This window comes from Pan paniscus, chromosome 16, assembly GCF_029289425.2.
Source record: "Pan paniscus chromosome 16, NHGRI_mPanPan1-v2.0_pri, whole genome shotgun sequence".
NCBI classification, from domain to species: Eukaryota; Metazoa; Chordata; class Mammalia; order Primates; family Hominidae; genus Pan; species Pan paniscus.
The window spans coordinates 63,123,219-63,193,967 of NC_073265.2; the positions used below are offsets into that span (position 1 = coordinate 63,123,219).

The 70,749-nt window shown below is 51.0% G+C and overlaps 1 protein-coding gene across 1 annotated transcript; it reads left to right on the forward strand.

Annotated features, from left to right (window-relative positions):
• Positions 1–25,584: 25,584 nt before the first annotated feature.
• On the forward strand, positions 25,585–51,700 carry LOXL1 (lysyl oxidase like 1). The gene is made up of 7 exons (XM_008971917.4): positions 25,585–27,481; positions 42,405–42,513; positions 45,965–46,102; positions 46,615–46,771; positions 47,357–47,452; positions 49,001–49,116; positions 51,395–51,700. Exons 1-7 carry the CDS (start codon positions 26,374–26,376, stop codon positions 51,399–51,401), a joined length of 1,731 nt encoding a protein of 576 aa, XP_008970165.2. The 5' UTR covers positions 25,585–26,373; the 3' UTR covers positions 51,402–51,700.
• The last annotated feature ends 19,049 nt before the right edge of the window (positions 51,701–70,749 follow it).

A 70,749-nucleotide genomic window follows, 5' to 3' on the forward strand; every position in this document is an offset into this window, starting at 1 on the left:
CCTGCAAAGCCAACATATAATTCCGGGCCACTGAGAACCCAGGCAAGACTTTTGTGAGAATGAAACAAGACAGGCCCCTCTGCGCAGACACAGCCTCTTGGCAGATGGTGCCTTCGTGCTAAGCAAAAGTGCCCGGCGCGGGCTGGGTTTCAATCCCCACCACACCCTTGGCTGAGGCCTGGCACATGAACCATGTAACCATGCACGGCAGTCCTGCATAATTCCCAGTGCTGGGGGAAATGGTATGAAAGGGGTGAGTCATACTTGAAAACCACAAGGCACCAGAGAAGAGACCTTCATGTGAGACCCCCTACCTGTCCTGCTTTCTCCTTCTCCCCTGGACCAGGGGCCCAGAGCTACTGGGGGACTGGGCAAAGGGAGGTACAGCAAGAGCAAACTCGCTGGATCCAGGGAGTCATAGCAGCAGAGTCTCAGGCCCAGGCACAAAGCCTGCATACATCTCTCTCCTGGAGCCAAGTGAGAACAGTCCTAGGAGAGAGGCAGGACAGAGACTAGAGTCTTGTTTTTAAAAAAACTGAGGCCAAAAGAAGTTCAGTGGTCTATTCAAGATGATGCAGCTAATAAGTAAGGGTGGACAATGAGAGGCAAAGTCACAGGGTCGCGAAGAGGCATCAGGCAGACCTAGAAAGAGTCCCAGCTCTGACTCTGAGCATTCATTGAAGTTCTTCAAGTATCAGTCTGCTCATCTGTAAAATGCGGCTAATAGCTACGGTTATTCCTAGGATTAAAGGCAGCAGTGTATGTAAAACACTTAATGACAATTATAGAAACTGGGACTCAAAGCCCAATTTCTTGCCCAGGGAGGGGAAGCCTCATCCAATGATTGTGTAAGTCCCTGGGCCAGGCTCTCTTGCCTCAATCTGGGGTAACTCCGCAGGCCACCACAGCCCTGGAGCTTCCCAGGGAATCACCTGCGACTGCCCACCTCTGCTCTTCTCTCCCCACAGGTGAGGGGCATGCCCCCAAGAGCACTCCTCATGCAAATGCCCATGTGCACATCTTCATCAGAGTCTGCTTCCCGGGTGTATTGTTTCCATGGCTGCTGTAACGAATTACCACAAACTTGGTGGCTTAACGTAATGCACATTCATTCTCTTACAGTTCTGGAGGCCAGGAGTCTGGAATCAGTTTCACTGGGTTTGAGTCATGGTGTCATCAGGGCTGGTTCCTTCTGGAGACTCTAGGGGAGGATCTGTTTCCTCACCTTTTCTAGCCTCTGGGTGCTGCCTGAATTCCTGGGCTAGTGGCTGCTTTCTCATGTTACTCCAACCTTGCTTCCATTGTCACATCTCCTACTTCCTCCTCTGACCTTCACCCAAATAATCCAGGATAATCTTCCCATCTCAAGATCCCTTTTTGTTTGTTTGTTTTTTTGAGGGGGGTCCCACTCTGTCACCCAGTCTGGAGTATAGAGGCACCACCATGGCTCACTGCAGCCTTGACCTCCCAAGCTCAAGCAATTCTCCCACCTCAGCCTCCTGAGTAGCTGAGACCACAGGCATACACCACCTCACCCAGCTAATTGTTTTTATTTTTTTTGTAGAGATGGGGCCTCACTTTGTTGCCCAGGCTGGTCTCGAACTCCTGGCTTCATGCAATCCTCCTGCCTTGGCCTCCCAAAGTTCTGGAAATTACAGACATGAGCCACCGTGCCTGGCCAAGATCCCTAACTTAATTACATCTGCAAAGTCCCTTTTGCCATTCACAGGTTCTGGAAATTAGGATGGGGATATTTTGGGGGACTATTATTTAGCCCACCACACCGAAGAATCTAACCAAAGAAAGCAGCTGCCTGCCTGCCGTGGCCCTCCTCATTGCCTACCAAGCATCCTCTTGTTGACACCTCCCCAGCAAGGGCAGTCTGACTCCATCACAGGATGGTAGGAGGGGTCTGGCTATGGAAGGCCTGTCTCTGGAGTCAGTGAGCCCCATCGGCCTGAGGGTGTGTGATACCCAGCTATCAGGAAGGCTTAAGCAAGCTGGAAGCCTTTGAAATCCAGAAATACCTGTCCCCTCTTTTCTCTGCCTCTCAGCCTATGTCACATTTCAAGACTTGGCTGCTGCAAGAAGCCTTCCCCAGAGCAGACAGAACAGCTCCCTCTTCTCCAGCCTCCACCATGCTCGATGGTAGCGCCACTGGTGCCCACCCCACAGCCCACTGCATGCATCTGTCATTGCATGCCTGCCTCTCCCCTCGACTGTGCAGTAGGTCTTTCTCATTTTCCCACCCGCTCGATGCTTAGCATGGAGTCTGCTCCCCTGGAGAGCAGAGACCTTCTCTGCTTCCAATCAATCAAATAAATGCTTGCAGAACTGGGTCATGCCGAGCCAATCCACGATTCCCAAGGAGGAAGACAGAAGTGTGAGGTGTCAGCTGAGTGCCCTGGCGGCTCAGTCTGAATCAGTGCAGGCTGGGATGCCCTGGGGAGGCCCCCCTCTACATTTCCATCAATCCGGGTCTGGCAGCTGGTGGGGTGACATGCTGCTGCTCCCGCAGGTCTGCCTGCTTGTCTCCCTGGCTCAGAGCAACTCCATAACCAGACCCAAGCTCGCCTGTTCACCAGTCCCAGCGACCGTGCAACAGTTTTCCCATTGTCCATACTTTTCAGAGTAGTCCATAGTCTCTGTGTGTCCTTCTCTCTTATTCTCCCTGTAACTCGCTCCCCTTTATCCCACCGAAACTGCCCTCCCGAAAATCACAACCACCTCTGTGCTGCCCAGTCCACAGGACACCACTCAGTCCTTACCATAACAGGCTGCTGCCGCCTCCTGTCCTGGCACCCATGCCTCCGGCTTCTGCATCTCTTCATGAGAGAACTATCTGGCCTTGGACCAAACCTGGCCCACATGGAATACCAGGGGGATTCACACCACAGGAGCAGCCCTTGAAGGAAGGGCGGGGAGCTGGTGGATACACACCCCAGATTCCCCACCCCTCAATGGGACAAGTCTGAGACCTGTTCTGTACACTCAGAGGGTCCACAGGGGGCTGAACCTCAGTGTTCCACAGCAGTAGCTGCTGGGTAACTCTTATCTACCTTTTTCTCTTCCCTGTCTCACTTCCCTACTCCCTCACATGCTGCCTGGGATCATCTTCCAAACAAACAACTACACCCAAATCCTTGTCAGAAGGCCTGTTTAGTGGGGGCGGGGAACGAACCTAAGGCAACATATTCAATCATGGTACTCTCCTCAATGCCAATAAGAAAAGACCAGGCCCCTTCACTCAGTATTCAAGACCTCAGTGATCCTGCCCTCGGTCTGCCTCTTTGACACCAACTCTTACCTTTTCCAGCCTCAAATGTATACTCTGGGCTGGGCACGGTGGCTCTCGCCTGTAATCCCAGCACTTTGGGAGGCCGAGGGGCTTGAGGTGAGGAGTTCGAGACTGGCCTGGCCAACATGGTGAAACCCCTTCTCTACTAAAAATAAAAAAAGTTAGCTGGGTGTGGTGGTGTATGCCTGTAGTCCTAGCTACACAGGAGGCTGAAGCAGGAGAATCACTTGAACCTGGGAGGCGGAGGTTGCAGTGAGCTGAGATCACACCACTGCACTCCAGCCTGGGCAACAGAGCGAGACTCCATCTCAAAAAAAAATATATATATATAGACTCTGGCAACACAAAATTTCTCATCTGCTTTGTGACTTAGCCCAGGCATTTCATCTAGGAAGTCTTCCTTCTAAGTCCAGAGGTCAGTGAGTCCTTGGGCTTCCTGCCGCATCCTAAGGTGAGCACTTCTACGAGTCAGCCACAAGGAAGAACTAACCAGGTTGGAGTGGGCTGTTGGCCCAAAGTCGAGCTCTATAAGGCTACAGTGGGCTGCTCTGTAGCCAGCCATGTGTGCACTCTCCCCAGTCCCTGCAGGCATGCAGGAAGCCCCTTCTTGCCTAGTGGTGTGCTGAAGTCAGCTTGCACTGGCTCAAAAGAATGAAACTTGTGCACCTCTTCCAATTCTGCATTCAGTGGCATTATGCGGGTTGTCTGAAATCGGCCATGGCAAGAGTATTTACACCACAGAAATTGGCAATTGCTACAAATCAGGGGTTTCATTTTCTTCAAAGAGTGACCATGGCCTCCCCTCCCGCCATGTGCCATAATCCTGAGTATGTCTATGGGTTCATAGTACAGGTCCCAGGTCTGAGGTAGGGCAGAATCAGCTTGGGGGAAGGGGTGTTGACTGGCAGCATGGTGCCAAGATAGATGTGGAGCCAGGGGTCAGAGTGCAGCTGGGTGAAGTGGAAACCAAAGGAGGGATGAGAGGAGCTCATGGGACTGGGGGACAAAGGCCAGGGATGTGTGTGTGTAGAAAAGAGAGACTCCAAAAAAGAAATGGAGAGAGACCGCAAGGAAGAGACACGGAGAGAAGAGAAAGAGAGACATGGAGACACAGACAAAACAAAACACACAGATGGAGGGAGGAAGACAGAGTGAGACAGCAAATAGAGACAGAGGCAGAAACAGAGAGCGAGAGACAGCTTGAGACTGGGAAGAAATGACAGAGTGGAGGAAGCCAAGGGCAGAAATAGAAGAATTTAGCGACAAAAACACAAACTGGAGAGTGACAAACAAAGACCGTAGCAGCAGAGGGGGCCCAGGAGGGTGCAGCCCAGGCCTAGCTGGGGCCCACGGTGCATGAGGCAGCTTGCAAGAGAGGCTCAGGGCCCACTTAGGACAAGGCCTCCCATGCCCTCTAGCCCCAGCCATCATGTGAATACCTCCTTAGGTGTCCATCAACTACTTGAAGATGTGAATGTTTGATTGCTTCTCCAATTTAGGCATTAAATCCCTCAGTAATTCAATAATGCATTGTCCAATTACTCACATGACACACAACTTTAAATTAGGAAAAAATATTTAGACAATTCAATTGCTAAGTGATCTGATTGTTTCTGAAATTCCCTCATAATGCTCCCTTGAGTTATTCTCCCTTCTTAAATCAACCTGAGAAAGGGATGTGCCGACTCAGCAGTCTGTTTCATGGCTCTACCTGGCTGAATTCAGTACAACCTTTAGATTAGAATCCCCGGATTCAGGCACTTTACCTTGTCCAGTGGTGTGCTGAAGTCAGCTTGCTGGAAAAAAAAGAAATTTTCACACCTTTTCTTAATTCTGTATTCAGTGACATCATGTTGATAGCTTGAAATTGGCTGTGGTGGGAGTATTTACACCATGGAAATTGGCAACTGCTACAAACCAGGGCATTTTTTTTCTTTAAAGAGCCACTACTGCCTTTATTCACCTCCCATTCTCCCACCAATCTGTGGCTCCCAGGTGGGATAAAACCCTGAGCAGATTTGTGGGTTTACAGCATTTGCTCCAGGGCCCAGCTGGGAGCCTCCCTAAAGGGGCAGAGCAGAATCAGTTGGCTTGGAGGTTTGGGAGAGTCAACTGAGCAGCATAGGACCAAGCTGGGAATTCCAGGGCCCTTCCCTGGCCTCTGTCCCAGGGATCATTGTGCCTCCCCATCAAGACAGCACAGTCTGGAACAAAGAGCTCCTGCCTGAACATTGGGAGAACTCAGGTATCACTCGGTGTCGGTCAAGGAAACCCAGGCTCTCAGCAAGGGACTGGCTCCTGGTCACCAGCAGGGTGGATGGGATGGGCATGTCTGCTGGGCTTCAGTTTCATGTCCCGTTTTTCTAAGCTGCTCACACTCAAGAGTCCCAGAAAGTTTGTTGTGCTACTTCTAAATAGAGAAAAGTTTTGTCTCCATAAATTTATACTCTCCACTGCCTTCTCAGGAAGCTGAGTTCCGGTCACAGGTGACCCTTTGTGCTGCCATCTTGAAGGAGCTGGGTAGGCAAATTAGGGACAGGAGGGGCTAGGGAAGTGGGAGACCTATGTGGGAGGAGGTCGGGGAGAGGCTGGAGATAACTATGGAAGAAGGATTTCATGCGTCTCCGTGGGGTATGAGACCATCTTCTGAATCTTCCCACCCAAATTGTCAGTATACTCAACCTTGCTCCCTGATGTCTTTGAGTGAGTGGAATCTGGAGGGGAGAGGGTGGTGGCAGGTTGGAAAGAAGGATGAGGGACCAGCCCCACTGGTTACATGTGGAGAGGACAAGGTACACGGAGGAGGAAGGCAGGCCTGGCAGAGCTCGGATATCTGTGGGAGGAGGAGGCAGGTTCTTGCCTCTCTCTTCCTCTGGGAAGCAGCTTGTTTGGGAAATCCAAGCCCAAGTCCATCCAGGGCAAGTGCCTTGATTTTCCCTTGTGAGGAAGAAAGGGCTTTCTTGACCCAGGAGGAGGAGAAGACTGAGGTAAGGTCAATCAAAGGGACAAAGCTAACCCCTATGCCATCAAGAATGTATGTGCAGTGCTGAGTACTATTCTTTGGATCTGAGTTGTGCTGAATGTTGGTTTACAGAGCTCCAGAACCCCCAAGTGTAGAATGACTCATTCACCGATGTCATGTGTGTAGAGAAGAGATCTGCAAGCCTGGAAGATTCACCTCTTCAGGCTCTTGTTCTCTGTCCCACCAGCCTAGTAATATGGGCAGGTCTTAACTTTATAAAGAGGCCCCACCAACCACAATTCCATGCAAAGCTTGCTGCAGAGACCCAACTCTGAGGGCAAGGACCCCAGGCCAGACAGCAGACATCTGGGCATCTCTCTTTCTCTCTTTCTGTCTCTTTTCCTCCTCCTCCTGCTCCTCCTCTTCCTCTTCTTCCTCTTCCTCCTCCTGCTCCTCCTCCTCTTTTTTTCCCCCAGTCTGAGCCCTCACTCCCCACCAGCTAACTAGCCCAGAGCAAGCAGCTAAATATAGTTCCTTATTCTTTGACTCGTAGAATTCAGCCACAAACTGTCTGTCAACATGAATTTCTCAGCTCAGTTGTTCTAGCCATGAGCAGCTGCTGCTCCTGATACCTCACCGGGCTGCTTTCAAGTTCATCTTTGGTGGGGTCTGCATGGAAGGAAAACACAAATTTGAGAGGGCAGCTTTAGAAAGTGTGAAGCAGGCATAGACTTTGAAATTGGAGAGACAGGAACCAAATCTTAGCTTGACCACTTCCTAGCTGTGTGATCCTCTGCTGGCTCAATTATTGAGCTCTTACTTAGATTCTGGGAGATGCTCTAAGATCTTTCCAATAAATTCTCATTTTTGCTCAGGCTAATGTGAGTTGGGCTTCTGTCACTTGCAAGCTGAAGAACAAGAACTTGCTTCTCAACCCCTTGGGTCCTCTGCTGATGGCCTCTTCCATCCATCCTCACTCACATGTTCCATTCCCACATTTTGTAATCTCTTACCCCTAAAAAGTTCCAAAGCTGTTTTCTTTCTCTTTTACTTTTAAGAAAGATTTTTTTCAAGTGTAACACACTTACTGTATAGTCTCAATTTGTTGGGGTATAGACGTGAAATTGTTTTCTAACTTCCCTGAGCCTCACTGTCTTCATCTGTACAATGGGACTACTATTGCCTGGCTCACAGGACTGCTAGTACGGTCAACCAGGAGCCTAGATGGAAAGCTTCTAGCCCAGGCCTGGCACAGTGGGAGGGCTGGGTAGCTGTCCATTCCTCTCCCTGTGTGGAAAGTTATTCTTTACCTATCATACAGTAGAACAGAGACTAGAATTATAATGCCTGCCCCCAGAAAGTGGCTTTATTGAGATGTACAAAATATTCTACATTAATTTTTATTTCATTCTCACATTTATTGAGATGAACAAAATCAGTGTTATGTATTGTTATAGACACAGTATCTGTCCCTGTGCCCTGACCCTGACTGTGGGGCTGTCAAATGTGCTTCCTGGGGAACCAGATACACCAGACACACCACACATACACATAAACACACACAGGAACACATGAAGCCAAGCAAATTCAGAGACAATTTGATGAGTGTAACACACACACAGGAGGGTATATGCACATTTGTGAGTGCACTGCAGGCCCATGGCTGGATGAAGCATGGGAAATGGGGGAATCCACAGGGCGCACGTAGCCCGCCAGTCCTGGCTCTCAGCGCTCTCCTTCTGGGCCAGGCCTGGGCCATGAGTGTGTTGAGAGGCTTTGGCGCCCTCTGCTGACTGCGGTCCTCCCTGCAGCCCTCTCCAACCTAGCCAGAGCAGGTGCAGCAGGCCCAGGGAAGCCAGGAGTCTAGGAAGGGGGAAAACCAGAAGGGAAGAGACTGAAAGGAGGTAAAGAATGGAGGGAGAAGAGAACCAGAGCCTATACTGTCCCCAAAGCCACCAGGATGGAGGACCCAGCTATGCAGCTACTCACTGACCACAGCAGCTGCTTACAGACAGGAGCATCACCTCCCAGGTGCTCATGATGACCCTCTAGAGACCCTGTGGTGGCACAGCTGGTGGTGTGAAGGGCACAGGCCCCAGAAAGTTCCTCAGGCTCTGGCTGTGATGCCTTGTAAGTCCATGTGGCAGAACCATCAACCAGACCAGTGAACTTTTCCACCTCCTCTGGGAATGCCCAGGGCCAGACCTTCAATCCTGCAGGCTAGGGAGCTTGATGATGGAAAACATGGACTTGGGAACCAGACTGACCTAGGCAGAGTGCCTGCACTGCCTCTCACTAGCTGTGTGACCTTGGGCTCCTAATCTCTCCCTGTCTCTGCATCCTCATCTGCAAAGTGAGGGGAGTAAGACAGCTGCAGTCTGGATGAAATAAAAATCCATGTAGAGGCCAGGCACAGTGGCTCACACCTGTAATCCCAGCACTTTGGGAAGCCAAGGCAGGCAGATCACTTGAGGTCAGCAGTTCAAGACCAGCGTGGACAACATGGTGAAACCCCGTCTCTACTAAAAATACAAAACTTAGCTGGATGTGGTGGCACGTGCCTGTAGTCCCAGCTACTCCAGAGGCTGAGGCAGGAGAATTGCTTGAACCTGGGAGGTGAGGTTGCAGTGAGCCAAGATCATACCACTGCACTCCAGCCTGGGTGACACAGCGAGACTCCATCTCAAAAAAAAATCCACGTAGAGTGCAGCCCAGGGCCTGACGCAAAGTGCATAATAAATGCTAGCTACTAGCATTACTGTTGTGGTTGTTGTTGCCCTTGCCACGGGCTTCATGAGAGATGAAGGACATAGTTTCATCAGGGCCTCTGCAGCTGACATGACTCCTGGGAAGTGGAGGGAAGGTGGGATCATCAGAATCTTATGTTTGCATAAGGCCATGATGTCAGGCTGTTAGATTCCTGTTAGGAACACCTGTCCCAATTGTCTGACCTTCTTTCTTCTAGGGTGGCATAGCCCTGTTCCTCTGCAGGACTCATCACAGCCAGGGAGGCCCCTCTTCTGGTGTTTTCAGACTCAGGGACACCGAGACTCACTTCTTTCTCATGACATAACCTCTAAGTTACAACACTCAGAAGCTGTCAGTGGTCATATTTTCTGTCTTAGACAAAACCAGTCTTCTGGGAAAAGAACAAATGAGGCTGAGCTGCAGCAAGAAGCAAAAACAAGAACCTGGTGGGGCTGCTGTGGCTTGCAAATCCCTGGTTCCAGATGTCTCTAAGGCCCACCCACATCTCCGCCCCTCTGCTGGCTCAATTACTGGGCTGTTTCTTAGATTCTGTGAGATGCTCCAAGATCCTCCAATAAATCCTCATTTTTCTCAGGCTAGTGTGAATTGGGCTTCTGTCACTTGCAAGCCAGAGAACAAGGACTAGCTTCTCGACCCCCTGGGTCCTCTACTGAAAGTCTCTTCCATCTATCCTCACTACCCACATGTTCCCATCCCACATTTTTGCAATCCTCTACCCCTAAAAAGTTCCAAAGCTGTTTTCTTTCTCATTTATTTTTAAGAAGGACTTTTTTTCAAGTGTAGCACATTTTTTGTAGGGCCTCAATTTGTTGGGATGTAGACGTGAAATTGTTAATAATCTCCCCCCCAACACACACACACAGTCAACTGTGCTCTATTGAAATCCCTTTCCTACTGGGTGGTAGGGATCTTAATGACATCGTGGCTGCATCCCACAACTCCGCCGTCACTTTCATCTACTAGAACTGTCTCATTTCGTTAATCAAGACTTCCTGTTTGTCTCTCCTGCCATTCCCACTTCTGCCCAGATGAGAGCGGTGACTGGCCCTCCCACCCCAACAAGGCCACAATGGAGGGGAGCATCCAGCTCCAGATCCGCGTCCCTATCACTTTTCTAGTCTCTCAGTGACTGCGGGGCCAGGAGAGGGACTTGGAAGCAACTCTCACATGTCCTCTCCTAGGTGGATTGTCACTGCTTCTCTGGCTACTCCACTCCCTCCTCTCTGCCCTGGTGACTGTCTCGTGGACAGCCTGTGCATTCTCTCAAGCCCTAGAGAGACGCCCTCATGGGTGGGACACCAGCTTGTCCACTTGAGCCCAGCCACCTCACACAGCTCTCTCTCTCCACTCCACCATCTGTCTTGTATTGCCCTCTTCCCCAACTCAGGCAGCTCAGAGGTATACAAGGGGGTTCACAGACTGAGCAGATGCCCCCCTGGGGGATGGTATGCTTGTCTCCCCTTACAAGAAATTATCTTATGTTATCAGGGAGGAAAGGCACCCACCCCACCCATCATCTCCCGTGAAGAGAGGAGCAAGCAGCCTCTACCACAAACACTGCCCTCCCCACATGGCAACCGACCATTCCATCCCCTGCTCCTCTTCCAGTCACTGTGGGAGGTGGTGGTGGTTGATGAGAGAAGAGCCATCAGCCCTGCTGGAGGGAGATGGTACTAGCTGCTGACCACCCACTGACAACTCTCTGAATGCAGAAGGCAGGGTCCCCAGTGCCTTTTGTACTCAGCTTTGGGTGTTAGCTGCAGTTCCAGAACAGGAGGAAGAGTCCCACACAATATCCTGTTATGCTGGTGCAGAACTCTCCTCCCTCCCAGATCCCAGCTGAATTGATCAAAAGACTAGGAAAGAAGAGAACGCCTGTTGGCCTGGACTGAAAGCCAGAGAAGGTACATTCTCGTGCCAGGAAAGCTGGGGATTGCTGTAAAGTGTGCAAGATACAGATTAAAGGAAGACCTCAAGGGCTGATTCACAACTCCAGTTCTTGAGAAAGCAAAACTATACTATGAGAAGTAGATGAGGTCCTGGCAGAATGTACTGACCCTAAATTAGGGCAGATGGTGGGACACGGGGCTTGCAGGGCATCTTTGGAAAGCCCTTTCCATACTATCAACTGCCTTGGGAAGGAGCTGACTGGGAGGTGGGCTGGGGTGGGGGTATGTGGTTGCCATGTCAAGTAGGTAACTGAGCTGGGTGGGGTGGGAGGAGTTCCTCCCTCAATCAGGTTCTCTCTAATACCGTGTTCCTCCTTTCCTGTTAGTGGGGGCAGAAGTCTTATCATAGCTATGTTGAATACCTACAGGAACAGCCAGGAAACCCTGGACGCTGGGCAAATAGACCTGGCCCTTGGTGCAGAGGAGGCAAGGTTACCTGCTGGACCTGGCCCCAGCCAACTCCCACACAGTTGTCCCAGCTAGATCCCTGAGCTGGTAATGGCCCTTGGACGCTCTACCTGGAGTGGGGAAAGAACGGGACACTTGCACACAAACACACACACAAACCTGCAGCCAGCTCGACTACTGGCTGGTGCCTCTGGTGACAAGTGGGGAGACATGTCACAGACAGTTTGTGTTCATAGCCAACTGGTGATGTGAAATTGCATTAACCAGTCCTAAAATATGACAGGACAATTGGAGCAACATCCAGGCGAAGGGTGACCTAAAGAGAATCCGTTTCCTTCTCCTTGTTTGGGGGAAAATAATAAGATTTTATAAAACACTCACTTTTAGCTCGGTGCGGTGGTGCCTGCCTGTAAGTCCAGCTGCTTGGGAGGCTGAGGCCAGAGGATCACTTGGGGTCAAGAGTCCGAGGCCAGCCCAGGCAATATGGTGGGACCCAGTCTCTAAATAAATAAATTAAAAAAAAATAAAATTTAAAAAAGTTTAAAACACTCATCTTTAAAGTAGGAGTACAGAGAAAAGCAAACACACACCCCCACACACAAACCCACATGCACACACATATACTTGGAAATACACAGAGCCTTTGAAAAGACTCTGCATGAGGCAAGGAAGAGAATGTGGCCCTAAAAGGGCAGAGAAAAGTAATTCCTTTGAAAAGATTTATCACATAAACATAAATAACTTGCAGACCACATCTGTTCTGTACTCAATTCATTTAATTAAAGTGCGCACTCTAAGAAATGAGAGTTGAAAAATAAGATGGAAAGAATGAAATGAGAAGGCTGCTGGCTGAGAGGCAGGTGGAAATCAAAAACAAACCAGAGGAGAGAAGGAAAGACTGCAAAGAAACTAAAAATGCAGTAGAATTTTAATTTCCATCAAGATGGTAAAGAACAGAATTGGAACTACAGAAAATGGAATCTGTAAATGTGAAGGACAGATAGGAGAAGTTCTCTGAGACTGCAGAGGAAAAGCACAACAGGATAAAAAAACAAAGAGAGAACATGATAGGTATCCGGGCTTACAGAAGACACTAAACAAATGAAATAAAAGCAAGAATCACAGGAGAAAGATGTTCCTGAGCTGATGAGAAGCCTGGGCTTATGCATTTAAAAGATTCCTCCTTAAGTCAAATTAATAAAAATAAATGAACACTTAGAAATGCCATGTAGAATTTTCAAATTGCAAGGGTAAAGAAAGAATTCTATCAGCACCCATGCAGAGAGAAATATGGAGAAATATCTGCAAGATTTATTTTTGTTGTTGTTGTTGCTGAGACAGGGTCTCACTCTATGGCCCAGGCTGGAGTGCAGTGGTGCGATCACAGCTCACTGCAGCCTCAACCTCCTGGGCTCAAGTGATCCTCCCGCCTCAGCCTCCCAAGTAGCTTGGGACTACAGCCATGTATCACTATGCCCAGGTAATTTTTTTGATTTTTGTAGATATGGGGGTCTCACCATGTTGCCTATGCTGGTCTTGAAATCCTGGGCTCAGGTGATCCTCACACCTTGGTCTCCCAAAGTACTGGGGTTACAGGTGTGAGCCACGACACCCAGCCCAACATTTCTTAAAATGTATAATTGGAAGAGAGAGTCCATGGAATTTTGTAAACTATTTGTACTGAGGAAAAAAGTTTCTGTCATAAAATAAGCTTGGGAAATGCTGAATTAAACAAAACAAGATAAAACCCTATGCTGAGGCTTTCTCAGGGCTTTTAACGTATTCATGCATGTTATTAAACTGGCAATATTAGCAAGCCCAGTTTTCCAAACTTATTTGACTATGAAATCCTTTGCCATAGACTATGTGGTAAGACTGGTGTTCAATAGAACACACTTTGGGAACCACTCTTTTACAGAATTTTGAGAGATCAGTTGTGACCTTACATTTTAACAATTTGCCTGGTGCATTCATGCATAAAGACAACAGAAAAAGACTTTCCCACATGCCAGAACTTAGGACACATGCCATGTATGGCTCTACTTTTCACGGGGAAAAAGGTACTCAGAGATGCACTCTTTCCAAGCCAGCAAGAGTCAAAATAAGTAAAATAATAGTAAGTGAAAAAGCAAGTCCTGGGCTGCAATTCTCAACTTTGGCCCATATAAAGTCTCTAAATTAAAAAAAAAAAAATCCAGGCTGGGCAACATGGCAAAATCCCATCTCTACAAAAAATAAAAAATAAAACATTAGCCAGGCATGGTGGCATAAGCCTGTAGTCCCAGCTACTCAGGAGGTGGGCAGATTGATTGAGCCAGGGAGGTCAAGGCTGCAGTGACCTTGACCTGCACTCCAGCCTGGGCAACAGAGTAAGACCCTGCCTCAAAAAAAAAAAAAAATCAACACAGAGAAATTGTATAAAAGCTCTGGAAGTGAATATTAAAAACATGTTAAACACATGGTTATGCACGTATCAGTCAGGAAGCAGAAATCACACCAGAGCCACTTCCTTCCCTGCCCAGCCCTGAGCCCCACAAACTGCATTCATCACCCAGGCTCCCTTGTTCTCCAGCTCCTTGCTGAGTCTGACAATGGAGGGTATGGGCAGGAGTGTGGAAGGCAGGAGGTGAGAAGAGCTGGTGTATCTCATCTGTGCCCTGCCTCTTTTCATGCCCTCTCTCTGGGGGGGACTTTGTTCCTCCACAAGCTCAGCTCTTGCCTGCACCTCTTCTCCAAGGTTCCAGCTCTCCCTGGGCTCCGGTCACACTGGTTCCTCCCATTGTCCCTGAAGCCCTAAGGACAGTAACACTCACCATAATGTCTAGTCTCTGGGTACCTCAACATCCTTACCATGCCTTTTTTGTTCACTTAAGCTTATCCACATTTCCTTTTTTTTGAGACAGAGTCTCACTCTGTCACCCAGGCTGGAGTGCAGCGGCACAATCTTGACTCACTGCAACCTCTGCCTCTTGGGTTCAAGTGATTTTCCTGCCTCAGCCTCCCGAGTAGCTGGGACTACAGGCATGTGCCACCAAACCTGGCTAATTTTTGTATTTTTAGTAGAGACAGGGTTTCTCCATGTTGGCCAGGATGGTCTCGAACTCCTGACCTCAAGTTTTCCACCCACCTCGGCCTCCCAAAGTGCTGGAATTACAGGCGTGAGCCACCGCACCCAGTCCCCTTATCCACATTTCTATAAGAAGTCCCTTCATTAAAGTCTCTTTAGTTAAACCATCTTGGGTGAGTGTTTTTTGCCAGGACCTTAACTCAAACGCTTCTCAATTCTTTTTGTAAAGCCAGAATAACCCTGATACTAAAACCTGACAAGTGGCACAAAGAAAGACAGAATGAATGAGTCATACACCTGCCTCATTTATACAAATGTAGAGTCCTAATGAAAATTTAATCAGATAAGTCCAATGTATGTCAACAATGTATTAAAAGAATACACCATGAGCAAACATTCCTGGAATGCATGGATAATTCTATATTAGAATGGCAGTGAACTGATTTACCACAGCAATAGGTCAAAGGAGAAAAAGATCATTTTACATACTGAATAGATGTTTGGTAAATTGCGACATCCATTCCTGATTTTCTTTTTAAAAGCTCAAGTAAACGGGAAATCAAAGTATACTTATCTCACATGATAAAAAATAATAAATCTCAAACCAACAGCCAAAACCAAAAGCGTAAAATACAAGTAGCATTCCACCAAATCTGAGAACAAGACAAAGAGTTCTAATATCTTGTTATTTAACATTATTCTAAAGATCCTAGCTAATGAAATTAGACAGAAAAAATAAAAAAGAGGGAAACAAATTATAATTATTTGCAAATATGATTGTCTTCCCATAAAAAACTGAGAAAATACAAAATTATCAAAATAGAAGAATTTAGTAAAGTGGCTAGTTATAAAATAACTTTTTCTTTTCTTTTCTTTGAGACAAGGTCTTGCTCTGTCACCCAGGCTGGAGTGCAATGGGGGTGATCTTGGCTCACTACAATCTCTGCCTCCTGGGCTCAAGCGATCCTTCCACCTCAGCCTCCCAAGTAGCTAGGACTACTGGTGCTCACGCCATCATGCCCAGCTAATTTTTGTATTTTTAGTAGAGACAGGGTTTTGCCACGTTGCCCAGGCTGTTCTTGAACTCCTGAGCTCAGGCAATCCACCCACCTCGGCCTTCCAAAGTGCTGGGATTACAGGTGTGAGCCACTGCACCCAGCCTAAAATAAATTTTCATTTCCTAATAAACTGTTAGAAAACATGATGCAAAAAAGTGGGGCTATATTAGTTATCTCTGCTATGTAACAAATTACCCCAAAACCGAGTGACTTAAAACAACACATTTATTATTTCAAGTTTCTGTGGGTCAGGAATCCAGGTGTGGTTTGGCCAAGTCTTCTGGCTCAAAGTCTCTTACAAGGGCAAAAGTAAGGGGTCAGCCAAGGCTCTGGTGTCATCTGAAGGCTCAACTGGGGAAGGATTTGCTTCTAAGTTCCCTCACATGGCTACTGGCAGCATGTGGTTCCTCATCAGTTGTTGGACTGTGGGCCTCAGCTCCTGGCTTGCTGTTGGCCAGCCACCACCCTCGGTTCTCTGCCACATGGGTTTTCCATAAGGTGGCTCACAACACAGCAGCTGGTTTCATGAGCACAGGAAAGCAAGAGGGTTAGAGAGACAAAATTACAGCAAAACAGAAATTCGCCTCTTATAACCTAATCTCAGAAGTAACAACCCATCATTTTTTGCCATATTCTATATATGAGAAGCAAGTCACTAGATCCAGCCCACACACAAAGGAAAGGGATTCTCCAAGGGGGTGACTATCAGAAGGTAAGGATCATTGGGAGCCATTTCAGAAGCTGCTTGCCACAGATGTCATTGCTTTATTTTATGAAAATAAGCACCAAACACACTACATTCATCTATAAAATAAAGCTTCCCTAAAGACCTATAATAAAAAAGACCTTAATAATAGAAAGACATGCCACGTTCCCGGACAGAAGCACTCAATGGTGCAAAGAAGTTGATTATCACTAAATTAATCTACAAAACTAATCCAATTGCAATGTCCAGTGGGATTTGTCTGCTGGTTTATCTTGGCAGAAAAAAAAAGTTTAGAATTTATCTTAAAGAATATATGAATGGCCACAAAGAACACCTCAAAAGAAAAAAATGGGCCGGGCGTGGTGAGTCACGCCTGTAATCCCAGCACTTTGGGAGGCCGAGGCAGGTGAATCACTTGAAGCCAGGAGTTCAAGACCAGCCTGGCCAACATGGTGAAACCCTGTCTCTACTAAAAATACAAGAATTAGCTGGGTGTGGTGGCATGCATCTGTAGTCCCAGCTACTCGGGAGGTTGAGGTGGGGGAATCACTTGAACCAGGGAGGCGGAGGTTGCAGTGAGCCGAGATAGTGCTACTATACTCCAGCCTGGGTGACAGAGTGAGACCCTGTCTCAAAAAAATAATAAAAATAATAAAACAAAACAATGGGACTTGTATCCTCAGTCATTAACCCTTATTAAAAAGTTACAATCATTAAAATAGGGCAACAAATACCAATGTAAGAACGATGTGATAGGCCAACGGAACAGAACGGTAAACCCAGTCAAACACACAAAAATATTTAGTGTATGATAAAATGGCCTTTCAGATCATTGGAAAATGATTAATTTATTTATAATTCATTTGGGGATAGTTGGTTAATTTGCTTTAAAGTTATGTTCTTACCTCTCACCACACATGAAGATAAAATAAAGAGTTTAATATAAAAAGTGAAATCATAAAATCTCAGAAGAACATTTAATTGAAAATTTATATGTTCCTGGTGAAGGCAGCGGTTATGCAACAATAAAGTCCAAGACCATAAAGAAAAGATTAATAATCTGACAGCTTAAAAATGAAGCATCAAGAAAGTATTTTAAAAATTGATGGAAATGACAAAGTAGTTGCATAATATGTGACAAACAGTGATATATGAAAAGGTGCTAAATATACATCTTATAAACCAATACTAAAAAGATGAACATTACAATAGAAAATAGTCAAAGAATATGAACAGAAAATTTACCATTCATTCACTCAACAAATATTTATCGAGCACCTCTTCTGTGCCAGACAAGTTTACACATGGGACACAGCAGTGAACAAGACAAAGGACAAAGGTCCCTGCCCCAAGGAGCTTACATTCTATTGGAGAGAGGCAAACAATAAACAAGTAAATTATGAAGTATTTTAGACGGTGATAAGTACTATTGGCAAAAAAGAAAAAGAAGAGTTAAGTAAGGCGATCAGGAGTGAGGCATGGGGAGCTCAGGGGCTGGGGAGGTCTCATCAGGAAGGAGACATTTGAGCAAAGCTTTGAACAGATTCAGGTAGTTGACCACACAGAGCAGGGGAAATTGCCATGGTGCGGCGGAGGGGCAGGAGAAGGCCAAGTTGGCTAGAACAGAAAGAGCAAGGGACCAAGTGGTGAGGACCCTGGAGGCCTTGAACAGGACTTTGGCTTTTAACCTGAGAACCATTGCAGAGCTTTAAGCAGAAGAGTGAAATTTTGACTTATGTCTCAAAAAGGATCGTTCTGGCTACCATCTTGAGAGCAGACTTTTGGGGTACAAAGGTAGGAGCAAATAGACCATTTAGGAGGTCAGCAAACACAAGGCAACATGTTCACTCTCACAGGTAACCAAAAAAATGCAACTAAAAAAATGTATTCACCTGTTTTTAACCTATCCAATTTTTAATGTTCTTCTAGAAAACAGTACTCAGTATCAGTAAGGGTGAATTACCTTCGGGCAGGTAAATGGGAACCACCTTTCTGGGACCAGCTGGGTATTCTGTGCCAAAGCCTCAAAAGCACTCAAACCCTTTCACCAGAAATCCAACTTCTAATAAATTAATCTAAAGGTCTAATAATCGCCAGTATTTATTGAGTGCTTGTACGCACCAGACTCTGAACTAAACGCGCTCCATATTACCCCCATTTAAATTCTTACCATTATTCCTGTCTTACAGAAAGAAAAAAGGCATGGTGAGTCACACAGTTCACAAATGAGGGCTAGAACCAAACCCAGGCACTGTGACCTGCTACACAGGAGACGCAGATATGAAGATTTCTTCAAGGGTGCTTATTACAGCATCATTTATAATAGCAAATAAAGTACCCCAAAAAATCAACAAAAGAGGTGATTCATTCAGTTATGATTTGTCCACATAAGTCAGTCATTAAAAATCTGGTTAAAGAAAACTCGTTTCCGATCCAGTCAGGTGCTGAGACAGGCAGAACTTTCCAGAGCTTCTCCTTGGAAGCTGCCAGCTGCTGTGATGTCCTATTTCTTGATCCAGGTGGTAATCCAGAGGTGTGCTCACGTTGGGATCATTCATCAAGTGGTACACTTAGGATTTGTGGACTTTTGTGTGTGTGTATGCTATACTCATGTTTTTAAAAGTTATTTTTGGCCGGGCACAGTGGCTCACGCCTGTAAGCCCAGCACTTTGGGAGGCCGAGGTGGGCAGATCATGAGGTCAGGAGATCAAGACCATCCTGGCTAACATGGTGAAATCCCGTCTCACCTAAAAAAATACAAAAAAATTAGCCGTGCGTGATGGCAGGTGCCTGTAGTCCCAGCTACTTGGGAGGCTGAGGCAGGAGAATGGCATGAACCTGGGAGGCGGGGCTTGCAGTGAGCCGAGATCGCACCACTGCACTCCAGCCTGGGAGACAGAGCGAGACTCCGCCTCAAAAAAAAAAAAAAAAGTTATTTTAAAAAATTTAAGTTGCCAGGTGTTTCTCCTCCTACAGGGACACAAGAAGGCTGTGGAACAGGATTCTTGGGCCAGGGATGAGGCCCTAGTTATGTAGACCCAAGGCTGGTAGCCACCACTTGCTCCACGTGGAAATGGCTCTCAAGATTCTGTGGTCTGAGAAAGCCTGGTCCTTCCCATACTGCAGGAAGGAAATGCTATGCAGGAAGCGGCTGGCCTCCTGGGCAGATAGAAATGAAGGTACTCCCCAACCCCACACCCTACCTTCCCATTCCAACCAGTGGGTTGACATTTCCACCTCTAAGTGAAACTGGCAATCTGACTGCAGGCCCAGGATCCAGGTCCAGTCCTGAGGGAGACAAGGTCCTAACAGGGGAGGGACCCACCGCTCCGGAACAGAGAGGGTATCTTGGGGAGTGGGGGACAAAGTCTTGACCTCCTCTTCATCCAGGCAGGCAGGAGCTCCTGTGATCAATATGAATATTGAAACGGCAGTTACCTTGAGACAACGAAATGTTCATCAACTGTTATTACACAAACAAAGCAGCTTGTAAAATGACATAGGCACTATGATCCTAATTGTTTTTTTAAATGAGTGGGGGGGTGGAGCCTAAAACAATGGTTTTTCTCTAGGTTACAGAATGAATTACTTTTTCTTTTTTACTCTGTATTCTAAATTTCCTATAATTGACCTATTTCTTTTGTAATCTGAGATTAAAAATTGTATTACAAAAAAACTTAAGGGAGAGATTGCTGATATCTCATCTTTCATCACCCTGTGGCCCTTTCCTTTCCAGACCCCAGCTGGGCAAAACTAGTCTCCACTGGCCCCAAGGGCCTGCTCCTTCTGTTACAGGAAAGGGTTCCCGATCCAGGCCCCAAGAGAGGCTTCTTAGATCTCACACAAGAAAGAATATGGGGCAAGTCCACAGAGTAAAGTGAAAGCAAGTTTATTAAGAAAGTGAAGGAATAAATGAATGGCGACTCCATAAGCAGAACAGCCCCAATGGCTGGCTGGTTAGCTGTCATCTATGATTATCTTTTGATTGTATATTAAAGAAGGGGTGGATTATTCATGAGTTTTCTGGGCAAGAGGTAGGGAGTTCCCAGAACTGAGAGTTCCCCTTCCTTTTAGCTCACATAGGGTAACTTCCGGATGTTGCCACGGCATTTGTAAACTGTCATGCACTGGTGGGAGTGTCTTTTAGCATGCTAATGTGATATGATAGTATACAATGGGGAGTGAGGACAACCAGAGGTCATGATCATCACCATCTTGGTTTGGGCTGGCTTTTTTTTTTTTTTTTTTTTTGAGACAAGAGTTTCGCTCTTGTTGCCCAGGCTGGAGTGCAATGACGTGATCTCGGCTCACTGCAACCTCTGCCTCCTGGGTTCAAGTGATTCTCCTGCCTCAGCCTCCCGAGTAGCTGGGATTACAGGTGCACACCACCACGCCTGGCTAATTTTTTGTATTTCTAGTAGAGACAGGGTTTTACCATGGCCAGGCTGGTCTTGAACTCCTGACCTCTGGTGATCTGCCCGTCTCGGCCTCCCACAGTGCTGGGATTATAGGTATGAGCCACCATGCCCAGCCAGCTGGCTTTTTTTTTTTTTAATTGCATTGTTTTATCAGTGGAGTGCTTGTGACCTGTATCTTGGGCCTCCTGTCTCATCCTGTGACTACCAAGGCCTAGCCTCCTGGGAATGCAGCCCAGTAAGTCTCAGGCTCATTTTACCCAGTCCCCATTCAAGATGGAGCCCCTCTGGTTGGAATACCTCTGTCACTTCCATCACCACATCCAGTCTCACCCCACACCACCTCCCCTTCTCCAGCTCCACTACCAACCCCCACCAGGGGGAAATGAGTAAACTGCATGAGCTCTGAGAAAGCAGAAAAAAAGCCACCTCATGAAGGTGAACCAAGGACTGAGTCGCTGACAGACAGAGATGGATGGGTAAATGGGCGGACAGACAGACAGACATGGAGACTGAAATAGAAATGCCTCCCAAAGGTCACAGAGAGTCAGTGCCACGTCTTCACCTCCACCCAGGACTATCACTTATACACCCCCACCAGCCTGGGCACCCACTGGAAACTTGGCAGGTCTGGCTGCTCTCTGTGATGACTGCAGTCAGCACAGGGCCTGGTATTCCACAGATACCCAGGGAACATGCTGAGTGAGTGAGTGAGTGGATGAATGAAGGAATCGTTCATTGGGAGAAGCATCAGCAGATAGAGATGACAGGAGGGAGTGTGAAAGAGAGTTGAGGAAGAACAGAAACAGATGGAGACAGATGGAGGCTGCAAGTCACAGACTTGGCCACAGATAGAAAATGAACGAATAAGGTGGAGGGAGGTTACTGCAGAAAATTTAAAAGCTATAGAAAGCCGGTCGTGGTCATGTGCACCTGTAGTCCCAGAGGCTGAGGCAGGAGGATGGCTTGAGCCCAGGAGTTCAAGGCTGCTGTGAATCCACTGCACTCCAGCCTGGGGAACATAGCAAGACTATGCTTTTTTAAAAAAACAAAAACAAACAAAGAAAAAGCTAGAGAAACCCAGAGAGATCCCAGTGAAAGTTAAATTTACAGACAAAAAGAAAAGGAGAGAGAGAGCACAAGCCCTCCCTTAACTTGTCAGGATGTTAGTAGAGAGAACCAGGGGTTCCTGCCTTAGTTTCCCTCCCAGATTTGCAGGTCTCTGCTGGACTGTGTCCCAAGGGCCTGGCGCCCTGCTTGGTTTTGTCAGTTCTCTCCCTCGGGCAGGGGACAGTTTCCTCTTACCCCCACGGCATGCCAGCTCAGGGCCCTCCCACCCAGAAGGCCTCAGACAACTATGCAGAATCCCCCCGCCAAGGCAGGTCCCTGGGAGAAGATCTCTCTCCCCAGCTGGTCCTCATTCCTGCAATGACAATCGGCTCCTGTCTCCACTGGCTCTGGGCTCAGGGCCCCCGGGTTGGATAGGGGTTGGGGCTGGAGGTGGAGGTAGAGACAGGAGCCTGCTTGCCCCAGACTCTGGGGAGGGGTGAAAGTCAGAGAGGGGAGAAGCTCTAAGGGGCCGAGGGGGCTTCCCGCCTCCACAGAGCCCAACCTGAATGCCCAGAGTACTGTATCAGCTTGGTTATTTCCAAATCCCCTGGGAGCCGTGGGGGAGGGGACCCAGAGAGCCGGGAGGAAAACCGACTGGGAAGTAGCCAGAGCCACAGAATTCCCCTGGGTCCTAGAGAAGGGTGGGTTCCTTCCACCCCCAACCCCATTAGTCCCTCGAAAAGGCTCTGACCTCACCTCCCCCACTTCCGGAGTGGAGTTCCAGCCCTGAAGAAACACTTCCAAACCCATGGCTCTGGCCCCCTCCTCAGGCCCCCTCCTCGGCTACCTCGGCCCTGGGGACTGGGTCCCCCGCCCCACCGTTGCGCCAGATGTGGCTGCAGGGGAGGGGTAGGCACGGGGCCCAGCTGGCAGTGGTCACTCGGTGGTCCTCTCCCTGCAGAGTCAGCACTTTCTGTGCCAGCTCGCCCAGCCTCCTCACTCAGCACTTCCTCCAGCCCGCTTTCCAGAGGCAGCAGCTGCCTGGGTTGGGTCTTGGATTCCCAGTGCTGCCCCAAACCCATCTACAGCGCAGCCTGGAAGATGGAGGGTTTGGGTGCTCTGGGGCCTTCCCTCATGGCATCCCCACTATCACAGAAAATTCCGACCCACCATGGGCCTCCTAGTACTTCCCTCTGCAAAGCAAGCGAGGAATCCCACAGCTCCTGACCCCTCTCTGCTCCCCAGACCCGCTGCTGGTCAGGCCTGCTGCTTCCTGGTTCCCCCATGGACTTTCCAGAACTCAGCCTTCCATGACAGGGTCACAGGACCCTGGCTGCTCCGTGGGAGCCCCGGCAACGCAGAGCTGAGCACGTGGCAGGGGCTTAATAAAGTCATGCGCAATCAACAGGCTCTTTCATCCTTCTATCACCACCCCTCCGAGGGTCCCTTGACACCGGTTCCTAGTGCCAGGAACTGGCAACAAGCCTCAAGCACATGCCTGGGTCTTAAAAATGTGGGTGTGAATCCCAGTCTGCAGGGACAGGCGGAGAGAGAAGCTGCCCTTCCCCCCAGACAGCTCTGGCTCAGCTCAGCCTTCGAGTCCAAGCCCTCATTTGACCCCAGCTCTGCACCCTCCATAACCTGCCCAGGTCTCTTTTAGGACCCCACCCTGCAGGTTTCAACCTAAGGATGCCAGGACACCTCCAGCCACCAAGGCAAGGCCTTGCCCAGCATGAGGAGAGGTGATGGAAGGCAGGCTCCCCTGGGCTCACAGAGCTGCTGGGCCTGTCAGCCACTGCAGGAGACCTAAATCCAAGCAGAATGAGGTCAGAGGGAGGGAGTAGAGAGGAAGGGAGAGGACAGCTCTGGTGGAGGGGCCACCTCTGGCCCCCCTGCACAAGGTTCACCCTGAGCAAGGAAAGATGCTGAAGACAGATAAAAACAGGAAAGACAGAGGAAGTGGGAGTGGGGGTCAACCCCAAGAGATAAACCCCTCCCTTCTCTCACAAGTCAAGAGGAAAGAAGGAAAATAGTGGCCACATGTCTGGCTCTGTGCTGGGGACTTTTCATAATCCTCTCATTCCATCCTCTCAAATATGCCACAAGAAAGGTATGATTACCCCCAGGTCACAGACGGGACTCTGAAGCTCTGAGAGCTTAAAAAGCTTCCCTGGGGAGTGGCTGGGCCAGGCCAGGTCCCTAGCTCAAGTCATGGTGTGGACCCCCAGGTCTCCATCTCAGCAGGGATGGCTGGCAGGAGCGCAGTCCTGGCCAGGGGAGTCTGTGCAGAGGCCCAAGCTATGTTCAGAGCAGAGTTTATTCAAATAGAGCCTAACAGGAAACTTGGCTCCTCTGACTCACTCTGATTCGACCTTATTAAGAAAAAAAGAGAGAGGAGCAGGAGCCAGCATCGGGTAAGGTTTCACGCCAAGAGCTGGCTCTGAGGCCCGCTGAGTGGAATGGCCTGTGCCCTGATCCCCCCACACCCAAAGCCTTGAGGCAGCCCCTGCCCTGCTGTCCAAGTCAAGGCGAGGGGTCCTGCCTTCACGTTAGGGCAACTGAGTTCCCTTCCTCACAGCCATCCTCTGTCCTCCCTCCACTCCTCTTCCCTTTCCTCCCTGCCTAGGGGTACCCTGAGGCCTGTTTCCACTTCTCCCCCTCCTCTGCTGCCGCAGCTGCCCATCTGGCTGGCGGGAGGGCCCTACAGGACCCCAGGGATTCCAAGCAGCTGAGGCCAACACTGCAGGGGGCAAGCAGGAGGGAGGGAAGGCTTAACCCTCCAGGTCCCGGCCCTCAGTAAGCCCTGCCTCAGCATCTTGCTTGGTGTCAGTCACACCAGTGGCTCTTTGGAGGAATCTTGTCTGGAGTCTGAGATGGAAACCCCATGCTGGGGAGCTGAGGTGTCAGCGTTGACAAGTTGCTGGCCAGGAGGTATTGGAAGCCCCCTACCTCTGGGCTGGATTCCGGGCATTTAAAGGTTAGAGACATGCTGGAGTCCAAGCCTCAGTCCTGAAGAACAATGCAATGGGCGAACAAATGCTGCCTGGCAAGGATGGGGTTGGGAGGTCTACAGTTCCCAAAGAATGTCCACTCTAGTTGCCTCCTCTCTAGGTGGGCTCCAAGCATTTCCAAAATAAGAAAGAATATGCAGGAGCCAAATTAAGGACAGGTCCTTCATACCTTGTTTATAAGCCCAAGAGGGCAATGTCTGCCCTTCGGTTCCAGGAACATGGTTGGAGAAGGCAGCCCAGGGGAGGCCAGAAGAGCAGTATTTGGAGTGTGATTTCTTGGATGCCAAAGTGTTCAAACTTCTGGGACCCCCTCCTATCCCTGCCATTCCCAGAAGGAACAGAGAATCTCCCAAAGCACTCTCAGGAGCCATCTGGCCTAATCTTCCATTGGTAAGCTGTGGCAGCTGGATCAGATAGAGTAAGGAACTAAGCCACACAGCAACAGGACCAGGCCAGTTCTCCGGAACCCCCTTCTGTTGTTCAATGCTTACAGGCTTCTCTGCCTCACAGTGACCCCTGTCCCATATCAAAGACAGCCCCCAGTTTCATTTTATCCATGTGTACACTCAAGTTATTCCCAGGCTATGCAGAGCCAAGAGATGTAGGACAGAAACCATACGTGATGTCTGGGAAGTTGATCTCTCCCAGGATCTCACAAGTGCTTTTCAGCTCAGGGATACACCCCACTCTTCAGACTGGGAAAGTAAGCCCCTGAGGTGTGCCACGAGGGAAAAGCTGCAGCTCCAGTGCCTCTCTTCGCAGGCCCAAGAGCTGCGGTGCACCTGGGACCTGGAATTAGAGAGTGGTCCCTGTTCAGCATCTCCCCGAGGAGGCCCACCAACAAAGAGGGTGTGTCTTTTTTTTTTTTCTTCCTATTGAGGGTGTGGGATAATGGTGGAAGGAACATACAAAGAGGGTGTGTCTTAATTAGCACTGGCTTTAGGGAACAAGGAAAAGGGAGAACCCGGGAGTACGGGAAGGAGGCTGGGGCAGACAGGAGTCAGAGGCCCATTCCAGCCCAAACGAGCAGCCAGTGAGCAAGGTGGAGACCAGGGATGCTGTGACCAAAGCAGAGAGGAATGGGCGGGGTGGTGCTGACACCCCAGCCCCGTTCTGCCTGCCAGAGCCCCACTTACCAGGCCCGAGTCCCCAGAGGTCCCCTCCTACTCCCTGCTCGATTCCCTTCCTCAGAGGCAGGTCTGTGGCTTGGCTGGGAACTCCAGGGACTGAGGGAGCACTGCAGCTGTGGGACCGGCGCATAGCTAAAAGCCGGCGGGCCATAGGGCCCCGCGGAGGAGGCCCCAGCAGGCGGACCAGGAGGCCGAAGCCTCCCGACGCTCCCAGCCTGTTGCTTATTCATTCAGAGTGGGAAAGCGCCAGCCGAGCGGCCAGCCAGTGCGGGGCTGGCCATGTAAGGCCCACAGGCGGTCCTGCCCGCCCGGTGCCCTGCGGAGAGCCTCGTGCAGCCCTGGGCACCGCCCCTGCCCTGCCCTGACCCCTTGGCCTCGAAATGCTGTCATCGGAGGAGCCGTCCCGCTCGGGACAAGGCCAGCATGGACAAAGCTAGAGCTGGGGCAAGCAAGGAGCCTTCCTGTCCTCGAGGCCGTGGGAAGAGAAGCACGCCCAGGGGGCCACTCCTGAGAGCCTCTCTGTCCATCAGGCCTCTGCAGAGGGGTCACCATGGCTCTGGCCCGAGGCAGCCGGCAGCTGGGGGCCCTGGTGTGGGGCGCCTGCCTGTGCGTGCTGGTGCACGGGCAGCAGGCGCAGCCCGGGCAGGGCTCGGACCCCGCCCGCTGGCGGCAGTTGATCCAGTGGGAGAACAACGGGCAGGTGTACAGCTTGCTCAACTCGGGCTCAGAGTACGTGCCGCCCGGACCTCAGCGCTCCGAGAGTAGCTCCCGGGTGCTGCTGGCCGGCGCGCCCCAGGCCCAGCAGCGGCGCAGCCACGGGAGCCCCCGGCGTCGGCAGGCGCCGTCCCTGCCCCTGCCGGGGCGCGTGGGCTCGGACACCGTGCGCGGCCAGGCGCGGCACCCATTCGGCTTTGGCCAGGTGCCCGACAACTGGCGCGAGGTGGCCGTCGGGGACAGCACGGGCATGGCCCGGGCCCGCACCTCCGTCTCCCAGCAACGGCACGGGGGCTCCGCCTCCTCGGTCTCGGCTTCGGCCTTCGCCAGCACCTACCGCCAGCAGCCCTCCTACCCGCAGCAGTTCCCCTACCCGCAGGCGCCCTTCGTCAGCCAGTACGAGAACTACGACCCCGCGTCGCGGACCTACGACCAGGGTTTCGTGTACTACCGGCCCGCGGGCGGCGGCGTGGGCGCGGGGGCGGCGGCCGTGGCCTCGGCGGGGGTCATCTACCCCTACCAGCCCCGGGCGCGCTACGAGGAGTACGGTGGCGGCGAAGAGCTGCCCGAGTACCCGCCGCAGGGCTTCTACCCGGCCCCCGAGAGGCCCTACGTGCCGCCACCGCCGCCGCCGCCGCCCCCCGACGGCCTGGACCGCCGCTACTCGCACAGCCTGTACAGCGAGGGCACCCCCGGCTTCGAGCAGGCCTACCCTGACCCCGGCCCCGAGGCGGCGCAGGCCTATGGCGGAGACCCACGCCTGGGCTGGTACCCGCCCTACGCCAACCCGCCGCCCGAGGCGTACGGGCCGCCGCGCGCGCTGGAGCCTCCCTACCTGCCGGTGCGCAGCTCCGACACGCCCCCGCCGGGTGGGGAGCGGAACGGCGCGCAGCAGGGCCGCCTCAGCGTGGGCAGCGTGTACCGGCCCAACCAGAACGGCCGCGGTGAGTACGGCCCCGGCGCCCCTCCGGCCGCGCGTACCCCTGGCCACTGGAAACTGCTCCGGGCCCCCCGGGCCCCTCCTTAGAACTTCCTGGAGGCCTCCCCGGCGCTGCTAAGCACGGAGCAGCGCCCCCTCCCGACTTCCCCCGACCCAGCCAACAGCACCCCCCTGGCATCTCACCTCCCAGCTTAACCCGCACCCAGGCATCATCAGTGCCAGGGGTTGGCCAGGCACTTGTGGGCTCTGATCCTGGCTTTGGTGGAGGGACTAGCCGAGCTTTGGGAGGAGGCGCGCCTTCTGCACTTGGCTTGGGTCATCTGAGGACAAAAGGAAGGAGCCCCTCATCCACCTTCTCCCTCATTTCAATGAGGGCATCTCCTTCCCCCCTTAGAGATGTTCTATGCCAGCTCACAGGGTGAGGCAAGGAGCATCAGAAACCTGAGTCTTCAGGGCCAGAAAGGCCTTAAGGGATGCCCCTGGAGGTGTGGCAGGTTGCCCATTACTGGGCATGTGTGAGGTTGGCCTGAGTGCGCAGGAGGTTAGAGGGGAGCGTGTGCTCCAGGCAGGAGTCCGGACTTCCTCGGGGGAGTCTGCAAGGCTGGGGCAAGAGAGACCAGTCAGGCACTGGCCTGGGCGCAGAATTTCAGGGGCTACCAAAAAACACAGTAGTTGAGATGAGTAATATTGAGATGTATTTTTTAAGTCAAAATTAATGCAAAAAAAAAAAACCCTGTGATAAAGGAAATATCCAGATTTTAAATAGAGTCAGTAATAGTGGTATGCCGAGCCATATTGGAGCCTGAGGCTAACTGAAAAATCAGCAACACGGATCCTGTCTTTATTTGATATTTGGATATTTTGTTCATTACAGATAGTTTTGCATTAATTTTTATTTTAAAAACTATTGTGTTAAATATTACTTATCTCCGTTACTGAGTTTTTTTGGCACCCCCTAAAATTTTGCACCCCGAGGGAAAAAAAAAAAACACCTCACTGGCCTCATTCCCCTCACCCTAGTCCTGGCCCTGGCGGAGAGCCCCAGCTGTGGACAGGACTCCCTCTGGCTTTTCAGGGGGTGAACATACGTCCTCCTCTTGGGAAGGCCCAAGCCCTCTGCACATGAGGACACAGTGGAAAGGCAGCTTCCACACATGCTGTTAGCAGACAGGGCTACTGTGACAAGGGCTGACTGGTGGGTCTGGCCAGTGCTGGACGGCCATCAGCCATTCTCTGCTGTCCTAGAATCCCCCTCCCTGCTACCCTCTCCATACCGGCAGCTTTTGGGCCAAGGTTTTCTACTCAGTCCCCAATACTTATGCAGTCCAACTCTGCCTTGCCTCTTTCAAGCTGTCGTCAGTTTCCTCTACCCATAATTCTCTGCTCCCCATTGAGGTTGCTGTGCCTGGCCCACCAAGTAAGGGCTGACTGAGCCCTCCAGTGCCTCAGAGTATAGGTGCTAGTGCCCCAGCCTCCTCCTCAGCCTCTGTCAGCAGAGGGATGATGCTTTGTCTCCAGCCAAGCTGACCTCAGTGAGGGGCTGCTGCTCATGGGGTGCCTGTCTCCCTGGGTACTGCTGGAGGCCAAGACTAGGGGAGAGGAGTGTCTCCACTGGGAACACTCACTCTATCACATCCAAGGTGTCGCTTTTGAGTTGTTTGCTGAATCCCACTTTAAGAACCTGCAGGAGCTCAGGAAAAATCAGATGGCAGGTCCTTCTGTGGTGTGATGAAGGATGCATCCACCTGCTCTGGTCCTTACCAGGTACTTGCAGCATCCCTGCAGAAGGGCGCATTATAGCCATGCATCAGCTGCTCTAGGGCCCCTTGGAGGATAGGATGTTTTACCTAGAGGGTGCTAAACTTTTGCAGTGGCTTTTCTTAGAATGCAAGACCTCAGCATGAGGCTCAGCCTGATGGGCCCCACCTCTGGGCAGAGAAAACTGAGCCCTCAAATGCCACAATACTGGCAGAGGCATGCCTGGGACTTGGCATCTGGGCACCAAGTCAGTGGGTTTTCTAGGGCCTGTCTTTGGGCTGTTAGTTCTTAAGGAAGCCAGTTGATTGAGAGGGGAATGGGACAGGGCAAGGCCATGTCTGAAGTGGGGGTGCTTGGTGCTTAGCAGACCTCTGGCCACTACCCTGAGCCCCACAGTTCATTTTGGGTCAAAAATATTTCTCCCCTGAAGGTAGCATCCTAGGTGCCCAGCTGAGTGTGCTCACATGCATCAAGTCCAGGCCCTTCCCTGGGGCAGTCTACCAGGAGGGGCATCTCAGTGCTGTGATTAGGCAAGCATTGGTGGGGCCAGGGGCTTTGTGAGCCCAGAGGAGGGCCCTCCCTTTCAGGGGCTAGGGCTCAGGGAGACTTCCACAGGAAGCAATGTCTAAGCATTGCTGCAAGGGATGGTCATCAGCACCATCCAGGTGCCCCTTCCCCTAATCATTGAGGGTGTGGGGTGGGAGTGTGTTTTTTGCTGGGGAGGGGATTGCAGGCTAGTTTAGGGCTCACAAAGAGGCCAGAGAGGGAGCAGTAGTCTCTCCCATCATTGGTTCCTCCCTCCCCACCCTGCTAGGCCAGACCATGGAAAATCCCAGCCCAGGGAAGGCCAAGCCTTGTGCTTGAGATCAGACCCCCAGGCCTGGTGTGGGAGCCCAAGGCGGATTCTCCGAGACTGACTTCATTCCTCCTGGCCACATACCCAGGGGTCTGAGGTTGGGCGCTGGCAGCCTGCGTGTGTGTGTGGGCGTGGATGTGTCCTAACAACACCAAGCACATGTGAGCACCACCCACCTCCCTCCATGGGTGGGTGGTTTCCAAGCGCCTGTCCTGAGCCCAGTTTCTTCCTCGGGTACCTGTGCCCTCTTCCTTCCTACCCTGGGCACTGAGACTGCCCAAGGCTTCCTGCAGTACCATTCTCTCCAACTCTGAAACATGAAACTGAAAAGAAACTAGAGGAAACAGAGGCCCGGAGAGGGTCACATACTTTGCCTGGCTCTCATAGCAAATCCTTGAAGAGAGGCCTGGAGGGTGGCCAGCCACTTCCCAGGCCCAGCTGGGTCTCCTGCACTGTGTCAGCTCCCTCGATGTGACCACTCCTGCTATTACCAACCAGGCCCTCCTCTCCTGGGATCCTTGCCTCAGCTCCTGCCTCCCTGGAGTTTCAGCTTGTCTGAACTGGGGGTCTTAGTGCCACGTAAGAAGCCCCACAGCCCCAGAAGACCAAAGCTCCCCTCCCAAGGCCTTACCCTCGCACCCCCCGCCTGACTCACCGGCTCTGGCAATCCTGTGAAAGGAACATGGAACAGGCAGCCCTGGGCATCCTCCCAGGGCATCTCAGATGGCTGTGCTAGCCTTGCCTGGCATGTGTCCTCTGTCCCTGACCTCACATGGCCAATCAGAGGCCAGGAGAGAACCGCAGCTGCCTCCTCCCTGGTCCCTTGCTCCCAGTCTCTCCCTCTTCAGTCTGTCCTGCATGTGGGGCAGATAAACCCCTGCAGTCTGACCAGGTTACTCCTCTGCTCAAGAAGATTCTGTAGCTCCTCAGGGCCTTTAGGACAAAATCTAGTGTCTCAGCCCAGCACTCCAGAGTTAGAGGCACCTCCTTCCTGTCCTTTCTTCCTCCTTTTCTCAAGCCTCCACAGCCCCCATGGGACCATGCTGCTCGTGGGCCTAGATGTTACACCTCCCTAGACACATGCAAGGGTGTTTCTAGGGTACCTCCTCCTCTGTCCAGCCTCCTGCACCCAAGAGGCCAGACCTGTCTGGACCCTCAGTCCCTGAGAGCAGCCCTGGCTGCCTGCTACCACCTCTCCTGCCTGAGCCCCTAGCTCACCTGGGCCTGCTCCACCCCACCTCCACAGGCTGCCTGCCCACCTCTGCCCTCCAGGTCACTCACCTTCCCCTGCAGAGTTTGGAGTAGATGCAGGGAAGGACCAAAGCAGGCTTCACCCAACAAGCTTCCAGAGTTAGAGCCCAGAGGCAGGGATAATAATACCAACTTGGCCATTTGCTGAAGACCACTTCCTGGGCTTAGTGACTTCAATGTGCAGTTTCATTCATCCTCACAACCTCCTAACGAGGTGCAGATTATGGTCCTCCTGGTGTAGATGAGAAAACTGAGGCCTAGGGAGGTGGCACAGAAGGGTACAGCCAAGCTTGAATTCAAACTGAACCTGTGCTCTCTGCATCACAGTGAGATGACCCAGGAGGATATCATGTTCAGCCTGCGGGCGGGGTGGGGCAGGGCGTGAGCATGGACCCCTCTGCCAGCTTTGCCTCTGTGGTCCTCACCTCCCCCATCTGCATCCAGAGGAAGAATTATGCTTGCATTTGCTGAGTGCGTTGTACATCATCTCCTTTAATTCCCAGGTCCTAGCCAGGTACTGTTATTTGTCCCGTGTTACAGATGTGGTGACGAGCTCACTTGCTGACTTTTAGTAGTGGAACCAGGATTTGAGTCTGTGTGACTCTCTATCCTGAGTTCTTAACAACCATGCATTAAAAAAAAAATTTATGTATTATTGCTTATCTCGTACACCTCATTTATTCACTCATTCATTTGGTCATTCATTCATTCAACAGATATTTGAGTGCTAGATTCTGGGCACTGGTTGTGACAGGGTGAGATGGGACAGTGAGTGTGAAAGACTTTGGAAGCAGAGTCTCTCCCCAGTGTGGGGTTAGGGTGTAGCCTGGTCATGGTCATTGCAGATTCCAGAACGTTTGTGTAACAAACACTCATATGGTGCATACTAAGTGCCGGACACTGTTCTTGGAGTTTTGCAGTTAGAATCACTTAATCCCTGTGACAACCCTGGGATTGTTATCCCCATTTTGCAGATGAGGAAACTGAGGCCCTGAGAAGTTAAGTGACTTGCCCTGGAGGCAGAATCACAGATCAGCATCCCTCCTTCCTTCCCCGAAGTTGTCTCAGATTGTTCCTTCAGAAAGAAAAAGAGTCTTCAGGCTTAGAAAGCTGTGTCGGATCAGACAAGCTGTGGAAACGGAGGGTTCTGGGCCCTCCTCCTGCCTCCCTGTTTCTCCTTTGAGAGTCATCAGTGTCTGAACAAACAAGTGGAGTCCTAAGCAGCCTCATTCCAGGCAGACTTCCTGTCTCCTCTCTTATCAGCCACTTGCAAGGCACCTTCTCTCTCCCCTGCTCTCAAACTGGACCATCCCTGCAAGAAGAGACAGCTCCTGTTTTCAATAATAAGAATAAGAATATCTGATATTTATTGAACAGACACTATGCTAAGCATTTTATTTTTCTCATTTAATTCCCACAACAGCCTTGTGAGATAAATAGTATTATCAGCTCTATTTTATAGATGAGGAAACTGAGGCTCGGAGAAATTAACCAACTCACCCAAGGTCTCAGGGTTAATCAGTGGCCAAGCTTAGACCTAGGCTGACTGTCCAATCCAGTAGGCCCCGGCCTCACTCTGTTCCGTCTCTTAGGGACGGATGTTTTATATTCTGTGTCACCTATCTCTGTGTTCACTGTTCCCCTGAGGTGTAAACACCTGAAAAAAACCAAATTTGGGTTTTTGCCTTAAGTTTGCAGGCCCCACAGAGTTGCTGGGGATGGTGGCAGAGCAGGGTTGGGAGCCATTAGTACCTTTATGGGCACCAGGTTACTGCTAGACTTGGCCTGGGAGCTCTGGCTTTTTGTCCTCTCTCCTTCCTCCTAACCTCAGGGGTCCCCACTGCAGCATCCTCTGCTCTCAGAAGGTGTACCCCTCTCCAGTAGCTCCCTAGTAGGTCCTGAGTCCATTCTACCTCCTTTCTAAGCTGGGAACACATGGAAGACTTCCCAGGACAGTGGCTGACATGGGCAGGAGAGGAAAGGGGCAGGGAGGGAGCTGGGGTCCGCCCAGGCGGCCCACACCTCCTTCCAATTGCTGTGCCCAGCATTCCTGCAGAAAAGCAGTCAGGGTTGGGATGCTGGAAAGAGAGGTTTGGACTTGCCCCTCCCCTGGCCCTGACCTAGCCGCCTCATTTCCACAGGCAGCTGGACCAAGGGCCTTCTTTTTGTCGGGACTCTTGATCACAGGGTGAGGGTTGAGTCTGGGTCCCTCTCCCTCTTGCTGATGGGCACCCAGAAACCGGGCATTGCAGTACCACTTGGAAATGGGGAGAGGGGTGTCAGAATGCCAAAGCAGGAAGAGACACAGGATGGGAAAGCGAGGCCCCAGAGGCCTTTGCCATCCAAACCTCAAGAGACAACCCATCCTTCCCCCTGCTTGTGGGCCAGCTGGAACCACAGGTTTTCCAAACCCAACGCAAATCCTTTTGCAAAAGAAAGGACTCTGGGAATCGATTCCAGACCCTGCTTGACAATGAAGTCTGTGCTCACACAGGCAGTGCCACCAGACGTTTTATGGAGTGTGGGCATTGGCTCACGCACTTGCCAAGGACATACAGGTGCTAGGCCCTGAGCTGGGCGTGGAGAATTTCAGGGGCATCCCAGAACCCTCCCTGGCCTCACTGACGTCTCAGCCTGGCAGTGAGAAAACAGACACCTGGGGTGCAGAGTGGCCCAAGTCCACGTCTGTCTTTGCCAGCTCTCAGCACCCACTGTGCACCTGGGAGACATGCACCAGAAGCTGAGTACAGGCAAAAGATAATACCACTCACCCCTGCCCTCATGGGCTCTTGCCTGGCTGCAGAAGGCAGATACCATCTCGCGAGGACATAGGGCAGATATCATCTCATGAGGAAATAGTCATTTAACAAATATTTATTGAGCGACTTACTGTATGCTGGGCACCATTCTAGAGCTGGGTATTCATTCGTGAAAAGAAAGAGACAAAATTCTTGCCCTTGTGGATCTTCTATTTTCATGTATAAACATAATAAATATGTAAAAAAAATAGAAGGTACTAAGTGCTGTGGAAAAATAGAGATAGGTAAGGAAGATCGGGAGTGTAGGAGAGGGACAGTTTGCAAAGGTGGTCAGGCCTCATGAAGGTGACACTTGAGCAAAGACTTGAGGCATATGAGTGAGCCATGCAGCTGTCTGCAGGAAGAGCATTCCAGATAGGAAGACAGCCAGTGCAAGGCCCTGAGGCAGGAGTTCCCTGGGGTTTTCAGGTGTGCTCCAGTGTGGTTAGAACAGAGTAGAGTGGAAATGGAGGTATAACAGGGGACAGGTCAGAGAGGTAATGGGGTCCGGGCCATGGGGAGCTTGTTGGCCATTGTAAGGGGTTTGCCTTTTATTTTCTGTGCATCCCTTTTACTCAGAGTTTGAGCTGAGTAGAAACATGGGTCCCTGACTGCTAAACAGGGCCCCTGACTGCTGTGCCAGGAGTGGACAGTGGAGAGTCAGCCAGGGGAACCGAGAGGAGGCTGTTCCAGAGAGTAGGAAGAGTGGTAACAATGGAGGAAGCCAGCTTTAGGGTATGTTCTTGAGATAGAGCTGAGGGGATTTCCTGCTGGGTTGGATATGGGGTATGAAAGAAAGAGAGGTGTCAGGGATCACACAGTGGTTTATGGCTGGTGTGGCTGGAAGGATGCAATTGCCTTGAGCTGAGATGGGAAGGCTGTGGGCAGCATAAGTTTTGTAAGAAATATGAAAATTTCAGGTCACTGTGCAGGGCCTGAGAGGGCAAGGAGGGAACCCCTGGAGTAAATGAAGCATCAAGGGAAGCTTCTAGAGGTGGGGTAGGGGGCACCAGGCACGGCCTGCAAGGGCGGGGAGGGCTCAGGGGCAGGGGTTGGGTTCACGCTGGGAGGAAATGTGCATTAGGTGTGCAGAGAGGCAGCAGAGGCTTGGCCTCTGAGCAGGCAGCTGACCTCCCCATTGGTTAGCATTGTCTGCCTCCCCCTCAGCCCAGCCTGCCTCCTGGGCAGCTGGTGCAATCAAGCACACACTTACAAATCCCTTCTGTGAGTCAGGCCCTTCTGCTGCTGTCTCTCCCCATTGGTGGGGTGGACAGGTGAGTGCTGTAAAAGGGTGCAGGGTGGTGGTGGAGGGGTGGTCAGGACTGACAGGGTGGGCTTTGGAGCTAAAGACTGTGTGCCTCTGCATAGGTAGAGCTGGTGTGTGTGTGTGTGTGTGTGTGCACACGTGCATGCACATGCATAGCTGGGAATTCCAGGACAAGGGCACCATGGAGTCAGGGGGTAGAAAAGGTTGGGGTATGCTGCCAGAGACCTGCCTACTGATCCTTAGGATTAAGAGTTCTGGAAGGCTAGGTAACATCAAACCACAGACGGCTTTAGCTGCCACTCTGAGACTTCTGGGCTTGATTCTGTGGGCAATAGGGAGCCATTGAAGACCCTGGGCCTGGCTTGATGGCTGTCCTAGCTCTCAGGCTTATGCTGGGTTACACCTTCATTATGGGGCAAAGTGGAATCTGCAGCCACCTTGCCTGCCTGCTCACCAAGCAGGTGTGGCACCGCCAGGCCAGTGCTGACAGTTAATTTCCTGATTATGAGATAATCATTTCCTAGGGAATTGGGCAGCCAGCTCCCACCCTGGAGGCCTCTCTGGCTCATCTTTATTCAAGGCCCTGCTCTGCAGAGCTTTCTGCTTCTCTGCCACCTAGGGGCTCCTCTGGAGTCTGGCTGCGCTAGCCAAAACATCCCGCTCAGCACATATTTCACAAGCAACTGACCAGTTCCTCCTGGACTTTGTTTATCCTCCAGCCCTGGGCTCAAGAGATTAGGGCTCTTTTGCATTCCACTTTCCATCATTTGCCCCTCATGAGGAGGAGGCTTGGAGAGGAAAGATTTCAGAGACAAGGTTTACTGAACCCACAAAAAAGAGGAAGCCAACAGGGAAACAGGTGAGGTGTGGACGAGCAATGGAAAGGCAGCCACAGGGCTCTCAGTGCCAGGCAGCCTCCCTCCAGGAGCCGCTGGGCAGGAGGGAACAGATTTCTAATGAAGCAGGAAGGATTTAGGTCAGAAGGTGGGAGAATTTCCTGACTGCTAAAGTATCGTCTGTAGGGGTTGTGAGAGGGCTCGGGCTTTTGCCCAAGGCTGGGGAATGAACTGAACAGCTCCTAAAAAGTATTTTAATCTCCAAGTGTTTATCGATCTATCCAACCTGTGTTCAGGGGCCAGCTAGTTCAGTCTCCCTCATCATCCAGATGGGGAAAGTGAGCCTCAGAAAGGGGACTGGGGAGACTGGACAAGACAGTGAACTCGCCTCTGGAGCTTCCCCCCTGAGAAGGCCCCAGCTGCATCCCACCAGGGAAGGGGCAGATGGTCTTTGTCCTCCGGTTCCCGAGGGCGGGCACGGGAGCCGTCAGCAGCTCCAGACCCAGCGTTGAGCAGGAGGACAGGGTGGGCTTGTCCTGAGCACATGGGCCCCAAGAGTCAGTGTGACAGGTTCCTCCTACTGTGCCCCTGCACACTCCCACAGAGGAAGCTCCAGGGGCAGAGCCAGGATATAGAACATTGGTTCTGTCTTCTCAGCTCCGTGTCTTCACTGTCCTGGAGGTTTGAAGGGGCTGCTATAGCTAAAAGGCTTACCCCACATCAGTGGCTGGCTGTCTCCCTGTGGAATGAATGGCCCTGGGACCCTATTCCCTCGCACCCAGCTCCCTCCCAGCTGAGCATCCTGGCTTTGGCCATCTCAAGGGTCTTCGCCGCCCCGTGACTCAGCATCCCTGCCATCCTGGCCCAGGCTCTGTGCAGCCTGCATCTGAGGAAGAATGCCCACAGAGGCCGGCACAGGGCCTCAGGCCCCGAGTCAGGTGGAGGACAATTAGAAGTGGAAGAATGGAGGCCATGAAGCCTGAAGTGGGGCTGCGTCAACCCAAGGCCACACAGAAGGCCTATGACACAGTAGGGCAAGACCCCAGGCTCCTGTCTCCCTCCTGGGAGCAAGAAATTGGTGGTGGCCAGGGTTTTCCTGGGTAGTCTGAGCAAGCCCATCCACCCAGTCTTTGGCTGGTGAGACCCACCCCAGCCTACCCCCACCAGTGGTGCTGGGGGCTTGGGAGAAGACTGAGCGGGGCTGTAGGTGACCCAGGGAGCTGGCTGTGTACCTTCATCAGGCCCAGGAGGGGCATGTACGGCCGTTCACTGTAGCGTGTTTGTGGAGCGGGGAGTTAGAGGTGACCTGGAGGTCTAAAACAGGAGGCTGGCCGGGTGCGGTCACTCACACCTGTAATCCCAGCACTTTGGGAGGCCAAGGCGGGTGGAACACTTGAGGTCAGGAGTTCGAGACCAGGCTGGCCAACATGGTGAAACCCCATCTCTACTAAAAATACAAAATTTAGCCAGAGCACACACCTGTAATCCCAGCTGCTCGGGAGGCTGAGGCAGGAGAATTGCTTGAACCCGGGAGGTGGAGGTTGCAGTGAGCTAAGATGGCGCCATTGCAGTCCAGCCTGGGCAACAGAGCTAGACTCCGTATCTATCTGTCTATCTATCTATCTAGGTAGATAGATAGAACAGGAGGCCGGCTAGAAGGGACACAGAGGATGCACTCGTGGAATCCTATGTAGCAGTGACAGGCAGTGAACTAGATAGACCTTAAAAGTTTACATGGACTGGGCGCGGTGGCTCATGCCGTAACCTCAACACTTTGGGAGGCTAAGGTGGGCAGATCACCTGAGGTCAGGAGTTCGAGACCAGCCTGGCCAACATGGTGAAACCCTGTCTCTACTGAAAATACAAAAATTAGCCAGGCATGGTGGCATGCGCCTGTGGTCCTAGCTACTTGGGAAGCTGAGATGGAAGGATCACTTGAACCCGGGAAGCGGATGTTGCAGTGAGCCAAGATCGCACCACTGCCCTCCAGCCTGGGCTGATGGTTTCCCCTGTATTTGGAGTAAGCAAAAAGACCTCATTTGACTGGGTGCGGTGGTTCACGCCTGCAATCCCAGGACTTTGGGAGGCTGAGGCAGGAGGATCACTTGAGCCCAGGAGATCAAGGCTGCAGTTAGCCATGTTCATGCCACTGCATTCCTGCCTGGACAACAGAGCAAGACCCTGTCTCAAAGAAAAAAGAAAAGGTGGAGGTGGCATGGGGAGCTGGATATGTACCTTCACCAGGTCCAGGATCTTCCTTTAAAATGCATACTTTTTGAGGTGAGGGCTGATCATACAGTCTGATAGTAACTGTACTTCACCCAACATTGGCCACTCTGCTTGGAGGGCCTGTTGTACCCTACAAGCCAAAAATTGCAGACCAGCCTCCTTACTCCTACACTGATCGTGTCCACCAGCCCCCAACTCAATCAACCCTTCTTTATCCCCTTCCAACATCACATAATCCCCCAGCCCCAAGCCCTGCAGAGGGGCCAAGAGCCCAAGCCTGCAGGCCTGGCTGCTGATGAAATGTCCCCTGGGAGAGCTGCCCAGAGAAGGAGCCATTGTTCCTTCCTGGAAAAACATACCAGCTACGGGAGGGGGTCTGCTATTCCCTGGGACCTCGGCAAGGATCCTGAGGGTGAGGCGGGGGGGCCTGGCCTGAACTCCTGAGGCTGCTCCTTTCCAGCAGCTTCCCCGAGCTGCTGCCTCTTGTGTCACCCCCACGGCCATGAGGGTGTGACAGAGGTGGAGCTCAGAGAGGGAGTCACAGGAGGCCCTGGTGATTGTTAGGGATGTAGAACAAAGAAACTTACAAAATAATGGTAAGAGTGATTCCATTTAAGTTCTAGAAAAGGCATAACTAATCTACAGTGATTAGAAGCAGAGCAGTGGCTGCCTGGGGTGGCAGAGGCGGGGAGAGGACTTACAGGGAAGGGGCCAGAGGGTGACAGAAACAATCCACAGCTTGATTGTGGTGGAAGCCACACAGCTTTATACATTTGTTAGAACTTATCAAACTGTACACCTAAAATCTGTGCATTTCACTGTGTATAGAGTACAGCTCAAAAAGTTTATTTTTATAAAAAGAGTGACAGGAGGAGTCCTGGGAGGGCAAGGAGACCTAGGATCTCCTCCTGGGGTACCCCAGCTCCCTGTGTGACCCTGTGCAGATTTATGGGCCTGAGCCTCAGTTTCCTCCGGTGCTTCCAAAGACATTATGTGCCTTGGTGTCTTGGGGGCAGGACATGGAAAACACTTTGGGTTGCCTAGAACAGCCATTAAAGAGGCTCTTCTGACAGAGCCTGAGGGGCTTTGGACCAGTCAGTCACCCCCAAAACAAAAGTTGCTCCACTGAGGGTGAGTAGGACTCAGGGCCTGCCCATAGAATGCCATCTGGAGCAGAGGAGACACACACAGGTTAGTATGGTGAAATCTAAGTGTAGATCAATACAGATGGGGTAGTGAGAGAGGAGAATTGTGTGCAGTCTGAGATGTAATTGCAATCAGGGGAGACTGCCCGCAACAAGAGGCCCCTGCCTGAGCCTGAGATTCCTCAACAGTAAGAGGAAGAAGATGATCATCTGTGGCGAGGGTCAAGGCTCAGATTGTGACCAGCAGCCCCAAGCTGTTTGTCCTTAGTCTCTATTCCAATTCTCCACATGCAGTACTCTACAAATGCCCCTCCTCCATAACTCTGGCACTTATAACCCTACTCCACTCAGTTTTAATCAGAAAGACTTGATGATATCACAGCAATTCCTTTTTTTTCTTTTCTTTAGCTGAAGAGCTTTAGTCCATCATCAGGGGACAAACAGAAATGAGACTGAGATTCAGAATTGCTGATAGGCATCAGACCTCGGTCTGTGACCAGGATCAGGGCTCGGTGTGTGACCAGCATCGGGACTCAGACTGTGATCAGGAACAGGGCTTGGTGTGTGATCAGGGTCAAGGCTCAGGGTGTGCCCAGGGCCAGGGTTCAGTATGTGACCAAGGTCAGCGCTTAATGTGACCAGGGTCAGAGGTCAGTCTGTGACCAAGGTCAGGGTGCAGACTGTGATCAGGCACAGGGCTCAGTGTGTGTACATAGTCAGGGCTGGGAGAGGCCAGGAACAGCATTGGCCCTCACTGGCCCCACCTGGCCTCTTCCTCCCCCTCCTCCAACTTCCCTGGGTTGCATAGCCAGCTCATGAAATAGCCTAGATAGGAAGGGTCAGGCCACAAAAGCTTTGCGGAGCCATCTGTGCAGTATTTCTTGAAACTGGGCCTGGGGTGGGGGCAGCAAGCTGTCTGATGTCAAATGCTGGGTCTCCTGAGTCAAGGCCCAGCTACCCCACCCTATATGCAGCTGAGGGAAAGGCACTGGGTGATGGGGAAGGGGCCCATCCCTCTCGTCCTCACCCCTCCCCCAGAGGCTTCCAGGGTCCAGAGAGTGAGAACCAGCTCCCAGCTGGCTTGAGGGCCTATGGGTCCCTTGGGAAATGACTGCAAACATTCCTAGGGGCTCAAGTAACAGGGCCTAGGCTGGCCAAGAAGTCCCCCACCAGCCAGGAGCCACCTCATCCTCACCCACCCTTGTACTCCAAGCTTCCTCATCATTCCAAGTAGGTGAGATCACCCTGGCTGCCTGGACCAGGCTCCCCCATGAGGCCCAGGCCCCAGGGAGAGCAAAGCTAGGGTCTGGGAACTCAGGGTGGTGTGGGGTGGGGGACATGCAGGCAGACACTTCTGCCGATGGCTTAAAAGCCAGCCTTCCCCTCCTTGGCCTCATCTTCCAGACCTAAAAGCTGGTGAGAGGGTCTTGGCAGCAGGAAAGGGGTGGGAAATCCCTCCATGGGACTCAAGTCCTCCCACCTTGCCTGCTCTCACCCTTCCTGAATCCCTCAAGAGCAGAGGACTTCAAAGAAACTAAGAGGAGCTTACAGCCTCATCTTATCACTTACCTGACAGAATCCCTGAGGCCAGAGAGGAGACGGAATTAGAGGCCCCAGGACCACTCCCCTTTAAGTCAGTGGCTGGGCTGGGATAGAGCCCAGAGCCCTGGAGTCCCCCCTACCCACACCCACCGCTGCCCGCACCCACCCCAGCCCACACCCCATCACGAACAGAGGAGATATTCCCTCTTCATTCCAATGCGGAATGGAGTCTGGACACCTAAGTTGGGTTTCTGCTTATTCCTAGTAACTCCTGCTCAGACTCCTGCATGCCCAGGGAGGAAGGTGGAGGGGCAGGAACAGGACGGACAGGCCCCGGGCTCTGGCACATCCTGGGGAACAAGGGACCACAAGCACGGGGGCAGTCTCCAGACTTCCCCTGGGCGCTTGACCCCAGGCCTTGCAGGGGAGGGAGCCAGGGCCTCCCTCAGGTTGGTGGCCGGAGGTTGCAGACAGAGGAGGGTGTAGTCAGGTCTAGGGCGATGATGGCAGGAAGTGATGGCAGGTGATGGGGGGCGGGGGTATGGGGAGGAGTGGCTGTGCCAGGCAGAAAGGAATCCTGAGAAGGTCAGGCTGGGTGCCCAGGCTGAGAATCCTGCCCTGTCAGCAGCCTGCTCTGGGGAAGTGTTTTCCTTCTAGCCCATCCCTTCCTGCCCACCCTGACTCCTGCCAGCCTGCATCCACCTGGCTCTGCCCATGAACCTTCAGGGACACACTCCAGGCCAGAAGCCCAGGGCTCTCTTGGTGGTTTACAAAGAATGCTGACTGCAGGGATGAGAGGAACGGAGGGTGTCTGGGGGCTGCTGTCCAGAGGCCTGGGGAGTAAGGACTCGAGGGAGTGCCTCTGTCAGGAAATTACATGGTTCACTCATTCCTGCCTCCAGGTCTTTGTTCATGCTGTTCTCCCTGCCGTGGACACCCTTTCCCGCTCTCTGGTTCTCGAAATCCTGCCCCATCTCCCACATCTTGTTCATGTCCAAGCTTTTCCAGGAAGTCTTAGCAGCTCCCACACCACAGAGCTCGAGATGTAAGCTCTTGTTGCCTGACTTCCCTGACCCCACACCTGGGCCCAGGACCCAACGCCCAAGGAGAATGGCAAAGGGTTTTGGGGTATGAGAGGATGTTTGGGGTGTGAGGAGGTCTCTGGGCATTAGCAGTGGCCAACCTGACGCTCTCAATGTCATGCTCTTCCTCCCTCGCCCCCTTCTCTCCCACTGCCCACTCCAGGTCTCCCTGACTTGGTCCCAGACCCCAACTATGTGCAAGCATCCACTTATGTGCAGAGAGCCCACCTGTACTCCCTGCGCTGTGCTGCGGAGGAGAAGTGTCTGGCCAGGTAAGGAGCTGAGGCAGAAGTGTAGAGTGTTGGGATAGTCCCCGGGAGTCACCCAGAACCCAGCCTAGCTGTGGGTGCCAGCTAGGCTGTCTGCAAGCTGATGACCCTGGCCAAGTGCCCCAGCCTCCCAGGACCCTGACCGTTTCATCAGTGAGCCTTGCCTGCCCCGAGGGAGTCAGGAGGGGAGGGGAGCAAGCGGGGGCCCAGCATTTCTGTATACTGTACCTCACTATACAAGGAACTCCACCTTTACTGTGGCACTTCATCTTATATGAGCCCTGAAGGCATGGGTTGCCCCCTCAGGAAACTGAGGAGCAATGAAAGGAACTCAAACCTTTTGGATCTGAGCTGTTTAATGAGAAGGTTCCTTTTGGGACCCCAGGCTTCCAGTGGTCATGCAGGGACCCAGGGAAGTCCTAATGGGTGGATGTACCTGCAGGATAGAGCCCAGGAGTATGGAGCCATGTCCACAGAGGACAGCTGTGGCTTTGGCTGGTCCAGGCTGCCTCTGCCTAGTCACAGCAGGGGCAGTGAGCCCGGGGTACAAAGAAGTTTCAGTTATATGTTGCACTGGAAAGAGGGGAAGGAGACCAGTTTCCATGAACCTAGAAGGTGACCACAGCTGGCTCGCCATTATTCATGGGTGATCCTGCCTCTCGCAGTGTGTGCTTCTAATTTATAAGCAGTTCATATTCTTCTGGAACATAGGTGCTTTGCGGATACCTCCCTGGGCTAAAATAATTAGTTAAGATTATGTTATCTGCTTCTTTTGTTAATATCCCTTTATGTTGAAAGCACCTATTTTTCTTAATTACCTGCTTTTTGGACATTTGAACTCTCTGTTTAGTTTGACTTTTTACTATCTAGGAAACTCTTTAGAATCTCAACATTTTCTCATTTCTAGAAATTCTAGTTCACTGCCACTATAAGTAGCTGATCATAAACCCTTATCTGTCTGTAACAAGATAAAGAGCTTGAACTAGAATGTAACTCAACTCACTCCTTCATTGAGAAAGTCTTGCTTTAAAAAAAGAAAAAGTGTCCACTGAACTAAGCAGAGTGATTAGTAATGTTGTCGATGTACCTTCTGGTGCAAGTTCCCGATCCCATCCCAGACTGGCATCAGTGGGGGAACTGCCCCTGGTCCAGGGACCGCAGGCTGAGTACCACTCAGCCAGCCTGTCTGGGCAGTTCTTGTCTTGTTTCAGTTGTCTTGGGGAAGAGAGCATAATGGTCCTGCTGGAATTCCTCCAGCAATGAGGAACTTATAGCCTCCATGACAGCCCTTCCAGTCTTAAGAGAATTAGTCAAAGTCAAACTATTAATATCACTGCCTCTTCATGAAGGATCCTGAGTGCCCGGACCTGCGCTCCCAGCCGGGGAGAGGAGGCAGCCTGTCCTCTGTCCTGGAGGGTCTCCTGGTACAGCTGGAGAGAACAGCCCTCACCTGTACCCCAGTGACAGAACCAAGACACGAGTGGGACAAGAGCCAGAAGGACTGGTTCACAGGCCAGGGCTGCTGGAGGTCAGAGGAGGGAGGGATCAGCAAGGGCTGAGGCCTCAGAGGAGGTGGGCATGGGAGTTCAGACCTGGAGAATCCTGCAAAACTGGAGCCCTGGGGCAGGAGGGCCCTCTGAGATCATTTCAAGTATGGGCCGCGGGCTGGTGCCAGTTCACATGCTGCAGGCAGAACCCAGAGAAGAAAAGGGACCCGTTCCAAGTCTCACCGCCAGTTTGTGGCCAAGCTGGGCCTAGAACCTAGACCCTTATGGTTTCCCACGGTGTGCTGAGCCGAACAGAAGGGCAGGATTTAACTGAACAGAGGGAAGGAGGATGTTTTGTTTCAACCCAGACATAGACAGATTCCAAGCCTCCCCCAGACAAGGCTGAGGGCCTTTCATCCTGGCAGACAGTCTGAGCCGCCTGTTGTCCAGACATTCTCTCAAAGAGAGCGCTAATCCCTACGACTGGCCACCGCTCCCCTCTGGCCTTAGGATCGGACCTTAATGAGTGCCAGGGAAGAGCCCCTGAGGCCAACAGAGTTAGCTGTCAGCCGTCAGCTAAAGAGGGGAGGGGTCTTCAGCCACCCCTTCCTGTTCCTACCACACATGTGTGTGCATGTGTGTGTATGTGTGCATGTGTGTGTGTCTCCCCTCACTGCAGCCCCTCGTTCCTCTTTCCACCCTTTTCCTTTTGTCACAAGGCCTACCTCAGTTGGAAATCTGGAGTCAGCAGGTGAATTGCGAGCAGGCAATTCATACCAGACCCACGTTCCCTGAATGGAAAAGGGCAGGTTGCCAGCCTGAAGCCATGCAGTCAGGGAGAGGTGGTCTGGACCCAGTGCAAGATGTAGGTGGTATCGGGCTGTGCTGCAGTCAGTGCTGTTAGAGCTCACAGGCAATCCGGATCCTCTATGTAGAGCAATCAGGGCAGACTTCCTGGAGGAGGGGACTTTTGAGTTAACCCTAGGATACTGGGTGAGTTTTGGAATTCTGGGTTAAGCAAACAGCATGGGCAAAAGTATGGGTCAGGGAAAAAGTTCAGCCTGTTTGGAAAATAGGCTTTGAAGCAGGAACCCAGGGTGTGTGGGGGAGTGGAAGGGCAGATGGGACTAGAAAAGTGGAGAGGCTTTGACCAGAGGACTTCACGTCTGTTTTTCAGGCCCACACCCAAGACATGGCATACTTTGGTCAACAATTAGGGCTCTGTCTTGTTATCAGAGACTTATCAGAATCTCCTGGATAGGACTTTTTTTTCTTTTTTTTAGAAAGGGGGTCTCACTCTGTTGCCCAGACTGGAGTGCAGCAGCACAATTATAGCTCATTGCAGCCTCAAACTCCTGGGCTCAAGGGATCAGTCTCCAAGTAGCTGGGACTACAGGCATAAGCCACCTTACCTGGCTAATGTTTTAATTTTTTTAAAATTTATTTAATTAAATTAATTTTTTAAATTTTAATTTCTCACTATGTTGCCCAGGCTGGTCTCAAACTATTGGCCTCAAGTGATCCTCCTGCCTCGACCTCCAAAAAGCTCTGTAATTACAGGCATGAGCCAAAGTGCCTGGCCCCCGCAATAGGGCTGTTTTTCAGTGGCCCTTCAGAGATTGCTATGTGCTCCTGCACCTAGGGGCTGACCCCAGGTGAGTCACCTGCAGGTATCAGGGACACTGCCATGCCTGGTACCGCTTTAGAAAGATGCTGTTGGCAGCTGGCAGCCACATGGTGGAGGCCAGAAAGGAGGGGACAGCCAGGATTCCACGGGGTCAGAAGACAGAGGAAGAGGCCTGAGCCTCCGCCACAGTTCGAGGAGACAGAGGAGAAGATCTTCAGGGACAAGGAGTGGGGCTGCAGAACCAGTGGCCCAGGGCTGGGGGTGGGGCTGAGGGGGCCCATGCTGGGTTCTGGTGTCACTGTGCCCCAACCCCCCCTCATCTCCCCCGCCGTCCCTGCAGCACAGCCTATGCCCCTGAGGCCACCGACTACGATGTGCGGGTGCTGCTGCGCTTCCCCCAGCGCGTGAAGAACCAGGGCACAGCAGACTTCCTCCCCAACCGGCCACGGCACACCTGGGAGTGGCACAGCTGCCACCAGTGAGTGGGGAGAGGCTGGGCCCGTCCTCTTCCACTTCTCCTCTGGGCCAGGGACCTTGGTGCCTGAGCTCCCCTCCCACCATGAGCACTCTGGGAGACTCAGATACTGGATTAGAGGGCCCGGGGAGGTGTTACCTGCCAACTCTTTTCACTGGGGCAAGTGTTTCTCAGAGAAGCCTTAGCCAAAGCTAGGCTGGAAGATGGATACAGAAGGATTGGTCTCAATCAGGGATGGAAATGTCTAGAGTACAGGGCATTGCCCAGTGAGGCCATTACAGGTGGGAGCCCAAAAAGGAAGTGAGGGGTGTAGAGCATGTGCTGTCCTGGAGTGACCCAGCTAGGTGGGGAGCACAGAGGGGCCACCCCGCAGTACTCAGGAGACAGGAGAACCTAGACCAGCCAGGAGGCTGCGCCACAGCAGGGTCACCTGAGCCCATCTCAGGATGGGGACAGGATGAGAGGCCCAGGGAAGACTAGGCCCTCTTCTTTCTCCTTCTTTCCTCTGCCCCTAGGCATTACCACAGTATGGACGAGTTCAGCCACTACGACCTACTGGATGCAGTCACAGGCAAGAAGGTGGCCGAGGGCCACAAGGCCAGTTTCTGCCTGGAGGACAGCACCTGTGACTTCGGCAACCTCAAGCGCTATGCATGCACCTCTCATACCCAGGTTGGGCTGGAGAGATGGGGTTTGGGGCATGGGAGGATAAGGAGCTGGGGAGGCAAAGAGCGAGGCCCGCTGAGGCCCGGCTAGTGCCAAGGCTTCTGGCCACTCAGCTCTGCTCACAGTGAAGGTCTTCTCACCAGTCCTCAGGCTGCCACACTGCCCTGCAGGGACTGTTCCCTCCCTGCCCCAGCCCCTTTCCCATGTTATTCCAGGTGATCTGCTCATGGAGAGAAGGAAACATCGCAACAGTCTGGAGAGCAACACGTCCTATTGGCCTGTTCGCCCACCCATATCCCTCTTTCCATCAGCCACCCTAAATATCCACAAACTGTCCATCTGTCCTGTCTCTTTTTATCCATTCTGCCATCCATCTCGTCCCTCCCACCTGGCTATTAGATATCTCTGTCTTTCCTCTGGTCCATCTAGCCAGTGGCTTTAGGAAGGTGTGGACCCACCCTGAGCAGTTGCCCTGGGCCAGGGTCAGGGGAGAAACCCAGGGGAAGGTGGGCCAGAAACTCCTGAAAGTGGGCGTGGGGTGGCTCTGGGAAACAAGCAGCATCACAGCTGCTCCTCTTGTCCCTTTCCCAGGGCCTGAGCCCAGGCTGCTATGACACCTACAATGCGGACATCGACTGCCAGTGGATCGACATAACCGATGTGCAGCCTGGGAACTACATCCTCAAGGTGGGCCTCTGGGTCTGGGGCTTTCCCTCCAACCTGATGTTCATGTCCAGTGTCCCCCCGTTCCTGAAAGAAACTTCAGACTCTGGGCCTGTTCCCTTCTCCTCAGCTGCCGAGCAGAGGCAGCATCTGAGGCATCACTTGAGGTTTAGGCTTCCCAGCCAAAGGTTTAGGTCTCAGGCTGACATAGCCTCTCTTTCCATAAAGAACCCAGGGAACCTTTGCCCCAGCTGTGGTAATGCTAGAGGCAGTGGTGATACTGTCTCCCTAAGTGACAGAGAACCAGGGAGAGCAAGGAAGACTTGGAGGGCCATGTGGTCTATCTTCCTGTCTTCGGACAGGGCAGACTTTGTATCATTTGGGAGACAGATGAGAGGCCCTCAGCTCCTTATAGGGACCCCTGCAAAGCCAAGGGCTCCTATGACTAAGACCCTTTTAGCCTGAACCCCTCCTGCTCTAATGGACACTCACTCCATCACCTCTTCCCTTGGTTGAGGGAAAAGTAGAAAAGCATATTAACAACACACATCCAGACTTGGTACATCCGTGTAGGCCAGGTTGTCATGGGCCCACCTGGGGAAGCCATGTCTCAGCCTCCTCCACACAGGTATAAAATGAGTAGGAATCATTCCACCAGTTCATCTGGACCCACTCAGAAGCAGAAAAGCAGCTCAGTAAAGGCAGAGCAGTGAAGCCAGGTTTGCAGGCGGAGGCCTTCCCTGCAGAAAGTCAGCAGGTGGAGAGATGCATCCAGCAGCGGTTCTCTGTGGTTCCCTCCTGAGTGCTCTTCAGCAGGCTCCAAGCTTGCTCCTCCAGGGCCTGGGGTTGTCCAGTATATTTTTTCTTTTCCTCATTCATCCACTCAATCAACATGTAGGAAGTCCCCTCTGAGTTCTAGGCACTAGACACACAAACCACATAAGCAATGCAGTTCACAGTCCCTGCCCTTTGGGAGTGTACCAGGATTTGAAAGTTGCATCCCTGCATCTGTTCTTAGATGTTCTGCAAATAAAGCTGGCCCTACCCTAGTTAATCCAACATTTAAAAGTGTTGTATCGCAACAGCTCCTTTTCAGACAAAAAGCACAGATCATACTCGGGCCATCATCTCAGTGAATGTTGGGCACGTGGGGCTCCAGAGCAGGGGATCAGACAGGCCCTCAATCAGTCACCTAGACAGGGATGCATAGGGAATGACTTTGAGCCTTGGATTTGGGGAGACCAGGTGTTGAATCCCGGCTCAGCTCCTCATTACTGCATTCCCTCGGGCAGGATCCAACCTCTCTGACCCCAAATGCCCCATGCAGGGCCCACCTGGCATAGGCTCTAGCTCTAGGGAAACATCCAATCTTCTGATAAGGGGGATTAGATGATGTTTTCTTGGATTACCAGCTGCCTCTTCTTTCCCCTCTGTGTCTCTCTAGCAGTGTGTCTCTGTTCTCCCTCTCTCTGTCACCTCTCTGTCTGCCTCTTTACCACCTTCTCTGGTGAGCAGTTGAGGTGCAGCCCCCCTGACTAGACTCCCTTTCTCCCTGTTTCTCTTCTTCCTCAGGTGCACGTGAACCCAAAGTATATTGTTTTGGAGTCTGACTTCACCAACAACGTGGTGAGATGCAACATTCACTACACAGGTCGCTACGTTTCTGCAACAAACTGCAAAATTGTCCAGTAAGAGTTTGCCCACCACCCTTCCTGGCTCCGTCCCTTTCCTGCCTGGGGAGCAGGCAAGGCCACCTAAGATACCTAAGATACCTGCACTTTAGGTCACCTTGATGGCCAAACGCAGCTGCAGCGGGGCCCATCAAAAAGAGTCTTGTCCTTGCCAACCCCAAGCTGAGTGTTTATGGTGGGGCTCAGGCCGTAGGGTGTTGATCTGGGGCTGCATCCTGTGGCTCCCTGAGATGTCCCAAGTGAAAACCAGCAGAAGGCAGAGTCATTTGATGCAAGGCCATGAGCTCTGCAGTCCCAGTTCCACAGCTTCCTTGCTATGTGACATTGGGTCACTTCCCTGAGCTACTTTCCTCAACTATAAAATAGGTATTTCCACATAGGCTGGCGATGAGGATCTACAGGCCTGATGTCTGCATGTTCACAGTGGCACACAGTGAACAGCAGCTGTGATCATTAGTGTCCTTATCAAGTGGACTGGATTAAACAGTCACAGATTAGAAGTGATTCTGGTTCAAAGGAGCCATCTTCAGTCCCTAGGCCCCCATTGTAGGAGAAGTCCCTAAAATCTGGGCTTGGGATTTTGGCACATGCTGCTGGGTAGGGTCCTCAGTCTTTCTCCTGATTCCGCATGTGAAGTACTTTGCAGAGGGACCCCTTGCTTACAAGCTCACAAGGAAACCCCACCACACTCCAGATCAAAGCAACCCTTTTCCATTAAAAAAAAAAAAAAAATTAGTCCTAGAGCTTTCAGCTTTAGTTCATCAACTGGGAGAAAGGTGGTAGAGATCTCAAGGCCCAGAGAGGTATCTTTCCCTAAAAGTGTATACTTATTAATGGATGGCAGGTATGAGAGATTAAGCCTATGACTATGGTCAGGGTGTGGTGTATGACCAGGGTCAGGATTCAGTCTGTGACAAGGGTTAGGGCTCAGTGTGTGACAAGGGTTAGGACTCAATGTGTGACCAGGATCAAGGCTCAGTGTGTGACCAGGATCAGGGTTCAGTGTGTACCTAGGGTCAGGGCCCAGTGTGTGACCAGGGTCAGGGCTCAGTCTGTTACCAGAGTCAGGGCCCAGTGTGTAGCCAGGCTCAGGGCTCAATCTGTGACCAGGGTCAGGGCTCAGTGTGTGACCAGGATCAGGGCTCAGTGTGTGACCAGGATCAGGGCTTAGTGTGTGGCCAGGGTCAGGGCTCAGTCTGTGACCAGAGCCAGGCTCATTTAGAGACAGCCCTCTCACACTTGGTTGCTACCATCAACCTAACTGTTCACAGCATGCTGCCACCACATCATGAATATTAAAAATGGGAACAGCAGCCTCTAGTTCAGTGCAGAGATTAGGTCCTTCATGAGTAGAATGAGATCAGAATTCCCCAGGGCACACAGCATGTTTGAAAGGACGAACTCCTGTCCCATCACTGGCAGTTTGGCTCTTTAGCAGGCCTGGGTTTCCAGCACACTCCTGCTCCTCAGGGCCTGTCTTAGCCATTCAAGACCCAGGGTCACCTAAGTGATAGAAGCCATTCTAGGGAAGGAGGAGGAAGGAAGAATGGGGTATCCAGGAAACAAAGGAGGCTGCTGGGGGCTCGGGGAGGCAGGGAGTCCCGCCTGCTGCTGGGAAAGGGGGATGGGAACAGAAACAGCATCCCACGTGCCAGGCGCCTGGAGCAGCCAGGAGGGCTGTCGGCAGGGCAGATGGAGAAGCAGTCTGCGCGGCCCTCCCAGCTCCCTGGGGGCCTGTGGGCAGCAGGGGGAGCCAAAGCCCTTCCTTCCAAGAGCTCTTTACATAAGTGCTTGGAAAGGCCGGGCCTTATTAGAGTGTCTCAGTCTCTGTGACCCTGACCGCAGGCAGGCAGCTGGGCCAGCGTGCACAGGAAGCTGGACAGAGCGTTCCCAGAAAGGCCACGGGACTGACGCCTGTGGGTTTCCATCGTGTTTCTGGAGGAAAAAGGAGGCTTAAAAAAAAAAGTACTGAGTTAGAAAAAACAAGAAAGTATTTCCAGACAGTAGCAGCTCTGCTAATGGCCTAGAAAACGATCTGGGACTAGGGCATGGGGAGGGGAATGTGCTGAGACTGTGCCCTGGGTGGGTGGGAGTCCATCAAACCCCTCCTTTTGGAGCTGGGCTGAGGGGGTCGGCACTTTCTCTTGAGGGAAATGTAGGCCCATGCCTGCCCTGCCACGAGGGATCTGGGCTGTGGGAGGGAAGCCCTGGCTGAGGAGGCCACGGGGGCCCTACTTTGCAGCCCCTCATTGACCCACTGTCTTTCCTTCCTCAGATCCTGATCTCCGGGAGGGACAGATGGCCAATCTCTCCCCTTCCAAAGCAGGCCCTGCTCCCCGGGCAGCCTCCCGCCGAGGGGCCCAGCCCCCAACCCACAGGCAGGGAGGGGCATCCCTCCCTGCCGGCCTCAGGGAGCGAACGTGGATGAAAACCACAGGGATTCCGGATGCCAGACCCCATTTTATACTTCACTTTTCTCTACAGTGTTGTTTTGTTGTTGTTGGTTTTTATTTTTTATACTTTGGCCATACCACAGAGCTAGATTGCCCAGGTCTGGGCTGAATAAAACAAGGTTTTTCTACTCTGTGGCTCTGCATGCGGCCTGCTGGCTGGCCAGCCACAGCTAGTTTGGGCCTGGGGGATGTCCTTAGGCATCATCCTTCCCCTCGCCAAATGTGGAAAGGGCAGCCACCACCCGGTCAGGACCACAGTGACCATGAGGGCGCTGAGCCCATCGTGGAAGCCTGTGGGGTTGAGCCCTTGGCCAAGCCTGTTGCATGGGAATGGGACCACATCCGACTAGGGGAGGGCCCTGCAGCAGGGTGGGCGGTGCCAGCCTGCTCTCCCTGCTTAGCCCCTGCTCCTATCTGGGCTCGTGTGCCCGCTACTGCCCCTTCTCAGCCGTCAGCCTCACACTCCCACCGGTCCCCCTCCTGGCCCTCTCACTCTCACACCGTTCACTCTCCACCAGCCACCCACTCCCTTACAATTGCAGGCTCCCGAACTCAAGTCTCCTGAAGGCCAGGTGCTGTGCTAGGGCACACGCAGGAGCATCGTAGCTTCTGCCCTCAGGGAGCGCGTAACCACAGGGAACGGGGAGCACGCGGTGCCCAGTGAGGCAGAACCTAGGGGTACTGGGGAGCCTTCACATGGGAGAGGGCCTCCTTCCAGGCAGGGAGGGGAGAAGAGGATTCTTGGCAGAGAGACAGCCTTGAGCAGAGATCATGAGGTGGGGCTGCAGGCCGACAGGGTGTGAGTGGGAGATGGAGGGAGGCCCCGCAGCCCTGCAGCCCCCGTCCCCTGCCCTGGCTATGGCATCCCAGAGGTCCTGGACACTGGAATGGACCAGGAAGAAGCGAGAGGGTGGTGCCTCTCCTCCTCGAGGCCCTGAACAGCGAGCCCTCGGGATGCCTCCAGACCCACCTGCTTCCCTGTGGGGGCAACACCAGTGAGAAAGGGAAAGAGACTTTGTCCAAGTACCAGGGCTCTGGGTTCCAGGGCCAATCCTGCTCACTGCTGTGTGACTGTGGGCAAGTCAGACTTCATCTCTGGGCCTCAGTTTCCTCATGAGTAAGATGGGAATGCCCTCCTGCCTGGCTCCCACACTGATATGGAGAGTTGATGAGCTACTGCTGCAGGGGAGGTGCCGGGGGAGCTACAGGGTGTCAGCACCCACCCCTCCAGATCTTGGTGAGCCCCAGCCCATTTGCAGAGGTCCTCCAAGAAGGTGTCCCCTGCTTTTGGCTCTGATGCGATCCTTGCCTCAGGGTCCCTGGTAGCAAGGAGGTTTTCTGGTGCAGTAGAGAGGGAGGGCTTCTTGGAGCCATGCTATGCATCCAGGAGGGTCCTGGCCCAGTTCCCTGGAGCCCTTGGGCCACTCGCCAGCCCAGGCAGCAGGGTGGAGTGGGTGTGGCTGCAGCCCTCCCTCGGCCCTTCCTCTGCAGGTCTGGCTGGGATTTAACTCTGCTGACAGGGTAGGTGCCGCAGCTCTGCCACTCTCCCTCTGGAGCTGGACCAGGACGGGTGAGAGGAGTACAGGCACATGCCTGTCATCCAGGGCTGCCATTCTGCTGCATCCCCTGCCGGTGTGTGCTTCCCAAGATGCTGTCCTGATTGCAGCCCCACCCCCTCTCCTTCCTAGATACTCCCAGGAGTGAGCTTCGGAGGGGGTCAGACAAGGTCAACCAATTCCAGACTGTCAGGAGGCCCCTATGAGGTAGAGACAAAAGCCCCCATTTCTCAGGTCAGAAAACTGAAGCCTGTCTGAGACCACAGGCAAGATCAAGGCAGACACAGTGCTGGAGCTCACGTCTCTAAGCCCTAGGCCAGGGCCAAATGCCGGGTGTGTGCAGTTTTCTGGGGAGATCTGTACCCTCAGCAGATGAGCTATGGCCCTGAACACAGAATTGGATGGAAGGAGAGAGTAAGGGTGGCTTTTCCAAAAAGCCCACACATCACAAAGTGTGGGGAGGTGGGGAGCACACAAGGAGACTCCCAGACACAGTGCTCCCGCGTGCACATGAACCTTTGGCCTGAAGTTCAGATTCTAGGGGGGCTGGTGGATGTCCCCAAGCCTGCCATCAGAGTGAGGACACCTGGGCCAGTCCTCACATGCTGGGAGGACTCTGAGATTAGATCTCTGGGGAGGGGCTTCAGATACCCCTTTGCCCCCCAAAAAGCAGAGGAGGCTTTCACCCAAAGGAGAAGAGATATAGAGAGAGAAGAGAGAAGACAGCCGTGACGAGCAGGGACCAGGGCAGCCCTCACCGCTTCCTGGCTGACCTGTCAGGGCCCTATCAGTGCAGCTTCACGGCACTGCCCAGCAGTGACGGCCCCTCGGGAAAGGAGATGCAGCTGCTCCCACCTCAGGGGGCAGGGTTTCCTCAGGTATTTTGACTCCATGTAGAATGGCAGAGTCTCCCTGAGAATGGGGAGAGAAAAACTGTCAAGACAGCAGGGGCCCGGCAGGCGCTGAGCTGAGGAGGGCGGCTGGGAGAGGAGTGCTCTCCCAGCTCGGCCTCGGCCTCTTGAGGTCTGTCTGGCTGTCACTGCATGGAGGAACAGCCTGCTTGTTCCTTGTTCTTGCTGTCACCTGGCTCGGGCCCCTCCCTAGATAGAGCTCACCTGTTGGGCTCACCCCATCAAGCCAGGCCCAGGGAGGGGTGTGTGAGGCCCACAGGAGGCCAGGTCACATGACACAGGGACTCAGGCCCACTGGTCCCTTCACCCTTCCGTTTGCCCCTTCAAGGCCAGCTGAAACCCTGATTTCTCAAAGCCTTCCTTAACCATCCCCTCTCCCCTTCAACTGGGGTGCACTGTGTGGCCTCACTCAGGACTCTCCCACCCCCACCCTGCCATGGACACACAGGGGAATGGGAGGAGGCACCCAGGCCTTGCATGCTGGACAAAGGTTACATAGGTGCCATCTCAGCCAGGTGCAGTGGCTCACACCTGTAATTCCAGCGCTGTGGGAGGTCGAGGTGGGCAGATCACTTGGGGTCAGGAGTTCGAGACCAGCTGGCCAACACGGCAAAACCCCATCTCTGCTAAAAATACAAAAATTAGCCAGGCGTGGTGGCACGCGCCTGTAATCCCAGCTATTCGGGAGGCTGAGGCAGGAGAATCGCTTGAACCCAGGAGGCGAAGGTTGCAGTGAGCCAAGATTGTGCCACTGCACTCCAGCCTGGGCAATAGAGTGAGACTCTACCTCAAAAAAAAAAAAAGCAAAACAACAACAACAACAAAAAAAACCATAGGTGCCATCTTCACTCCTGACCCAGCACCTCCTTCTGGGCTGCACAGACCAAGAGGGTCTCTGCTGGTACACTGGGCACTGGTGTGCAGGAATCCACCTGGGCTGTAAGGGCCTCAAGTCACCTGCCCAGCATCCCTCCCTGTCCCCTTCTTGCTCAGCCCCAGGGCTGGGGAGCTCACTGCTTCTCGAGACATTTGCTGTTAGAAACACCTTGAGGTGAAACAGACCCCCGCCCCTTGCCCCGCAGCCTTCCCTTGGGCTGGTCCTCAGGGTCTGCTAAGTAAATGACTCTGGTGGATGTGACTGGACAGCAGGAAGGACAGAGACAGCAGAGGCGACACCTGGCAGGGGGCACAGCTGTGGCCCTGACTCTGTCCTTCAGTGGGCCTCAGTCTCCCTATCTGTCCTGAGGGGGCTGAGTGTCTTGCTAGTCCTTACCTGGCAGAGAAGAGGGGGCAGGGGAAGAGAAGAGAGGGAGGGGAGGAAATTGGAGGTACAAGGAGGCTGGGTAGGAAGTGGTAGGCAAAGTCCAGCCTGGGGGAAGGTGGGCAAGCAGCAGGGGGACTGCCTCAAAAGGGGAGCAGGGAGCCAGCAGAGGCACTGCTAGGGCTGCAGCCTGGTGAGGGCTGGGGCGTTATCTGGCTTGGAGGATGCCACAGACAGAGGCCTGAAGTGGGGGTACTGGACCTCAAACCAGGGCTGGCCTGAAACCCTTGGAAGGGCCTGCTGATAGAGACAGAGGTGCCCTGGGCCCTTGGCAGGGCGGGGTGGGCTCTGAAAGCCAGCCCAGACCTGACCCCTCTGTGGCCTACCATCCCGGCCACAGCCTTGACCTTCTCCCTCCCCCTGCACCTCAGATGCCCACACCCCCTGTGCATTACACTGTGCCCTCCCGCCCAGGGCAGCAGCCCCCTGCAGGGAGGGCCCAGGCTAAAATCCCACCCATTCTGTTTCCTCTCCTTCCACTAGAATCCCACCTGTTTTGAGAAGTTGGCAGGGCCTGTGTTAGGGAAGCACCTGATAACCAAGGTGAGAGTGGTGGCGCTGGTCCCATGTCCTGTCTCACTTTTAGATGAAGAGCTTCTTCATCCTCAAAAAAAATGACTCAGAAGAGAGCCCTTTAATAGACTGCTCGGCTAGGGGTGGAGGGCTCGTAAGGACATTTACAGATCCTTGAAAACAGAGCTTCCAGCGTTTAACCTGGAGAGAACTGGAGCCTGGGCCCCAACTCCTTACCCCACCTGAGCCTCCTCTCTGCACTGGAGGCCTCTGAGCCTGACTCCGCGCACCCCACGCTGGCCCACAAGCCAAGGCTCCTTCTGATGCCCCCTGAGGCTGCTGGCATTGGCCAGGGCTCCATCAGCACCTCCTTGGGTTGGGGGGATTACCGCTTTCCCTACTTACTCCAGCCTTGGTTAGGGGGCCCACTTCCCAGCTCCTGCCAGGCTCTCCACCCATTTGTGGTCAAGGCAAGAGAGACCACGCCCCCTTGGATGTCCAGGCACTGAGTCCCTGCCGGCTACTCAGACGGATGGGCCCTCCCCAGCCGCTCCTCACCACGGCTGCGTCCGGGTCCACACCACAACCACAGCATTGTTGGAAAGCAACTGCACACCTCCCTGCAACTTCCCCTCGCATCCCCCAGACTGAGTCATGCAGGCGGTGCCCGTGGGCAGACCTGGCCAGGGTTGGCACCAGCTGGCCAGAGAGAATGAGAGGCACTGACCACACCCAGGAACCTCACTAAAGCCCATGCATAAGGGTCAGGAGAGCAGCCAGATGCTGGGACCCAAGGGTGCCTGTGACACACACCACCCTGAAAGTTGCAGCTGAGCTTTTCTGAGAAGGATGGCAAAGTCCTGGAAAAGGTTTAATGACAAAACTCAACATGTGGAAGGCAGAGGAAGCAGGTAAGGATTCTGGTCTCCTTTTATGTGAAATAGCTTAAAAAAAAAACTTTTTCAAAATCACGTTTAATATGCATTGAGCCCCCTGGCTACCAGGTGGGAAAGTCAAAGTCCTGAATCATTTACTCCCACCCTAGACGCCTTGAACTTCAGAACTTCAGAGAGGAGTCCTGTGGTCTTTAGTCCTCCCAGTCACCACTCCCTGGCTGATTCACTCTCCTCCAGGGGCGGTGTCTCCACTTCCTGCAAAGCTTGGGCACATGGGCAGCCATGTCCCTTGAGGTTCGCCACCTCCCCAGGGCACTGCCAGAAGGCACTGTCCTCGTTACTAGCAGAGCCAGAGCCACCACCACAACCATAGCCACCACCTCCCCAGCCCAGGGAACTCTCCCAGCCTCCTTCCTCGGCCTGTCTTCACTCCCTTCTAACTACTCACTCTTTTCCTCTTCCTCTCTGGGGCAACCTTCCATCATCCCTGCCATGTGCCTTGGTTCAAGGAATCAGCTTTGGATTCTGGCCCTTAAGATGAGGAGTCACAAGTACCTCCTAGGAATGAGAAAGAGGAAAAGACCTAGCAGGGGAATGCCAATAATATTAGTGACACTCACTAATTTCTTCAACACTTAGCCATGGGCCAGGCCCTGCTCTAAATGCTCTACAAAGGTTAAGCCCATTTAATCCTCACAAGAACTCTATGAGGGAGACACTGTCATTCCCATTTTGCAGATGGACAAACTGAGGCACAGAGAAGTCATGTGACTTGCCCTAGTTCCGTCAGCTAGTGAATGGGAGAGCCAGAATTCCAACACAGGCACATTTCTGGAGACAGGGCATGGGTTCCTCCAGATCCTCAAAGGCATCTGGGACCAGCAAAGAAGCCATAGGTCTGTGCTCTGAAACATGGCAAGAACACTGTTCAAACCATCCCATCATCTCCTTCCTCCACGAGTCCTCTAGAATCATGCGTGGCTACTGGAAACTGCAGCTTGAAAAGGATTGGTGAGAAGCCTAATTCCTCCTAGAAGTAGTGTGGTAGTGTAATTCAGACTTAGATTGTTCTTTATGGGTGAGAGAGAGGGCAAATTACAATAGATAAACTGGCTGGGTGCCGTGGCTCATGCCTGTAATCTCAGCACTTTGGGAGCCTGAGGTGGGTGGATCGTTTGAGCCCAGGAGTCTGAGATCAGCCTGGGAAACATGGTGAAACCCTGTCTCTACAAAATATACAAAAATTAGCGGGGCGTGGTGGTGCACGCCTATAGTCTCAGCTATCTGGGAGGCTGAGGTGGGAGGACTGCTTGAGCTCAGGAAGTGGAGGTTGCAGTGAGTTGAGATTGTGCTGCCGTACTCCAGCCTGGGCAACAGAGTGAAGCCCTGTCTCAAAAATAAATAAATAAATCATCGGCTAGTCAACAAAATATTAATAGAAAAATATGGGATTAGAAGGGATAAGAACACAGCCATGGAGATGACTTTTGAAATTGAAGAAACTAGTGCATGCTTATAAATTAGAGTGTCCCAACATTAAATAATAATTTTCTAGTATTTCTAAATTGCCAAAATTGACTCGAGTGAAAAGCACAAAAAGACCAATTACCACAGAAGAAAATTTAAAAATTATCATCTCTAAGAAAGACACCAGCCCTAGGGAGTTTTAGCATGAGTTATTTCAAACTGGAAGAACAGTGAATTTCTATGTTATTTAAACTCTTCCAGAGCATATGGGGAAAATGCTGAATTGATTTTATGCTTCTGAATTGATTTTATGAAGCTAATCCTAACACCAAACTCTGACAAAGATTGCTATCCTGCGCCACCCACCCTCACGCTGATAACCACAGACCAATTTTACTCCTGGCTGTGAATACAGAAGTCCTGGATAAAATGCCACCAGTGGAATCCTGTACCATTGTAATACCAGATGCAGCCCGTGTTTGGCATGCTTTCCCCTCCACCAGATGTGTGCTAGGGCAAAACTGGAACCTGATATCTGGGTCCAGGCAATTTGGACACAACATTCACTTCTGTGGTCCTAAGCGCCCCCTCTCAGGAAGCAAAGAGTAAAATGAAGCAGGTGTCCAAAGCTTGCAAATATGCAGAAAGGCTACAGCTTGGATTACTGCTGTTGACTGGCAACATAGTTAACCACAATATCCTGTTAGAGTGATCATTCATCATTTCTTTTTTTTTTTTTTTTTTTTTTTGAGACTGAGTCTCGTTCTGTCGCCAGGCTAGAGTGCAGTGGCGCTGTCTCGACTCACTGCAACCTCCATCTCCCGGGTTCAAGCAATTCTCCTGCCTCAGCCTCCTGAGTAGCTGGGACTACAGGTGCCTGCTGCCATGCCCAGCTAATTTTTTTATTTTTAGTAGAGATGGGGCTTCACCATGTTGGCCAGGCTGGTCTCAAACTCCTGACCTCAAATGATCCACTCGCCTCGGCCTCCCAAGGTGCTGGGATTACAGGTGTGAACCATCATGCCCGGCTGTTATTTCTTTTCCTTGCTGAGAAGTTCTTAAGTATTTTTTGTGCTTTTTTTCCTTTTTATGATAGGTTTGATAACCTTCTCTATCTTTTCCCTGCAGGGTTTGATAACATGATTGAATAAGCAAGTCCTAATAAATGCCCTCTTTGCTGTATCAACATGCATACCCCCGAAAACTTGGGAAACAGTGCCTGTCATGCCCTGGGAAACCGAATCCTGGGCCCAAGGGACATGATCCAGCTGGTAGTGCCCCTGTGCCAGGTGAGAAAAAGAGACCTTGCCCTCTGCTGGAGTTGCAGCAGCCTGGGAGCTTCTCAGCCAGGGAACAGATCATCGCTGCAGCTGGAGGATACCCCATTTCAGATATGTGACATCAGAGGCCATCTCATTTCTGATTCACAGCCATTGCCCCTTCCACTTCTTCACTAAAATTCAAGTATATTAAGAAATATATATTTTTTTGAGACGAGGTCTCACTCTGTCGCCCAGGCTGGAGTGCAGATCATGGCTCACTGCAGCCTCAACCTCCTTGGGCTCAGGCAATCCTCCCACCTCAGCCTCCCAAGTGGCTGGAACTAGAGGCACGTGTCACCATGCCTGGCTAATTTTATTTATTTATTTTTTTGTATTTTTTTGCGGAGACAGGGTTTCGCCATGTTGCCCAGTCTGGTCTCAAACTTCTGAGCTCAAGTAATCCTCCTGCCTCTGCCTCCCAAAATGCTGGGATTACAGGCATGAGCCACAGTGTCTGGCAAAGAAATAATCTGCATAGAGCAAAATTTACCCTTTTTAGGTGAACAGTTTGATGAGTTTTGACAAATATATGCAGTGATATAAATACCCCCACAATGAAGATGTAATACCTCCATCACTCAGGACTTCCCTCATGCCTCTTTGTGGTCCGTTTTCTACCTCCCACCCCCAGCCCCTGGCAACCACTAAGCTGTTTTCTGTTTCTTTATTTGTCTTTTCCAGAATCTCAAATATGTGGAATCATATAGTATGTGGCCTTCTCTATCTGGCTTGCTTCACTTAACATAATGCTTTTTTAATTTAAATTTTATTTTTATTTATTTATTTTTGAGACTGAGTCTCACTTTGTCGCCCAGGCTGGAATGCAGTGGCGTGATCTTGGCTCACTGCAACCTCCGCCTGCCAGGTTCAAGCAATTCTCCTGTCTCAGCCTCCCAAGTAGCTGAGATTACAGGCACACACCACCATGCCTGGCTAATTTTTTATATTTTTAGTAGAGACGGGGTTTCACCATGCTGGCCAGTCTGGTCTCCAAATCCTGACCTTGTGATCTGCCTGCCTTGGCCTCTCAAAGTGCTAGGATTACAGGCAGGAGCCACCGTGCCAGGCCTATTTTTCATTTTTGAGACAGTCTCACCCTGTTGCCCAGGCTGAAGTGCAGTGGTGCAATCTTAGCTCACTGCAACCTCTGTCTCCCGGGTTCAAACGATTCTCCTACCTCAGCCTCCTGAGTAGCTGAGATTACAGGTGCCCACCACCACGCCTGGCTAATTTCTGTATTTTTAGCAGAGACAGGTTTTCTCCATGTTTGCCAGGCTGGTCTCTCAAGTGATCCGCCCGCCTCGGCCTCCAAAGTACTGGGATTACAGGCATGGGCCTCTGCACCCGGCCTAATCTTATTTTTAATTGTAAACTGACAAATAACAGTTGTATCTATGGAGTATGAAGTGATGTTATGATGTATTAATATGATGTTGAATAATCAAACTGAGCTAATTAACATATCCATCACCTCAAATATTGTTCTTATTTTTTGTAGTAAGAACATTTGGAATTTATTCTGTTGATAATTTTGAAATGTACATTATTTAAGATATTTGACCAGGGGTGGTGGCACATGCCTGTAATCCAAACACTTTGGGAGGCCAAGGCAGGCGGATCACTTGAGCTCAGGAGTTCAAGACCAGCCTGGGCAACATGGTGAAACACTGTCTCTACAAAAAACACAACAATTAGCCAGGGATGGTGGTGGGCACTTGTAGTCCCAGCTGCTCAGAAGGCAGGGATGGGAGGATCACCTGAGCCCAGGAGTTTGAGGCTGCAGTGAATTATGGTCTAGCCACTGCACTCCAACTTGGGTGACAGAGGGAGATCTTGTCTCAAAACAAAAAACAAAAACAAAGTGGCTACATGCTCACCAGACACATTATATCCTCTTTTTTTTTTTTTTTTTTTTTTTAGACGGAGTCTCACTCTGTTGCCAGGCTTGAGTACAGTGGTGCAATCTCGGCTCAGTGCAACTTCTGCCCCCTGGGTTCAAGCGATTCTCCTGCCTCAGCCTCCCAAGTAGCTAGGACTACAGACACGTGCCACCACACCTGGCTAGTTTTTGTATTTTTAGTAGAGACAGGGTTTCACCATGTTGGCCAGGATGGTCTCAATCTCTTGACCTCGTGATCCGCCTGCCTCAATCTCCCAAAATGCTGGGATTACAGGCATGAGCCACTGTGCCTGGCCTGTATCCTCTTTTTAAAAGCCATTCTAGTAGGTATCCTGTGGCAGTCATCTTTCCATTTTCCTGGGGACTGATTCCAGGACTCCTGAAAATAGGAAACCCCGGGCATGCTCAAGTCCCTGATATAAAATAGTGCAGCGTTTGCATATAACCCATGCACATAACCCGCTCTACTTTAATTTATCTCTAGATTACTTATGATCCCTAATATAATTTAAATGCTATGTAAATCGTTGTTATGCTATATTGTTTTTATTTATATTGTTTTTATTGTTGTATTGTTATTTTTTTCAATATTTTTTATCTGTGTGTTCACTGTGCAGTTGGTTGAATCCATGGATGTGGAACCCGTAGATACCGAGGGCTGACTGTATTTCATTCTGGTTTAAATTTTCATTTCCCTAGTGACTAACAATGTTGAGCATGTGTTCATGTGGTTGTTTGCCAGGATATCTCTTCTTTGATGAAGTTTCTGTTCAGATCCTTTGCCCATTTTTAATTGGCTTGTTTGTCTCATTATTGAGTTGGAAGAATTCTTTATCTATTCTGGATACAAGTTATTCATCAGTTATATGTTTTGCAAATATTTTTTCCCAATCTGTCGTTTGTCTTCTCATTTTTTACTAGTACCTTCTAAAGAGCAGAAGTTTTTAATTTTGGTAAGAGCCAATTTATCAGTTTTTTTTCCTTTTATGGGCTGTGTTTTTTGTCCTATCTAAATCTTAACTTAAACAATGTCACAAAGATTTTCTGTAAGCAGTGCAATAAATGGTATCCCATGAGTTTTTAGGACTAAGTTCTAATTTTTGATTTTGCCCAAATTTCTATCTAAGGGATCTAGGGAGTCATGCCCTACAAATCCTAAATTCTCATCAGATGGGTTTTATTTATATATTGTGACTTACTTTTCAATCTGACTCTGGTATAACATTATGAGACAAGGAAAAAATATTTAACCCCAAAATATATTTCCCTGCCATACCTTGAAATTGCCCTGCAAGTCTCTTGTGGGAAAAATCCACATTCTATAGAGAATCCCCTTTCCCCTTTGTTTTCCTTCCTTCCTTTCCAGATCCAGGAGATAATCAACTAAGAGCCAGGCACCCTTTTAGGTCTAATAAGAAACATTTTACAACCTGCTCTCTCTCTCCTCTCTGTCTGAAGTCTGCTATCTGAGAGATTCCTCTGCACAATAAAACTTGGTTTCCACAATCCTTTATTTTAACCTGAACATTTCCTTTCTATTGATCCCAGATCTTCAGACAAACTCAACCAATTGTCAACCAGAAAATGTTTAAATTTACCTATAGCCTGGAAGTCCCCGCTTTGAGTTGTCCCTCCTTTCTGAACCAAACCAATGTATTTCTTAAATGTATTTGATTGATGTCTCATGTTCCTAAAATATATAAAACTAAGCTGCACCCCGACCATCTTGGGCACATGTTCTCAGGAGCTTCGGAGGGCTGTGTCACGGGCCATGGTCACTCATATTTGGCTTAGAATAAATCTCCTAAAATATTTTACAGAGTTTGACTCTTTTCGTCGACAGTTTTGATATGTTGTATTTTTATTTCCATTAGAATATTTCTAATTATCCTCATGGTTTCTTCTTTGAATCATAAGTTGTCTAAAAGTGTGTTGTTTGATTTCCAAACATTTGGGGACTTTCCAGATATCTTTCTGTCACTGATTTATAGTTTAATTTCATTATGGTGAGAAAACATACTTTGTATGATTTCAATTATTTTTAATTTGTTAAGATTTGCTTTATGGCCCAGAATATGGTCTATCTTGCTAAAGTTCCATGGGCACTCAAAAAGAATGTGTATTCTGCTGTTGTTGTGCGGAATGTACTATAAATGTCAATCAGATTAAGTTGGTTATTAGTGTTATTCAAGTTACCCATACCCAGCCTGATTTTCTGTGTACTCGCTCTACCAAATATTGAGAGAAGAGTGGATGTGTCTATTTCTCCTTTCAGCTCTAACGGTCTCGATTGCATGTATCCTGACTGTGTTCTCCAGTGCACATGCATGGACAGTTATGATGTCCTCTTGATGAATCAACCCCTTTATATACAGTCCTTCTTTATTCCTGGAAATATTCTCTGTTTCTGCTTCATCTGACATTAATACAGACACTTGCGCTTTCTTTGGATTAGTGTTTGCATGGCATGCCTTTTTTCCATTCCTTTGGTTTTAGGCTATCTAGGTCTTTATTTTTTTTTTATTTCTTTTGAGACAGAGTCTCGCTCTGTTGCCCAGGCTGAAGTGCAATGGCGTGATCTCAGCTCACTGCAACCTCCGCCTCCCGAGTTCAAGCAATTCTCGTGCCTCGGCCTCCCAAGTAGTTGGGATTACAGGCATGTGCCACCACATCCGACTAATTTTTGTATTTTTGGTAGAGATGGGGTTTCACCATGTTGGCCAGGCTGGTCTCGAACTCCTGACCTCAGGAGATCAGCCCGCCTAGGCCTCCCAAAGTGCTGGGATTACAGGTGTGAGCCACCGCCCCAGCCCTAGGTTTTTATATTTAAAGTGTGTTTCTCACAGACAGCCTGAGGGTCCCGGAAATTTTCTGGAAGTTGCGGCTCCACCCTCAGCTCTCAGCAACCCCTGCTCGCCTGCACTACCTAGGGGATGCGTGGTCTTGCCCTCCTCCTGGTGGTAAATGTCTCTGTGTGCTCTTGCCCGCCCCCTGGTGGTAAATGCCGTTGCTGCTACTCTTGGTTGGGCTAGTAGTGGAGGCAGTTTGTGGACGTGTGTTAAAGGGTTTCCGGACGGTGGGATGTTGCTCCATTTCCTGGCCCAGCCTCCGCAGAGCCTGTGTACTAGGGTCTCAGAAGGTGGAGTCTTCGAAGTGCTCCTGTCCCTCCTCTCGTGCCTTCTATCTCCTGTGGGTTTAACACAGGAGAGTGCGTCCTGCGCCTCCCACAGGGGCAAGTGGTGTTTACTTTGATCCTGCCCCAGAAGCAGTGGATCTTCGTTTCTGCCTCTCCCGCAGCAGCCGTGGGGCCAGAGAGTGCAGCCTCCCACGTGGTTTTGCCCAGAGAGAATCGTCCTGGGGAAGCAGGTGGGGGTCGCTGCACAGCAGTCAATCACCGCTTGAGGGCTTGTGCCACCAGCAAGGGGGAGGGGTCTCTCCCGGCTCCCCCTCTGCCTCCAGTCTTTTTCCTGCAGTGAAGGCCTGTGCAAAAAGCTCAGAAGGCAGGGCAGACTCCCTCCTGCCCACCACATGCTCTGCCCAAGACAGTTGGTCCTGCCTTTCCTTGGAGGGGCTTGTCACTCTTTGGAATTCAGTTCTTTTGGTTGCCTGCCACCTCAGCTATCTGACTGGTTTAAGAAATTATGGTTTTGCAAATTATCTGGTGTTTTGTTATTGTTAGAGTCGGGGGGCGGGGTGGTTCATTTCTGTACTCCCAGCACTTTCGGGGGTGAGGTGGGTGGACCCTTTGAGCCCTGGAGTTCAAGACCAGCCAGCCTGAGCAACATAGGGAAACCCTGTCTCTACAAAAAAAAAAAAAAAAAAAAAAAAAAAAAATTAGCCAGACATGGCGACAGGAGCCTGTAGTCCCAGCTACTCAGGAGGCTGAGGTGGGATGATCACTGGAGCCCCCCCAGAAAAGAATGGGAATGATGTTCCCTTGTGGTTTTTCTATAGCCTAAGAGGAAATAAAACACTCTTCTCTTTCACTTTTAACATATGCAAATGAGTGACTCTAAATGCCTTCTAGGGCAATGTCTCATGGCTTACAGTGCCTCGTGGTTTTTCTCATTTCTTTCATGATTGCAGCTGTATTTGCTACCACTTGTGCAGCTGACATTTACCAAGCCCTTACTGTGTTCCAGCATGGTTTCATTTTGAACCATCCCTGACTCCTCTTTTCTCTCAAACCCACGTTCAATTTGTCAGATAATCCTGTTGGCCCCATGTTCAAAATATAACCAGTTCCTTTCAAAAATAAAAATGGACTTATCATAAAACCCGGCAATTGCACTGTCATGCATTTTTCCCAGAGAAATGAAAACTTATTTTCATGGTGGAACTTGTACACAAATGTTCATAGAAGCTTTATTTATAATAGCCCTAAACCAGAAAATACTCACAAACTATGGTATATTCATACCACAGGATACTATTCTGCTGTAGAAGGAATGAACTATTGGTACAAGCAACAACTTGGATGAACTTTTGCTGAGTGAAAAAGCCAGCCTCAAAAGGATACATCACTGCATGATTCTATTTACACGGCAAATAATATAATTAGAGAGGGAATAGACTAGTGGTTGTCAGGAGTTAGGAATGTGTATTAGTCCGTTCTCCTCTTTCTATAAAGAAATACCTGAGACTGGGTAATTTATAAAGACAAAAGGTTTAATTGGCTCATGGTTCTGCAGTCTGTACAGGAAGCATGGTGGCTTCAGCTTCTGGGGAGGCCTCAGGGAACTTACAATCATGGGGAGGGCAAAGGAGGAGGCAGGCACCACTTACATTGCCAGAGCAGGAGGAAAAGAGATGGGAGGTGCTACACACTTTTGAACAACTAGATCTCATGGTGCTAATCCATTCATGAGAACTCCACCCGGTTTGGTGGGGACCCAGATCAGTACCATATCAGAATGGGAGGGGAGGGTGTGGCTGTAAAGGGGTTACACGAGAGGCTTTGTGGTGATGGTACAGTTGAGCACCTCGGTCATTCCGGTGGCTACTCCAGGCTACACATAGGGCAAATTTACATAGAGCTACTTTGTGGTTGGCTGGGTGCGATGGCTCACATCTGTAATTCCAGCACTTTGGGAGGCTGAGGTGGGGGGATGACGAGGTCAGGAGGTCAAGACCAACCTGGCCAACACGGTGAAACCCCGTCTCTACTAAAAATACAAAAATTAGCCGGGTGTGGCAGTGTGTGCCTGTAATCCCAGCTACTCAGGAGGCTGAGGCAGAAGAATTCCTTTAACCCAGGAGGAGGAGGTTGCAGTGAGCCAAGATTGTGCCACTGCACTTTAGCCTGAAAACAGAGTGAGACTCTGTCTCAAAAAAAAAAAAAAAGCTTTTTTGTGGTCTTTGTGCTGATACCAAATAAGTGGTATCATTTCCAACACCAATCGATTTTCTGCTTCTGTGATACCAATTGGGTGTTCAATAATTCAATTCTATTCTGATACTAACTACCTGGAGTTAGTGTCAGACTCCACAGGCTGAAGGGCTCAGTCCCATAAGACTACCCCCATTTCTCCCAGGCGCAGTGGCTCACACCTGTAATCCCAGCACTTTGGGAGGCCGAGGCAGGCGGATCACCTGAGGTCAGGAGTTCGAGACCAGCCTGGCCAACATGGTGAAACCCTGTCTCTACTAAAAATACAAAAATTAGCCAGGCCTGGTGGCGGGCACCTGTAATCCCAGCTACTCGGGAGGCTGAGGCAGAAGAATTGCTTGAAGCCAGGAGGTGGAGGTTGCAGTGAGCTGAGGTCACGCCATTGCACTCCAGCCTGGGCAACAAGAGTGAAACTCCATCTCAAAAAAAAAAAAATGGCTGGGTGTGGTGGCTCATGCCTGTAATCCCAGAACTTTGGGAAGCCGAGGCAGGCGGATCACCTGAGGTCAGGAGTTCGAGTCCAGCCTGGCCAACATGGTGAAACCTCATCTCTACTAAAAGTACAAAAATTAGCCGGGAGTGGTGGCGAGTGCCTGTAATCCCAGCTACTTGGGGGGCTGAGACAGGATAATTGCTTGAACCCAGAGGCGGAGGTTGTGTGAGCCGAGATCATGCCACTGCACTCCAGCCTGGGTGACAGAGTGAGACTCGATGTCTCCAAAAAAAAAAAAAAAACACAAAAAAAACTACCCCCATTTCACATGCCAGTCACAAGTACTGGGTCCCCAGGTTACCCACACTTCTGTCCAGCCAACTACAAATTTGGAGGTTCCCGTGACCTCCATTCCTCAGGTTTGATAATTTGCTAGAATGGCTCACAGAACTCAAAAAAACACATTACTTCACCATTACTGGTCTATTGTAAAAGATACAACTCAGGAACAGCCAAGTGAAGAGATGCATAGGACTGGGTATTGTGGGGTGGGTGTGCAGAGCCTCCCTGCCTGCTCTGGGCGTCAGCCCTCCAGCATCTCCATGTGTTCCAACCCAGAAGCTCTCCAAACTCCATTGTTTTGGAACTTTATGAAGGTTCCATTACAGAGGCATGATTGATGAAATCATTGGTCATTGGTGACTGAACTCCATCCCTAGCCACTGTCCACTCCCTGGAGGTCAGAGAGTGAGGCTGAAAGTTCCAACTCTCTCATCATCAATCATAGCTTAGTCTTTCTGATCAGCAGCCTGTATCCAGAAACTATTTAGGGTCCTCATTAACATAAGCTCAGGTATGGTTGAAAGGGGTTTGTTATGAATAACAAAACATTACTGTAACTCAGGAAATTTTAGGAGGATTTTAAAAGATCTGTGCCAAGAACCAGGGACAAAGGCCAACTCTACTTTTCTCACTATATACATGATTTCCCATTTCCTACAGGCACACACAAACACACACACAAATGGGTGCGTGCATAACTGGTTAGATCTGAATAAACTCAATGGATTGTGCCGATGTTCCATTTCTTCGTTTTGATACTGTACTCTGGTTATGTGAGTTGTTCGCATGAGAGGTAGGGAACATGGGACTTCTCTCTACATTCCTTTGTGACCTTCTGTGACCCTACAATTATTTCAAAATTAACAACTTAGAATACAAATAACCAGAGTCCAACTCCCGCCCTGCTACCAGCCTGGTCCACACCACTCTCTTCTCTTGCCTGGATTATTGCAACAGCCCCCCCCCCTTTTTTTTTTTTTTTTTTTTGAGATGGAGTCTTGGAACAGTTTCTTAATGGGTCTGCTTTTACATACAATCTATTCTCAACAAAGCAGCTTCGTAAGACAGATCCTACCATTTGTAGAAATAAACAAAAACCAATCAAATGAGAAACACAAAGGCTACTTATTCAGAGCTTGCTATAGCAAGGTTGTCAGCCAGCATCACTTGCATTTTTGTAGGGACTCAAAATCAGGCTGAGCCTTATTGTCGGCGGGCCGGGGGTAGGGGTGCGGGAAAGGAGGTGGGGGAAGGCTTGGGGTGTGCCCTGATTGGAGGCTATTGGCCTGGAGAAGCTGGGTGGGATAATTTGGAGGGGATTCTGAGATTGGCTGGGGAGGGGTGGGTGCATATTTGGCTTTCTCTTGCTGGCCCTAAGTTGGAAGCTGGGACAAAAATTAGGGAAGCTGCCAGTTTTTAATCAAGTCCTGGCCTTTCGGGGCTGATTGTTAGAGAAGTTATTGTTTTGCTTCCTGGATGGCTACTGGAGATAGTGATCTGGCTTCCTTCACATCTGACTTATAGCAGACTGGCATCCTGGGCTGTGGATTCCAGATGAGGGGGTTGGTTTCCTGGGCAGCTTGCTGCAGGTTAGGCTCGGAGTTCTAGTTTCCACAGGGTCTGGCCATGGTGCACGTGTATGTTCAGTCCCTCATGTTCCTCTGCTTAGAACCCTGCAGGGGCTCCCACTGAACACAGCCCTTCCTGTGGCCTACCAGGCCCTACATGAGCTGGCCCCATTTCCCCTCTGGCCTGGTCTTCTGCCACTCTCCTCCCTCTCTCCATCCCAGCCACAATGGCCTCCTTGCTGTTCTAGAACATGCCAGGCCCTCTCCCAAGGCATTCATGGCCTTCTAACATACTGTATGCCTTTCTTATTTTTCTCTCTCTCTCTGTTTCTCTCTCTCTCTCTATATGTATATACGTACATATATACCTATAGGTATATATGTACGTATATACCTATAGGTATATACATATATACACACACACACACACACACACACACATATATATATGTGTGTGAGACAGAGACTCACTCTGTTGCCCAGGCTTGGAGTGCAGTGGTGTGGTCCTAGCTCACTGCAGCCTCAAACTCCCGGGCTCAAGCGATCCTCCCACCTCAGCCTCCCAAAGAGCTGGGATTACAAGCAGGAGTCAATGCACCCGGCCTCCTTTCTGATTTTTAATGCTTATTGCTTATGTCTAGCTCTCACAACTAGAATGTAAATTCCACAAGGACAGGGTTCTTGGTAGGTTTGTTCCCTACTATATCCTTGGCACCTAGAACATTGCCTTGCCCAGCACATAGTGAGTGCCCAATAAAAAATGTTTGAGTGAATCAATGAGTTTGTGCGTACGTGTGTGCAGATACATTTACTAACATCTACTACTTCTAATTAGGTGCTCAGTGTTTATTAGACACTATGCTAAGTGCTTTCATCTAGTATCTAATTTTTATTCTTCATAGCTTTCCTATGGGTAGGTGACATCAGGCCACTTATTTTTCAGGTAAAGTGGTCTCAGAGGACATGCTGAAAGCCCATGAGCTTCTCAGGGACCTAAATAAATGTTTAAAACCTGAGAAAAGTCTTGGCTCCAAAATGTAAAAACTACAGAATCATCCAAATTAATAAATGTTTAATCAAATGTCTACAAAGTGTCATCGATTGTTAATTTATGTCATTAATTCTCTATTGGCCTCTTTAATTATTAAATGCAGGGTTCATAAGAATTTCATTACTTTTGAAAAGAATTTGTAGACTAGATGTTAACTCTTGGAGCACAGTCATGTATCTGTTAACCACAGGAATACCATCAGAAAAATGTGTCATTAGGTGATTTCAATGTTGTACAAACATCAGAGAGTGTCCTTACACACTCTGTGATGTGTAGCCTGCTACACACTTAGGCTATAAGAGATAGACTATTGCTCCTAGGCTACAAACCTGTACAGCACGTGACTGTACTGAATACTGTAGGCAATTATAATACAATAATAAGTATTTGTGTATCTAAACATAGCTAAACATAGAAAAGGCACAGTAAAAATATCATATAAAATATTTAAAATGTACACCTGTCTAGGGTACTTACCATGAATGGAGCTTGCAGGACTGGAAGTTGC

Excerpts from the sequence above, each read along its gene's own strand:
- LOXL1 (XM_008971917.4), top strand. The coding sequence starts at position 26,374 with ATGGCTCTGGCCCGAGGCAGCCGGCAGCTGGGGGCCCTGGTGTGGGGC. Across the intron at positions 46,103-46,614 it reads GAGTGGCACAGCTGCCACCA|GCATTACCACAGTATGGACG; the intron begins GTGAGTGGGGAG and ends CTCTGCCCCTAG. Across the intron at positions 47,453-49,000 it reads CTGGGAACTACATCCTCAAG|GTGCACGTGAACCCAAAGTA; the intron begins GTGGGCCTCTGG and ends CTTCTTCCTCAG.